The following is a 60,948-nucleotide window of genomic DNA, read 5'->3' on the forward strand; positions in this document are numbered from 1 at the left end:
CCAATGCATATTTATATCAATAATGAGATGTAAAAGTACAATAAAAAAGAAGTAAATTTGCATTCAAGTGGACTTTTGATAAAAAAAAAAGACATATTTTATTGGAATTCATATTTGCATACATTACAGTTAAAAGTCTGTTTGGTAAGAAGATAAATTTGTTAATACAAAACTAACCCAGCTGTACAATTTATATGAACCGTTTTTACACTGTATATATTTACATTCACACTTATTTGCATCGTTTCTAAACAAAGTCTAAAGCTATGTTTGGTTTGAAGGAAAAAGGTAGGGAAAGGAAGGGAAAGACAGGGAAACCAATATAAGATTTGTAAAGGTCTTCCTACCTTTCCTTTCCTTTCCCCTACATTTTTCTTCAAACCAAACATAACCTAAGGAAAATAAGAGAGAAACCCAAAGCCAAAAACACCAACAAATGAAGGGTTATACTCTATCCGGGCGTATGTTAAAAGGCCCACTGAATATTTTATGATAGAAGGCTGGGTGGGCTTGTCTTGCTTTGCAAATGAAACCGTGATTTTGCAACAAATGGAGCTTGGTTATAGTACCTAAAACCCCAAATAGACCTCGCTAAAGAACAAAGAAAACGTTAGCTGGACTGGATATATATTCTATTAAGTTTAGTTCCTTCATGCAGAGACTAATCAGTGACTGATAATGTTGGCAATAGCTAATCATGAAATACAAGGCCTGGTTTACGGAGGAACATTATTGCTTCAATTAATCTCTTTCTGTGAACCCCAAGTTCTAGCTGTTCTTCCTGATTATACATATCCGTTTGTTATGCATGAAGATAATTATTTCTGTTTCTCTCTTAACGTTGACAACGCTGTTTTTTTTTTTTTTTTCAAATGGGCGATACTGCATTATTTTGAATTCTGTTCATTCTAGGGGTGTAAGTAAGTCAAACTATTTGTGTGTTATTCAACCTTGGCTCGCTAGGGCTGCATTTGGCACAAGGACTTACCTTCTTTTTATAGTTAAAATGCTTTTATAAACACTGAGTTTTTAATTGTCAAAAAAGAGATAAATCCTTAAAATAAAGAATATCAAATGCAACCTAAATACTTGAAGGTCATCAAGTACAAGTAAAATAATTAGTTGAATCGAATTCAAGCTTCGCAATATCCAGTTCAAGCTGCTCGTAATCCTAATTGAAACTTATAATAATATATTATTTTTTAATATATTTTTATTTATAATATAACTTATTTATTTCAGCTTAATTACACCATATAATTACATATAATATGATAATGATATATTGTGATATTTTGAACCTTGCTCTAAAGAAGGTGTCGACATAACTAACCTGCTGGTCTCGGGTTAAGGGATCTAGGGTTTAGGGGAGGGATACCCCTCTTGTATAAACCGACCTCTGATTCAACAGAGAGGTCGGTCTATATCCAGAATGGGGCCGAGAATGATTTATAGCCGTGGATTAATGGGCTTGAAGAACCTGACTTAGCATTTTTATTTTTGGGCATAGCCGTTAGGCTCAATTCGTTCAACCAAAATAAACAGAGGATTAGAAGTTCATTCATATATTATATGATGAGAGAGATAAGCGGTAATAAAGTCAGGATGGGGAGTCAGAGATTAGATGGAGAGAATATTTCGCAAGGGTATGTATGAGCCACCCTAGCTATTACATACATTCTCTGCTGATGTGAGCAACTGAGAAGGGCCTGCACTCAGCAACAATCGGATCAACGCGACAAATGCCAATATGAGGAGAACATCAAATATCAATGAAAGGATGTCTGTTACTGACTTACTGTTAGTGGGACTAGCTGCTGGAGAATTCAGCCACCACCACAAAGTTCCACAACCACTCATTTAAATAAGTAATCTCTTCTGATTTCATGGTCATGCAATAACCAAACCTTAAATATGCCTAAGGAAAACATATTCGGAAGTTTCTTCCAAAGTGCCACAATATGGGTATGAAGAATCAATATGAGAAATTGTGTTAGCATGAGAAGCCCATGCAACATCTTGGCCCATAAAGCATCAGAGACCGTGAGATAGCAGATTGGATATCTGATCCATTAATTTATTCTTACCTTTTCGATGATGAAAATGGTATTTCTCGTTCTTCCCTCGTCCAATGAAGCGGGGGAGCTAAGTATTTGTCATTAGATTGTATAAGGTTTTCAAAACCGGATCGGACCTGATGGTTGGGCCGGAAAAATTGGGAACCGTTTTCCCTAAAAACTGGTTCTGTTTTTGTCAGGTGACTGGTTCCGTTTTCCCCAAAAATTGAATTTCCCCTCAAAATCGTTGATTTTGGTCAATGAACCGCTGAATCGGGTGGTTAACCGTTTTGACTGTTTTTAATTTTTTTATTTTCTTCTCAAAACGGGCCGAGCATTCAGTTTGAATGATCGGACCATTCGATCCGGTAACCGGACCCCTAACCGGTTCGTCATCGGGTCGGTTTTAAAAACCTTGGAAAGAATATAAATACAAATATGTATATAATATAAATGTATACTAAATAATACAAAATACAAGGTTAAGATTTTACGCTCTGCATATTTGTATTTGTATTCCTTCCAAACTGAACCTTAAGAATTTTGGCATGACAAAAATTAAGAAGATCATCTGCAAATATAAGATGCGATACTGTTGGTGCTTTTTAATAGTTCAGCACTCAACTTTTGGATGAGGCCAAATGGCAAAAACTGTGCACAACCTGACTATCTGAAAGTAAAACTCAAGATTGCCGTATTGTCCACCAAGGAAATATGAGATTATATTAATGGATGGTTTAGTTAATGCTATTCTTATCCCTACCCTTACCGTTAGCATTCGTACACAACCTATAATTTTTTCTTAAACCCAATTGTACCCTTCATCCCTATCCCTCTCCTCCTTCTTCTCTTTCATCCTCTTCTTCAAGAATAGATCCTGATTCAATTGTGCCTAAAGTGTTCGTGAGTTTGTATACGTTTCCAGGTTTTCTCCTTCGTTTTCTGTCTTGTGTTTGCCTCCAAACCACAATGCTACTACTACCGTAGTCTCTTTAAGTGAAAACTCGCTCGATCACTCGGCTGACCGTTGGTTTATCGTAGCCACAGTGCAGGATGTCCTCTTGGGAAGGAGCTGCATCATCGGTATCAGAGGAAAATTCGAGAAATGGAGATGATGTCCACATCTCTTGCATCTCAACAATCCGCTATCTCTTCCTGCCCACAATTCTGTGGATTGCGTCGTTCTGACTTGAGCTTCAAGTTGGATCAGTGGCAAACACTCTCAACCACCCAATTCTTTTTTCAGCAAGTTGATTCTCACTTGCATCTCTCTGTTCCCCTCCCTTAACACCTAACTCTTTCTGTTCTGGTTTCATTTTCCTTTCATTTAGATTGCTATTGAAATTTGTTTTCGAGAGGCATGAATGACTGTATGTATCTCTATGTGTTTATGTTTTCTGTAATTTGGTGGCTTTCTTTTTCTTTAGTTTTACTTACACTATGAATGCAATTGCGTTAAGCGAGTATTTCTTTTTCTTTTTCTCGTTAAGTGGATGAATTATTGGGCTTTCATTTTTCATTTTTATTCTCTTTTTTAGTTCTTTGTTCAAATGCATATTTGCATTTTTCTCTTTTTCGCTTACTTTTAGATTTTCAGTGCGGTTGTTGTCGTTTTTTGGGAATGTGGAAGCAATCTGGTTCCAAGCTTCTCTTCTTTCATTTAATCTTTGTCTGGTGCTAGATTGTATACAGGGAAGGTGGAGAGGGAGAACGAAGAGGGGAAGGGGGTGGAGGAAGAAGATCACCACTGCTGCTGGAAGTTGCAGCGACGGTGATGATTTTGGTTGATGAAGAAGAACTGGACGCGACTCCAGGGTTCACCGGGGGTAGAGATAACGAAGGGGAAGAAGAGAGAGAGAGAGAGAAGGTGATAAAATATGGGAAAGAGGGAGAGAGATGGAAGGGAAAGGAGAGGGAGAGAGGGCAAGAGACTGAGGAACCCAGATTTGCACCTGGGTGGCGAAGATAGACTGAGGAACCCAAATCTGGACCTGGGTGGTGAAGACAGAGTGAGGAAGATGAAGAAGTGGAGGAGCTTTCAATTTGACCTATGGGCAAAATTGACATTTTAGCCCTTCCGTCAATATTTTAACAGTAATGGTAATTTTCCGAAATAGTAGTGGTAGCATTAGACAATAGATAAGTATTAGGAGTATACTTAGTCAATTAACTAAACCATAAGGATAGTTTAAGAAATTTACCCTATTATTTATTAGGCTTGTGGGCCCAAATTCAAATCTACTATCCACAAGACACTACAGCTGATATAAATGACACAACAGTACTTGAGTAGTGTAGTAGATCTGAACCTCTTGGGACACTAATACTCAATTTTAGAGTTCAAATCTGCACCCCACGGGCTTCCACCCCACAAACAGGAATACGCCATTTGTCCAACTACATTATTGAGTTCTTACCGTGTACAGGGTGAGGAAGATGAAGAAGTGGAGGAGCTTTCAATTTGACCTATGGGCAAAATTGACATTTTAGCCCTTCCGTCAATATTTTAACGATAATGGTAATTTTCCGAAATAGTAGGAGTAGCCTTAGACAATAGATAAATACTAGAGGTATACATAGTCAATTAGCTAAACCACAAGGATAGTTTAAGAAATTTACCCTATTATTTATTAGGCTTGTGAGCCCAAATTCAAATCTACTATCCACAAGACACTATAGCTGCACATCAGGAACATCTGGTATAAATGACACAACAATACTTGAGTAGTGTTTTGTGTGTAGTAGATCCGAACCTCTTGGGACAGTAATACTCAATTTTAGAGTTCAAATCTGCACCCCACGGGCTTCTGCCCCACAAACAGGATTACGCCATTTGTCCAACTACATTATTGAGTTCTTACCGCATGGACGGCCGTTAGTCCCAAAATGAGCCCAAACCCATTTTGTGTATTTCCGCTCCTAAGTCCCGCCTTCGACCTAATGTGTTTGAGAACCCTTTGACCCTCATCATGTTCTACTCCCTTCATTCAAGTACAGATCCAACGTCTTCTCCGGCATTGGCGATCGCTCCCGCCATCTCACCATCGCGAGGTGCTACTTCAACTCTCTCATATCTTTCATGCTTGTTTTTGTTTAGGGTTTCATTTTATCTACTATTTTCTTTTTTTCATTGCAAGACAGAGGAAGGGAGTTTATTCATCCACCACCGCCCATCTCTGGCGACCAAGGGCAACAGTAATATCTCCGACGACCAAGGAAAATAGTTGGTCACATGTGTATAAACTTATGTGTATGGGCCATCCCATAATTCCTTTGAAACTTATGTGTATACTCATGGGGAATAGATGGTTGCAGAAAGCTATTGGGATTCAGCCATTGTTTCCATGTAAATGAACATTCAGATTGTTTCCCGTAGTCACCGGAGATATTACTGTTGAAATGCAGCTCACTCATACATGTGTGGAATCCGGTGGTCACCAAAGATATTACTGTTGCCCTTGGTCGCCAGAGATGGGCGGTGGTGGATGAATAAGGCCATGTTTGGTTTAATTCTCATTCTTTCTCATTCTTACTCAAGATGAAATACTAAATTGGAAAAAAATGGGTAAAATAGGCAGAATGAGAAAATATTAATTTGAACCAAGCACTTTTTTCTTAAAAATAAATTCTTTTCAAACTGACAAGTGTCCTATGTTGCACATTTTCATTCTTCAAAAAAATTTGTGTCGGTATTCACAAACCGCCAACCTAGGTCTCCAATAGTCAATGTTTACCGATTGGCATAGATGTCTTGTGAAAGTACTTTTGTAAAGTGCTTTTATAAAAGTACTTTCGTAAAAATGCTTTTATAAGAATATTTTCCTAAAAGTGCTTTTGTACTTTCACAAAAGTACTTTCATAAAAGTGCTTTAGTAATGTATTTTTATAAAAGTGCTTTCGTAAAGTACTTCCATAAAAGTGCTTTCATAAAATAACTTTCGTAAAAGTGCTTTTACAAAAGTACTTCCATAAGAGTGCTTTCATGTAAAAAAAGTGTTTTCGTAGAAGTAAACATCTATGACAACAGTTATATAGGTAGAGTTTCTTCAAAGAATAAAATGAGCAAGATGGGACATGATTATTTTTCATGCTGCAGATTAGTCAATTTTTGTGTTATGAGGCCGATTTTTCATTTTAAAAAGAATGTGGCCCTGGGCAAGAATTTGATAACCAAACACTCTAATGTTATTCATTTTTGCCCATTCTTACTTAAAATGAGCAAGAATTAAGAGAATGAGGCGTAGAGCAGTAACCAAACATGGCCTAAACTCCCCTCTTCTGTCTTGCAATGAAAAAAAAAAAAAGAGAAAATATTAGATAAAATGAAACCCTAAACAAAAACAAGCATGAAAGATATGAGAGAATTGGAGGAGTAATACCTCACGATGATGAGATGGCTGGAGCGATCGCCGGTGCCAGAGAAGACGTTAGATCCATACTCGAATGGAGGGAGTAGAACGAGACAAGAGTCAGAGGATTCTCAGACACATCAGGTCAAAGGCGAGACTCGGAAGCGGGAATACACAAAATGGGTTTGGGCTCATTTTGGGACTAACGGGACGAGCTAACGACTGTCCCATTAGCCCTGCATGCGAGAAGAACTCAACCATGCGGCTGGACAAATGGTGCACTCCCATGTGTGTGGGACGTTTGTGTGGCGGAAGCCCGTTCGGCGCAAAATTGAACTCCAACTTTAACTTGCAGCCTAAAAGCCTCAAAATTTAAGTGATGGTTGGTATTATGGCTGTTTCTATTTAAAATGCTGCCACATCAGAACACCTAGGTGTTTGGAGTTCAGATGCCAATTTTCTGCTTGGTTGACACTATTTTGAGTTAAAACAGTTATAAATCATTTTTAATACCGACGGAGTCTTGTGCTTGTGCGAAAGAAACAGTATAAAAATATATTATTTTAGAAAAAATTCTCAATTCGTACCTTATATTTTGGGCCTAATGTCATTTTAGTTTTCAAACCTTTAAAACATGTCAATCTAGTACTTATTAAATAATATGTGAAAAAACACAAATGGCCGGACCCAGCCTCTTTAGTAATTCTAGACCAAGTGGGTAATTATAACCGTGGCATAGCAACATTTGGTAAATGGTTGGGACAGGACTAGTACCACTTCTCCGTTGGATAGTTGAACGCATCCAACATAGGAAGTAGTCTTTTATCTCCTCTGTTGGAATTTGGAAGCACATGGTGTCGGCCGTCTTGAGTATTGACATTGTTAATCAACAGTGCCAAAAGAAGTTATACATTTGGATGTTTGTTACATATCCACCAAGAATTCTGTGAAAAGGACAAACCAAACTAGTCGGGTACTGAATTTTGAATCTTTCCAACAATAGCCTCTCTTCTCCTATTCCCGTCCAGCTCGGCGACCTTTCTCAACTGGTTGATCTTGATCTCAGCTCGAATTCAGAATTCTCTGTTTGGGTCGTTTCCATCGGATTTCAAAGGACTGAAGAGGTTGCAAAAAATGGTGGTTGGGAATAATTTTTTAGTAGGTACGTCGCCGGGAAATTTATTCTCCAATCTAATTCAGCTGCAATATTTAGCCCTTAATGGCAACAATTTCTCTGCAATGTTTAGTCTAACTCAGTTTTATTGGTTTGTCCTCTAATTATTTCCAAGGCCAAGTTCCAGCTACTCCGAGTAATGTTTCTTTTTGACAATTGCCTTCAAAATGTAGAGAAGCAGAGGGGTTTGGAGTATTGTCAATCATTCTATGGAAGAAGGGGCTTGAGCTTTTCCTAGGCAGGTTTTGGCGTTTTTAAGAAAGCTTGAGCTCTGTTTTTTTTGAGGAAGAAGATGATGAGTGTTTTATTTCTAAAGATAATTTTGACAATTTCAAAAATATTAAATTTGAGTAAAATTGTCACATTTTAAAATTGGGAGACTAAAGTGACACTAGAACCAAAAAGTACTAATTGAAAATTTTTCCTCATGGCAAATTAGAAGTGATGGATATACACTATGGAATATCATAGATTTTCAAACAAATTCACTGCCAATCATTATCTTAAGAGAGATGACAAAAAAAATATGGTATTCATCATGCCATATTTTGATTGGTCAAAGCATTTCAGGTATCACATCATTTCAATATGATAGATTTTTTCTAATTTTAAAATTCAACTAATATGCATTTACTAATATTGGATCCACATCAAATCCACCACTTTAAAGTCTATTTACTTTTAATTGGTTTAATTTTCACATAGTATACCTTCATGTTTAATAATATATATATATATATATATATATATATATATATATATATATATCATCAATTTCAACCAATCGCACAAATGCACCATAAATTTTGCAGTGAAGTCATAACATTGTATATTTCCCAGGTTGGTAGGGTAGCCCTTTCATGTCAATGGAGTTCAATGTGGCTTCATGTCCAATACCTATATACATACAATTGCAGTGAAGTCTGAATTACAAATTGGGATAAAGAAATAAAAAAGATAAAATTCAATAAAAAATAGAAACAAAAATGTATATATAAAAGGTTGTACGTACATTTATCAAATGAAATCTTTTTTATATAACCTAAATAAAATCTTATAATCTTTTCCTTTTGATGCTTTTAATCATTATCATTACAAATTTAATTAATTACAATGATTTCATTGAATAAAACAATCATAATTTTCCTCTTTCTTAATTGACATTAAATATGTAATTATTTACAATAATGTCATTGTTAATTGTTTATGATGATGCCACTAAACTTCTACCTTTTTCATATTTGTTAAAAACTATCTTTATCTCTCATTTTATTTACATCCGCGTCGTGCTTCCCTCCCCTAGGATACTTTAGCGTCTATTTGGCATCGATGCCTTTGCTCTAGAAAATGGTGACACATCAGTGCCACGTCGAAAAAATGGTGCTCCAAGAAACCCCTGTTTGTTTGGAATCATTTTCCATAAAAAACGGTACTCTAAGTCATGTCTTGGAAATCGAGAAGGCGTGGTTTGGAGCAACGCCAAATTTGGCATTTTCTCATATTACAGCTCGTTGTTACCAATGAAGACGTGATGTGGCAGTGATGTGGACTTCCTATAATGGGTACCAATGCTAAAAACAAACATGGAGCACTGGTACCAAACAGAAAGTGTTGTTGTTGCTCTAGGAAACGTCCTACCTAGCAACAACATTTTCAAACAGAAAAAAAGACATCGTTTTCTCAAAAAACTGAGCTTCCAACCCACATATCAGTAGCACCGTTTTCCCATATCTACAGCATCGATGCCTAACATATACTTAGGGGTTAGCCCAGCACAGCCCTCAGCCTGAGCTCATGCAGGCCTGTGTCGTGCCGCAAGTTGGGTTGGTCCGCAGGTCATAGGCCAAGCTAGGCCACGAATCGGGTTAAGCCATATTTTTTAATTTTTTTGAAAAAAAAAATGAAAATTTTAACATAAATTAAAAAAATAGACAAAAAAATTAAAGATCTTAAAATTTTATTTTAGCCTGAATCCATACAGGCCTGTACCTAGGGGTGGATTCGAGCCAAGTCAAGCCGAATACTTGGCTATTCGAGCTGAGCTCGCAAAAACAGTGGTAGGCTCGAGCTCGATTCGAGCTAGAGACTTGAGCTTGAGCTTGGCTCGATTCAAAGCTCGCAAGTTTGAGCTCGACTATAAACTAAGTTTTTTTTCTAAAAACTAAAAATTATACATATAATTTTTTTATTTTACATACAAAAAATTAAGAATTATTATACATAAAAAATAAAATTATTATATTTAAAAATATTCTTATATATAATAAAAATTATTATATATATGTATATGTATATGTACATGTACATGTACATGTATATGTATATGCATGTGTATGTATGTATGTATGTATGTATGTATGCAATAAAAATTATTTATTTATTATACTAGGCTCAATTAGACTCGTGAGTCTCATGAGTCGATTAGCAAACGAGTCGAGCTTGAATAGCTCATGAGAAGCTCAGCTCGTGGCCACCCCTATCCGTATTGTAGCATGGGCTGGCTGGTCTGTGGGCCAAGTCTTAGGCCAGGCCGGGCCAAGAACCAGACTAAACCTGTTCATGGGCTCGATAGCCCAGTAGTTCAGCCCAACCCATTAATAATGCTAAATTAATTAATTAATTAAATAATTTAAGATAGTCTTTACCAATCTTGTATTGATAATACATAAAGTTTTATTTATTTATTTACTTATTTTACTAATTATTTAATTAGTTAATAATTTAAAAATCTAACACATTATTATTGCTAGCAAAGTAAGATAGAGAATCGTGTATATATTTATATATATTTACTCTCTCACTTGATTGTATATTTATCTCATTTATTTTATAAATTTATTTATTTATTAAATTAAATTAATTATTATTTAACTATTTACAATTATTCCACTATATAAAACAAAAATACAATAACAAAAGTCATCTCTCCCTCTTTTACTCTTTTGCTTGATGGCCGTGATTATTTATTTATTGTTTTATTTTATTAGTTAAATATATTTTATTCATAATTTTTTATTTATTTTAAATAGATTTTTTCCAATAAACTTTTAATTATAAAATTACCTTTTACAATTTTTTTCTATATAATAATTTAGGGAAAATTCCCGATAGGTACCCTATACTTTGGGCCGAGTGCCAATTTAGTACCCGAACTTTCAAAATGTGACAATTTAATACCTACCTTTAACCAATGTCATACGAAAAGACATAGATACTCTTCAGGTATTATCAAATTTTCTTTATTAACCATCAGCAACAACTGTGGTTTTCACATAAAGACCATCAAATTTTCTTTAACTCGCTACGCCAGAAGACAATCTCTTAGGTTTTGAAGAACGTCTGGCTGTGTCGTACGCTGTCTCGCGCGCTGCGCCAAACGGAGGAATGAACGAGTCTGGGGAGAAAACTGGGATCTTATCAGATTATGAAGAATCATTAGACTGACATTTTGAAGTGGCTTGAGTGATTTTGCCTATATAAAGCAATCCAAAAGTGTTAGCATCCCATCTCGAGTTGCAGCCAAACCTCCGCAAGGGTAAACTGAAGGATCTTGGAAGTCATCATGGCAGCTCAAAGGCGAAATATTCAATCCACCATCATTCTGAAATTTCAAAGTTCCTGCTCTGCTGCTGGGAGGATAGGAAGGAGCACCGAGGTTTATTTAAATATTAACTTTTTAAAGGAAGGAGAGGAAGGAGCACCGAGGTTTGATAAACAAGCCCGACGAGCTCCTGCCTCTGAGTTCCTACTCTGCTCCTGAGGAGTTCCTCAGGCGAACAGTGACAACACTGTTCACATCAGGAGTTCCTCAAGCTACACTGCTTATCAATCCCGGCACTGTTTATCAATCCCAACACTGTTTAAATAAAAAACAGTGACGACACTGTTTATCAATCCTCAGGAGCACCGCCGGGCTTTAATATTTAAAGGAAGGAGAGGAAGGAGCACCGAGGTTCAAAGAGTGTCTGCTTATCAATCCTTAGGAGTTCCTGCCTCGCGTGAGGGGGCAGCTCACTCCAGAACTACACCACAAGCAGAAGAGAGCTCTTACTGTTCATTGCCAATTTGCCAGTTTCGCCCAGGCCATCGGAGGAGGCGGCGAGTTCACTCTCCTCTGCATCAGGTTTTGCTAGTTTTCTTCGTCATCTTTCCCGGTATTTCTTTCCCCATTTCCCATCTTCACCTTCCTCTCCTTCCTCTAGTCTGAACCTCGCCATTCATTCGTCATACTCGCCTCTCTCTCAATAATCCCTCTCCTCCTGCGAAATCCTGAGAGATCTTCATCACCTTCAACACCGTCATTTCTCTCTCATATGTTCTCTGGACGGATATCACACATTCGACGTTCTGCAATGTTAAAGTCTAAACAAACAGCTGTCAAGTAGTTAACAATTGTTAAATCAGTTTGTTCCGTTTGACTTCGTTAAAGTCAAGTTGTTAGATCAGTTAAATAGTTAAAACTGTTTAACAGCTGCTTTGTAAAACCTCATCTGCGATGAGGGACGTCTCCTCATCGCAACCTGTCTCTTGTCTTTATATATCCTTTTGTCTTAAATCAATAAAAGTATGCATATTTCCTTTTTGAAACTCCTTTTTCACATGGTATCAGAGCGCCAGGCACTGGTTTCCCATTTCTTAATCATCAATCTTCTTTATGTCTTGTTTGTAGTTAACCTACGATCTTCTCTATCTTCGTTGTCTTTCTTGGTTTTTTGATTTATAGCCAAAATGACCACAGAATTGAGTAATGGCGATTAAGGGTGGCAAAGTGCCGAGCTTTTCACTAGTTGTTAGAGCTCAGCTCATGAAAAGTCGAGTTCGGTTCGGTTTCAGCCAAGCTTGAATCCAATTCAGTGGTTCGATTATTAAACGAGCCGAGCTCGAGCCTATTAGAGCTCGAGCCTATTAGAGCTCGGTTTGTGAGGCTCGTGAGCCGGCTCGAATATATATATATATATAATAAAAATATTATAATTATTAATTATTATAATTCTTAATTTTTTAAATATAAAATAAAAAACTTATATATAATTTTATTTTTATAAATACTTTTATAATAAAATATTTTTATGAAATATAAAACGAGCCGAGCTCGAGCTTATGAACTCTTGACTCGAGCCGAGCTCGAGCTCAAGGTTCTAGCTCGAATCGAGTTCGAGCCTTATAGAATAGTCTCGAGTCGAGCTCGAGCCTGGTACTATTCAGCTCGGCTCGGCTCGAATCCACCCTTAATGGCGGCGACATTAGTTCTTTCACAGATCCGTCATCACCGTATTTCCTTCATTCATCGAATAATCCAGGTGCAGTACTGGTATCGTTCTTGCTAAATGGAGAAAATTATCCGACCTGGAGACGTGCAATGATCAATGCTCTCAGTGCCAAAAACAAGATCAAATTCGTGGACGGAACAATAGGTAGGTCGGACCTCACTAGTTCGACGGAATTGAGAGCATGGTCGAAATGCAACTGCATGGTGGTTTCGTAGTTGTTTAATGCCCTAGCACAAGAGCTACACCAAAGTGTTGCCTACATTGAAACCGCACATGAAATCTGGCTAGACCTAGAGCAGAGATTCTTTCAAGGAAATGCTCCAAGGATTTTTCATTTGAAGCGTGAGTTGGCCGTTCTGCGCCAAGAAAACCTCTCAGTCGCGTCATACTACACCAAGATGAAAAGGATTTGGGATGAACTCTCTGTCTATACCCCAGTCTCAGTTTGCGCCAACTGTGGGGCAAAGGATCTCATTGTAGAAAAAGAAAAAGAGAAGGTTTATCAGTTCTTGATGGGCTTCGGAGATCATTTTAATATTATATGATCAAATATTCTGAGCATGGAACCATTACCACCAAGCACTAAGGTCTATGCATTGATCGCTCAAGAAGAGAACCATCAGTTGTTCTTTGCTTCTTGCCCTCCAACCTCCGAAGCTACTGCTCTTTTTTCTTTTGGTTCAAAGAATTCATCCACAAGGTAGAAAGAAAGGTCCAAGATTCACTATGACCATTGTAAGAAACAGGGTCACAGCAAGGATCAGTGTTATGAACTGGTCAGGTACCCTCCAGGATGGAAAAAGGGAAAATCATAGACAAATAGAGCCAACAACAACTAGAACATCAAACACTCTGCGAATCAGGCATCCTCTATCTCCACTAGTAATGGCGCTTCCCCTGTTCCTGGACTGTCACTTGAACAATACCACCAGCTCATCACCTTCCTAGGTGTGAGTAAGCAGGCAACCTATGCCTCCAATTTTGCTGGTAAGTCTTTGGATCCCTGCTCAATCTTGAATGTCGAATACTGGCTACTAGACAGTGGTGCCTCAGATCACATGGCTCCAGCTACAAACATTTTTTATCAGAACCAATCTAGAATGATTGGAAGGGCAATTCACCTACCTAATGACACAAAATTAATAACTGAGTCTCATGGCTCTGTGAACATAACACCTGAGATCCAGTTGAAAGATGTTTTGTTCATTCCTGGCTTCAAGTGCAACTTACTGTCAATCAGCAAGATTACTTCACAACTGAACTGTGTGGCAATATTTTTTCAACCTTCTATGTATTACAAGACCTGAACTCCAAGAGAGTGATTGGAATCGGCAAGATGTGTGACGGTCTCTATCATTTTGTACCAGTCACGCGATCAGCAGCTTTACACTCCTTAGGATCAAATTCTGATGCCTCTTCCAGCCTTTGGCACTCAAGATTGGGACATGCATCTTATGAACGATTGGCCTTGATTCTTGCAAAACAATTGTCGGCACATATGGATGAACAGTGTTGTGACACTTGCTTAAAGGCTAAACAACCTCGTTTACAATTTCCTATTAGCACTACCAAGTCAAACAATTGTTTTGAGATAATACATGTAGACATCTGGGGTGGTTATCGAACTCCTTCATTATCAGGTGCTAGATACTTTCTCACAATTGTAGATGATCATTCTCGTGCTACTTGGATTTTTGATGAATTGCAAATCTGATGCATACATGTATTTAACCATGTTTTGTAATCTTGTTAGAATACAATTCCAATCCCAGGTGAAGTGTATACGGTGGACAATGGACAAGAATTCCGTTCATGACCTATGCAATATTTTTTTAATGAACATGGCATTCTCCATCAATATTCATGCATAGACACTCCCTAATAGAATGGAGTGGCAGAACGAAAGCATTGTCACCTTCTAGAAGTTGCTCGAGCACTAAGATTTCAAGCCAACCTCCCTATATGATTCTGGGGAGAATGCATTCTCACTGTCACCTACATCATCAACTACCTCCCTAGTCTAGTCTTGAAGGGTAAGACACCATATGAATTATTGTATCACCGGGCACCCACCTATGATCACTTCAGAACATTTGGCTGCCTCTGTTATACCAGCACACTACAACAGGGTAGAGACAAATTTGCTCTACGTGCTAAAAAATGTGTGTTCCTTGGTTACCCTCATGGACAAAAGGGATATCATGTATATAGTTTGGAAGAAAATAGATTGTTTGTCTCACGAGACATTCGCTTCTTTGAAGATCAGTTTCCATATCAGAATTCTCTCATTGATGACACACAAAGCCCGGTCATACCATTACTAGCCATGGTTTTTAAAACCGAACCGGTGACCGAACTGGTTAGGGCTCCGGTTACCAGTTCGAACGGTTAACTGGCCGGTTCAGTAGTTTGCTGACCAAAATCAATGATTTTGGGGGAAAAAGTGGGTTTGGGGGAAAACGGAACCGGTCAGGTGACCGGTTCCCGGTTTTTCCGGTCCGACCGTCCAATCCGGTCCGGTTTTGAAAACCATGTTACCAGCATCTAATGATGTTACACCAGAACTGCTACAGTCCAATGATCATCCACCTGCAAACAATCACGATACAACTCAGTCTACCATTGATCATCTATCTGAAATGCCAATTGGTGACAACATTTCTATTGATCATCCAACAATTCATGCTTCGAGCGTTCATTTAGTCACTCTTGACCCACCTAGGGTCACCAATAGCATTCCCAACCTAGAACCCACCACATACCAACAAGTATGTAAATCTGATCACTGGAGAACAACAATGGCAGCTGAGTTAGCAACTCTTGAAGCCACTCAAACCTGGACACTGACTAACTTACCCAACAACAAATCAATTGTGGGTTATAGATGGGTCTTCAAAGTAAAGACAAATCCTGACGGCAGCGTCGAACGCTACAAGGCGCGTCTAGTTGCAAAGGGATACACTCAAATTGAAGGTATAGACTACACCGAAACATTTGCGCCGGTAGCAAAGTTGGTGATTGTGAGATGCTTATTGGCCCTTGTTGCGGCCCACCATTGGCATCTACATCAAATGGATGTAAATAATGCCTTTTTGCATGGATACTTACATGAAGAAGTGTACGTGGACCCACCACCCGGACTACTCCCACCTGGAGATAACTGGGTCTACAAACTCAACAAGTCCATCTATGGACTTAAGTAGGCCTGTCGCAACTGGATCGAGACATTAGCCAATGCCTTGAAGAAACGAGGATTCAATCAATCTAAGGCTGACAACACTCTGTTCACGCTTCATAAATCCGGTCATTCTCTCATAGTGTTAGCCTATGTCGATGACCTCGTGCTAGCCGGTGATGATCCCAATGACATTGAGAGTCTCAAGAAGTACCTTGGCAATTGTTTTCCTATTAAGGATCTTGGAGCCCTCCATTACTTTCTTGGAAATGAGGTCATCAGGACACTTGAAGGTATTTTTCTCAACCAACGAAAATATCTCAGAGGAATCCTTAAAGACACGGGCATGACGGATTGTCGACTTATCTCATTCCCTATGGAACAACATCATCATTTGCAGCCTAATACTGGCCCTCCCATTAAAGATCCAACACAATATCGATGCCTTGTGAGCAGATTGTTGTATCTAACCATCACAAGACCTGAAATCAGCTATTTAGTCAATAGTCTCAGCCAGTTCATGTCTGATCCTCGACAACCACATCTTGATGCGGGAATGCACGTCTTGCGGTATCTCCAATCCTCTCCAGACCATGGGATATTCTTGTCATCTTCTAGTGATTTCACAATTAGAGCTTATTGTGATTTGGATTGGGCAGGGTGCCCTACCTCAAGGCGCTCGACCACAGGCTACTTCACCACCTTGGGCTCTTCTCCTCTATCGTGGAAGTCCAAACGATAACCCATTGTCTCTCGGTCCTCGGTGAAAGCTGAATATCGATCCATGGCGACCACAACAAGTGAGTTGGTTTGGCTCAAACAGTTGTTCTTAGATCTTGGACTTGATCATTCACAACCCATGCAACTTTTTTGTGATAACAAGGCGACGCTACACATTGCAACAAATCCAGTTTTTCATGAATGGATCAAGCATATCGAAATAGATTGCCACTTCATAAAGGAACTCATTCAATCACAGTCCATTACCACGACTCACATTTCTTCCAAGGGACAACCTACGGACATATTCACCAAAGCTCTTGATTGCGATCTATTTCACTCCTGCTTACCCAAATTGGGCATCTGTCCACCTCCTGCTCCAACTTGAGGGAGGCGTGTTAAAGTCTAAACAAATAGACAGCTGTAGTTTGTTTAGATAGCTGTCAAGTTGTTAACAGTTGTTTAATCAGTTTGTTCAGTTAAAGTCAAGTTGTTAGATCAATTAAATAGTTAAAACTGCTTAACTGCTTTGTAAAACCTTATCAGATGGAGGGATGCCACCTCATCGCAACCTGTATCTTGTCTTTATATATCCTTTTGTCTCAAATCAATAAATGTATGCATATTTCCTTTTTGAAACTCCTTTTTCACATGCAACGAACCACAGCTTCCCCTGTTTCACAGACTTCCTCAGGAGGCCGGAGAATCTCATAAATTGGCAGGATTTGTTCAACCGCCGTAGTCTTTGATTATCCTTCGCAGAACACGCCAAATTCATCCAGACTCTTCCGTTCGCAGCATCGAACTTTTGGTCAAGACATCCTTCAGGTAATCAACACCGAGCTTTGTCTCGGTTCATTTTGACAGTGAAGGTTAAGGCTAGAGATCAGATCGATAAAATAAATTCCACGAGACTCGTTACCCTAGATCTGTCTAGAGATAATTTTAACATTTTTAAAAGTCTTAAATCGCATATGAGGTCAAGTGATATAAATAACTAACGGTAAACGGTTAGTAATAGATTATCGTATTTCGAAAATTCGAGTACTAAACTGGCACCCGAAATAAAGTACAGTATCTATTGTGAATTTTCCCAATAATTTATTTTTCACAAGCCATTTACCATCATGTTTTGCCCTGTTGCACGGCCCCTCCGATACCACATAGTACATATAGAACAGGCGAGAAGGAAAAAACAATAGAAAAAGTAAGAGCAAGAAAAGGAACAAGTAAATATGAAATACCTCGCGAGAGAAGTATGAGAAAGGTTGCACATTTTGAAGAGTCCGCTCTGATCTGCCAGAATAAGGCGGAATACCTGAATCGTCAATTGGCAGGAACGAGCTTAGTTTATCGTAGTCAATGAGCTTCGGCTGCTGCTGCTGTTGAATATAGTGACTCGCGCACTGTTCTGATTCCCCTTCAAAAGTAAAAGAACCAGGATACGTGAATAAGGAGAAACCCGAGGGAGGGAAGGCGAATCCTCCTCCGTTCATGTTGCTTTGGATGATATCGCTGTTCTGAATATTGTTGTCGTTATTGTTCATGGCTAGACCAGAGAAGTTCTGGGAGAGGAACTGAGGTGGCTTGCTTGATACTGATTTGGTTTTATGATTAAGTAGTAAAGTTTAATTTGTAATCTGTAATTGGAAAGTAGGTTCCTGATTTCTATTGCGAATCGAATTTAACTAAAAGTAGTAACAATTAAACTTTAGGAAGTAGAGTTATATTAGGAAATTGCACAGAAGTTTAGGAAAATAAACTTTCCTCTTTTTTTTTTTTTTTCTTTGAATACACTAGGAAATTGCTACGAAAAGTTTAGGAAATCGGCGAAGCGAGGGGGAAAAAAGGGTTTTCCAGCGACAATGGCATCTGCGTCCAAGAAGAGAAGGATCGATCAGGTACCGCCAAGAACAAAAGAGTCTGCTCAGTCTCGCGGGTAATCTTTCATGGCTATCTCACCTAGTTTCCTTTTATGTTTTTATCAAAATAAGAAGTAGCAATCTTTTTTTACCTGATTCCGTTTTTGTGGTTTTTTATTGAATTATTTCGCAATACTTTTCTTATTGTTGTTTAATTGTTCTCTTCCATCTTTTTATTAATAAAAGTGGTTATGGTTTATTGAACTGAAAAGGATAATATCAAACTTGCTCTGTCTTCATGATATACATTGCAAAAGCGTTGTTTGTATAGCTGTCTGTCTGCTTGTTTTTCTGAATATCATAGGATTTAAGAAATTCCAGTGCACATATGGCACATGTTGTTAGGACAAAGATAGTTGTGAGAAAATTTCTTGAAATCTTGAAATGAATCTGTTCTGATATCTTACAACCGGGTATTGATCCATTTTAGGTGAAATTGTTTTTAAAATGTTAAGGATGATATTTCATGTGGCATCCAAAAGAGGCCATTTATCTTGTCTCTGTCAAGAATGAGTTCCCAAAGATTGCTGGGTTTTTAGAATGTGAGAGATTTATGCAATGGAAGCAACAAACACAAAACACTTATGCAGAAAACCTCAGGAAGAATGAATAGAAGTTGGAACCTTTCATTTTATCTACATATCAAGATTACAATGATGAGATTTCAATCAGTCAAAGGCTCTAAGCTGATTGAAAGATCATAATGGCATGTCATGAATGAGAGGTTGGAAAGCTGAGAAGTTTTGGAGCACTTCCTTCTGTGTCTTGTGAAATCCAAGCTTGGTCACATAATTTGTTAATAAGGTAAAGTGGCAAGCGGAGGCTGCATATTCTAAATTATAGACTACAGAAATGAATCTTTTCCTCATAATTCAGAATAAGAGAATGGTCAAATAGCATCCTTCTATAGCTTGCAATTCTTATATGTTCAGTGTTTTGAGGGGTAACAATGCAAGTTGGTCTTGCAGTGGCAGTGGAGACATGAAAAGGTGCAAAATAGATAATGGTAGAAGTGAAAATAGAACAAGGGGACAAATTATTAATTCCGTGGAGACTTCAGTAGAATTGCAGAGGTTATGATGAGGATTAAACTTGTAAGACACATATAGAAGCAGTGAAGTAAAGTTTAGGCCATACATTGAATCTATAGTTGGTCTGGACCTGCCTTTGTTTATTCTATTTGAACAAAGGAAGGATACACAGAATCAATATTTCTTTGTAGTTCTTGAGCCTCTATTTGTTTGATTGATGTGATGCATGTAATTAGATTTGGCCTCTATCACATTTTCATGATCCCAAGTAGCCCAAGTAGATACTTAGTAAAAACTGGAAATTGATTACTCCTAAGATGGCATAGACAACAAAAAGAAACATAATTTGATGGTATGGAGGATAACATTTTCATGTAAGAATTTAAGGGATCCTTGATTCTGAAACCCTTGAAGATAATATGAACTTTGTTGCGGAAAAGAGCAACTGAAAGCAAATATTGAGTTAGAAACTTTGGTTGGAGATTTTACATTTTGGTTAGTAGCCAAAGTCTATTAAGAGAGGGATAACTACAGTTGTCAAAGTTTCAACAGTGCCATAACATAAGTGCTTCTTGGTTGATATTTATTCTTGGGGGAATACATCGGGGTGGGCTTTGATGGTAGTGTCACGAAGACGAAGTGCTGGTGGAGCAGGTTGATTGTACTCTAAATTTAGCAGTTTGAACAATTAGAAGGTTAATTGGTAAACTGGTATTTTGGCATGTGTTAGGAGCAGATCATTTCTCTATTTGATGAATTTCATGTCATGGCCAAACAGAGATTTTCCATTAGTTTTTCTCAGTATATCTGTAAGCCCTTTTTATTCTAAATGGCTGATTAAGACAGCTGTTGGTGATCATCTGACTTCTTCAGCAAAGTTTCTTATCATAACGTGGTTCATGTCTTTATTAGTAACTGAAGGGACCTATTAACTGGTCATTTTTTATTCATTTCGTTATTTACAATCCTAATAGTTTAGAATTAATCAAAGAGTAAGGCATTGACTATTAAAAATTGGGGTTCAATGGAGATGTTTGAGAGAAATTAATGTGAGATATTTAGCAATTTATTTGCATCTGGTCTCAGTGTTCTAAAAGGCATGCCTAGGCTCAGAGGCAGGGTTCATTTTGTGTAGGGGTGTCAATGGACCGGTTTTGGGTTGGACTCCGTCCAAATCAAAATCCGTTTGGACGGATTGGATGGACCAATAAGACATATTGAATTTGGACAGACTGGACGGACCAATATGAAATATTGGATTGGACCTGGTCCATCCATAATGAATTTATATTGGATTGAGCCAATATCTGGTCCATTGATAGAAGATAAGAACATAGGTGTCAATGGACCAGGTTTGAGTTGAAACCAATCTAAATTAACAGGAATTTGTCCAGATTGGACAGTCTCTGGACCGGTCTAAAATGGTCCAAAATATTCACTGGACTGGATTGGACCAGGTCCATTTGTAATGGACTCACATTGGACTGGACCGGATTGGACCAAATCTAGTCCAATTGACACCCCTAATTTTGTGGATGTGTTCACTTGAACCTAGCTGTGCTTCACCTGGCTTGCTGCTATGTTTTGATGAATCAACCTTGAATTTGATGTTTGAATAAGTAACATACTATGTGGTAGGTTGTAGGTATGATTTTTAGAGTTTAAACAATTTAGCCTATGGATTTGAACCTAAAAGGCTACAAGTTCCACGTTAATAAAACATTGCTCTAACTATTCTGGGCTAAATTGTAACTTGTAAGGTTGGGTTTGGGGGTGCAGTTCTAGTTGTATTTGATTATTCTATGGTTGAGGGTAACTTACCCACAGATTTGTAACCCCAAGTTTGATTAAATGCTCAATAAAATTTACCTTTACTGATAAAAAAATTGTTCTAACCAATTGAGCTGCCATGATTTTATTCCTTCATAATTTAGATTTGCCTAATTTTATATATTAAAATTTTCATAAGTTTGCACCTTGCTTCGTTCTGGGCCTCACCTTGTGCCTCATACCTCAGGCTCTAGAACTCCTTGCATTTTAGTTGTACTTCTTGCTTTTAAACACAAGGGCTCAACTCAGGTGAAAAGGTCAGCTCTACTGTAGTCTCTCTCCAGTAGCTACAACATGAATGATTTTGCATAAGATAATTGCACCAAGAACTGAGTTAGTTCCTGTTTTGGTGGATTTGTTCAATCCAATAATATAATAATGAGACACAAGTAATGAGCTTTAAAGAAATGAGAAAACTATACAGATATCATATCCATTAAGTTGAGTTCTGTAGAGGACATTATCCAAGCAGGGGGATTTCTTTCTACTAAAAATACACTTCTCAATAATCAAGGACATATTTATAGGTTCAAGAAGACAAAATCGCAATCTTAAAACTATGCTCTACTTGCAAGCAACACATTAAAGATGTGTAATTGAATTATAACTCCTTGATACTTAACCTAAAACAAGTTATAAATGGTGAATTAAAACTATAACCACAACTTACAGAAAATAATAAATGTCTTGAAAATATTTTGTAATTAATTTGCATCTGGGTCCATGGGATCTCATGAGTATGGGAAGTTGACAAAATATTAGTCAACATTTGGCTCTTATGTGGACTCTATTGATGGCTAGATGGGCTTTAAAACCCAAAACCATATTAATTGGTTGGGCTGACAGCATATGAGACTCTAGTAGCTCACCATTTTGATCAACTTCAGGTGCATTTAGCCCCATATATTTTCCCATTCAGAGGCCTTTCATTACAAATTACGTGCAATGTTTAGGCTTTTTCTTCTCTCCTAATATATATAATCAACATTTAGGTAAGGGCCATTACCTAATGTTGATCCTGACTATGTTGGAATCTTGGGAAGGGATGGACTGCCTACAGACCTAAAATTTCACTTTCCTTTTGGCCCAAAGTGACCACTCTCAGACAAAAAAAAAACTTTTTGCCATGCTTGTTAATGTCAGGCTGAGATTTTATCACTGCACAAATTAGTAGCCCTTATAGATTACACCATGTGATGGAACTAGATCAAAGAAAAAGCAAAGAGGACAAATGTTGTGGGATTGAGGAGATTTGGTAGCAGTACGATTAAGCTTTATGGATTGAGGTGTCTTTTACATGAGTTTTCTTGTGTATTTAAGGCCTAAACCACAAGGTGGGATATAGTTGTAATGCTCTCAGGTGCAACTATGACAATTGAAGGCAAGACACACATCTTTTGTGCCTCATATTTGGAACATGTCAAATGACTAATAAAGTGTGAAGATTAAGTTCAATTTTGTATATCACTCTATTCCAACTACAATTTATGCAAGTCAATGTTACCTGGTCAATAAAACAAAAAAAGGCAATAACAATTTTGTTTTATCTGATTCATTTTTATTAGAAAAAGGCATGCTTGTAAAGCTTATGTCTTCATTTTAGGAGCCTGAAACACTTTGTTTCATGCATTGGTATTTTTTTTTTATGTATTGGTTATACTTGCCTACAGGGCATCTACCAATGGTGTCAACTGAAACCGTAACCTGCTATGCTCAAAAAGAAGGTTGTCACCTCGACAAACCTGTTATACCGTTCGACATGTGTGTGTTGTAAGATAAAATTTAAGTAGCATCATATCTGTAGTCTGTACTTCTAATCTGTTATAAATTTGAGTTTATCATTTACCTGTCTGTTGGTTCCTTTTTATATATTTCTATATTTTACGTGCAGCATTTTAATTCTTGATTTAATTATATAGAACTTCTAAAGAGATCAATATGGATTGATCTTTTTATTTTTTTTTTGTTGTGCAGATTCCTATGTGAAGATTATGGTTCCAAAGAAAGATTTAGTTTCCTTTTCACTTGTTGATATATTAACTCTTTCTATTACCCTAAAGATGAAGTGAAATGCTCATTTTCCTTGGATTTAGATAACTGACATAGTTCTTTTTGTGTCCCAATGCAAGGCTTTAACTTCAGATGTCTTGGACATTCTAACTACTAGATTCAAAGGGTTAAAACAATGACAACAAAAAAAAACATGCATTTATGTCTTTTTTCTTTCTTGTCTCTGTGTGTGCATGCACATGTGCGCCACATGAAAAAGAAGAAGGCATTAATGCACCCTTTGAGCAGAAATTGCTACTTGAGTTGTTGGTTTTTTTTTTTCTTTTTTTATGATTAATTTTTCAATCTTAAGCAGGGATGCCAGTTCACCAACTGTAAAGACTGATAATGTCCCTCTACACAACTTAGCAGTAGGTCTTTTCTATCTTCAGGTTTTCTTGCAGTGTTTGCAAATTCTTAGACCATATCTTAACATTAGACATTCTTATGCAGCCACCCAGTATCCCCACTTCTGGGAACTATCTCAAAGTTCAGCAGGCAAAGAAAAATGCAGTAGCACAAGCACAACAAGAGGGATGCATTGGGAACTTTAAGAGCTTTGATTCTCTGTTTGGAAACTTCCTTCTGCCTACCATTCCAACTTGTGCAGAGCTGACAAGATAGTTTGACTTTTTAATGCTGATAAAGGATTTTTCTGTTTGATTTGGGTTGTAAGAATGTATGAAATTGGAATTCAGGCGAGTAGCCAAAGTGGGTAAATAACAATTATTAACATGGTTCGCTGTTGTATTTTAGTACGTTTTACAATTCTAATATTATTTCTGCAGCTAATGTTTGACTATAATTGGGATATCCTGATAAAGCATGATTTTCTTCTGCATTACTAAGCTTGGCTCCTTTGGGGAAATAATAGGCTTGGCCTTTGAGTGAATGCGTCTTGAAGATCTTTGAAATAATGGCCTAGAAGCTGTGATTCTTCATTCTCCAGTAATTTGTGGTAAGAAAGGGTCAACTTCAACTTTGATTTATAATATGGTAAATACTTTTCGCCCAGTTGGATTGTACTTTTTATCGACAAGCATACATTGGATCGTACTTCGGGTATGGGCAATGCAGGTTTGGGGGGTTGGATGCATATTTCCCGTATGCTTACAATGGTAAAAGTGGAAATATGAAAATGAATTTACACTTTTACAGCCTTCTTTGATATGATCAGTCAGCCAAAGATGAAGGATCCTTGTGAGAACCCTTAAGATGGAGCCTTTTGATAGGGATCTTAAGCTTTGTTGCTTTGTCCAGACTCCAGGCTCATCCGCTGAACGGGTTCAGAGTTCAAAAGTTCATGTTATCTGAAATAAGGGAAGGTCCAATTGGGATTAGGGAAGAAACCACAGACTCATCCGCTGCACCATAGTAGGACTTTTACATTGATCATTATTGGATTTGAATCCTAAACGGGGCCTGAATTTTAAACATGCCTTGAAGAGGCCAGCTCAAATCAAGAATAGGCAAAAAAATGGTGAATTAGGTGGGTCTGGTCTAGGCTAAGGCTACTGCCTAGGGATTGTCAATTTGCAGACTCAGGCTGGGCTCAGGGAAATCGGATTTGCTTCTCACAATAGAGCGGGTCTTACACTCACTCATGGTACATCGCGGCTGTACATTGGAAACATTTTCCATAAATGATAAAATCAAATATGGGAGATGTTCTCAATTCACGACTGAATGCACTGAGATTGGTGTGAGGAGAAAATCCGGATTTGGGAGAGCTTTTCTATTGATTGCGCTGCATTGACTGAAAGAAAGAAAAAGAAGCTAACAAAATTAGTTTCACCAGAAAATGGTTTCTTACATTTTTGGCTTTCCAGGTTTTTAACTAAACATGGCTTTCCATTAGGGGTGTCCACGGTTTGGTTAACCGAACCATGGCCCTTTTTTGTAAACTGAACCGGTGGTATCAGTTTTTTCGTTTTGTCAAATCGAAACCGAACTGGTACCATCGGTTAACCGGTCCACCAGTTTTGGTTTTTGACCGGTTCGGTTTTTATATTTATAATATATATTATATAAATGTATGTATAATATTATATTATAAATATTTTAAAAATATATAATATATTTATAAATAGATCATTATAAATATAATATAAATATATATTTATATATAATGAATATATATTTATATAAAATACATAAAAAATATGTGACATATTAAAAATATATATAAAATATATATATAAATATATATAACTGCATTTTGCGATTTGGTTTTCTTGATTCGGTTTGTTTTTTTGGTTTTTCATATACACCCCTACTTTCCATGTGGAGGCTACCCTACAAACCTAAAAGCCACTTACTACTGTCTAAGATGAATGTATATTTATATAGAATTGTACAATTTCTTGTAAAAATTTACGTTTTTGCACAATTTGTTAGATTACATAAATTGTATATAAATATTCATATTTACATCAAAGTTTTACATGAGCAACAGTACGATTGGTATGAGTATGAAGTTTTTTTTTTGGAAATATTCCCTTAACAGTCACACAGCACCCCACAGCACATCCCAACAAATCTCTCTGTGACAGTACGAAAGATGTTCGCAATGCATGTGGTGAGATGTGGATATGGGATGTCAATCCGAATACATCTTATACCACACCGAGAAGTGCAACTGGGCCAGGAATGTCTGGAGATGACATTAGTGCCCTACACTACATCCAAACCGTGCATTAGAAATATCTCCTAAGATGTGCATGTGGTGCGCAGATGTGAATTGAGATGTTTGAGACCTCTGACATGTCCCATGCAATGTTGTTGTAATTTTACTAAGCATCCAACAACACTCCAATCCTAATCCAGAGGCCATCCCCAATTTTACTAAGCACTCAATTTCACCCATTCACAATCTGTTCAAACCCAGTTCATTTACAACAAATTGGAAACGAGATTAAATAAGAAATTTGGCCAAAATAATATTAGGGTCAACTTGACACGTCTGCCCTTGTGCTCAAAATCTGCGGATTCTTGATTTGATTTTCCGCACCCCGATTCAGAAACACGGCCTTCCTCTCCTCTCGTTTCCTGTACAACAAAACAATTGGCGACGCCAACTGTAACGGGTCAAAGTTTTCCATTTATCTTGAATCAAATAACAAATAACCGCTTCTTCTTTTCAAGGGGATGATTTTGATGAAGAAAAGCAAACATTCTTATTGTAGAGTAGTGATTCGTCTCAGAAAGTCCGCCGCGGCGAGCTGGCGACGGCGATGGTTCGTTGAAGTTTGAACTGAAGGGTCAAAGTCAATAATTAAATTGGTCATTGGTGCATGGGATGGATCATGGATGCTCTCTCAACTCTCATCCTCATTCCTAAATCCTAAACATTGCACGGGTTGCTTACGTTACTTCTTACGCCATCTTCCCAAGTTTTTTCTCACTCATCAAGCACGGAAACACCTCAGGCTCAGAGGTTCACCTCTCCAAATAAATAGCGCCGCTGCACTCTCCCTCCTCGATCTGCACGTGAATTCTAATGCCAATTCTGGAAACACAATAAACATATATTTTGATTATTTTCTTTTTATAGGTTCAGGTTTAAGAATTATATATAACAGTGTGCGTATAATACCTATATTTAATTATATAGGGTTGTGTTGTGCTTTTTATAGGTTCATGTTTGCATATTATTTTACCTCACTTACTTGACGCACCTATATATATATATATATATATCTTATCATATATAGTAATAGATAACCAAAGAAATGAACATAACAGGGAACTCCTTATATTTTATATTAATGCACATTCCTTCCCAAAAATTACTTAATCCAAATGAAGTGGACTTAATTTATAAGAGTTGTTTTGAGAGTAGGGGTGCACCTTGGTCCTTGGGGTGGGTTAGCCTAAATTTAGTTTTGTTGATGCTCACATTAGAGTTGAGGGTGAAAAATATGAACAGGGTTGGGTTTGAGTTGAGTAGTTGAGGCTTTGGGCAAGCCAACTCTAATGTTGGATATGTATGTATGTGTATGTACTAGGTTTGTTAGACATGCTTACACAACTATGCATCAATAAATTTGGTAATGCTAAAATCAATTAGGACTCATTTGGTTCATGGGAATAGGGATCTGGAATCAGATTCAGATTCAGAATGGATCATTCTAATTTCAACTGTTTGGTTGCACAGAATTGGAATCCTATTCTTATTCTTAATGAAATGACATTCTCCCATTTGAGGGAATGATTATTCCTTCATTTTTCATTGGGAATGAGATCGGTAATTTCAATTCTCACTCCAATTCTTATCTGAACTAAATAAATTATAGGAATACATCATTCTGACTCCAATTTCAACTATAAATCAAATGGATTCTTAATCTTAATTTACCGTTCTCAATTACCCCAAAAGTTATGTTCCATTGGATTGGAGTTGAGGTAGGGGGCTCAACTACTCCGCTCGACTTGCAAGCTTCCACGTTAAATAATCAATGTGGTAATTTACTAATTAAAAGAGTCAGCCATTAATTCCGACTTAAAATCGCTATACAGACTGATCGTTTGGTATAACCAAGTGTAGAAAAGAAAGGTGTAGCGAATCCCAACTCTCTCTCACAAGGGAAACCTTTATAGAATTAAACCATATTTGTATCCTCTCATTGCACACTAACTGCATCCTTTTCATCTCATTCTCATTCATTTGCTTCTTATGCGTGTGTAGGTCTAAACTACTTACCATGTTCTCCATTTCACTCACACTGTAATTGGCATGTTGTGTCCATATAGAGAAGAAAAGCTCAGCTGTCTCTCTCATCGATATCGAATCCAAAAGTCCAAACTCACTCAATTTCTATGAAACCGTGCCAGAAAATTAGGTTGAAGCTGGGCTGCGGTTTTCAATGTAGTGGATATGTATGATGATGATTCTGTTATGTCTCCACATGGGATAGGTCCCACCTTAATTTTATTTATTTACCAAAATCCAAGACACGACAAATGTGTCCTCTTCCTTTGCCCATGTTTACGAAAAGAAAGAAAAAATTTACTCATGCATGCATATTGAATAATGGAATTATTGATATCGTTTTCCCTTTCCCTCCTCTAAACTCTCGGGGAATCCATGGGTTGCCACGTGGTAACCTGGGAATCTCATGACCCACGTGTTTTTGGAAGAATATACGCGCTGATATCCACGTATCAAGTGAGGTCCACATCTTCCATTCATATCAACGCCTTTGGACAGCCTTCCGCACCCAGGTTTTCGTCACCTGAACGTGACTCCACCTCCCCTTGTGTCACTGCTCACTGCCTTGTTAGTTACCATCTACGTCATACATTTTCCCCGAAATGCCCTCTCCCCTCGGCCTTAATTGCCTTATGTGCCGTGCCCTTCAGTCTTCACACCACCAATCCAAACTACCCGGTTTGGAATACCAAAAAAAATAAAAATAAAAGGGAAACTACCCGGTCCGAATCACCTTTCTATTATTATAAGAGCTTTAATTTGATTTTTGTATACACAACACACCATTTGGGCCAGTTTTGTTGGAAATTTGTTAAAATGGATTTTTAGAGTCTGTTTGGAGGGCTTTTAATCGAGAGCTGCATTGAGTGAGAGCGACTTGGGACAAACCATCAAAACTAGTTTCACCGGAAGTCAATTAATCAGCTCAAGGACAGCATTTTTCGGCTTTTCAGGGTAGTTTTTACCAAACGCTACATTCCCAAACGGGCACTTAATTGAGAATCCTTGTTCAACGGGTTCGAATCGGACATCTTATTTGACATTTTGAAAAGCAACGGCTCATGCATGAATGTAGTAGAATCAATGTATAGGGCTATATATAGATTAGGGCAGCAGCTCGTAGTCGTTCATAGAGGATATTGTCGTAAATCTACGCAATATCATGAGCATTTAGTCAACTCTTTTTCACTTTTAAAAAACCCATTCAAGAGACGAATGTCGACGTATAGAAGAAGGAAAAATAACAGAAAAAGAAGGAAATAAAATCGGAAATAGATAATTGAAATTCTAAATCCCAATCCGTCCGCTCTCGTTTCCTTCATTTCTTGCCGTTTACAGAAATCAACCGAATTCGCCGAACCAACCAACCCCCATTTTTAAAAGTCTATCATTGGATCTAGGCCGGGATTCTTTTCCTTCTTCCTGCATCCTTAGTTGCATCTCTAGTCCCTGGAGCTGCACAACACATTTACTTAATAACATAGAAAACAAAAATCAGTCGAAGAAGTTTTGATCCATTCTATGGTTCTTTATCCCTCACAATTACCGAGGATTTCTCATTTATCTGTTTTCTTTTGTCTTTGTTTCGATTGCCAAGAGTTCGTGCATATTTGAATTTTTATTCCGAAGCTCTGTCCGAAACCTCCAATCAAGATATTCTTCGAGGAAGCAGTTCAATTTAGGGTTTCATATCTCTCTCCAGTGAGAGATCTGTAGTAGTTGTTCTTACTTGAATTTCTTTATATCTAATGGGGAAGGTGGTTGTTGGAGCTGCGGTGATATGTGCTGCTACTGTTTGCGCGGCGGCAGCTCTTATCGTTCGCCATCGGATGCGATGCTCAGGCCGTTGGGCTCGGGCGATGGCTATCCTTAGGGAATTTGAAGAGAAGTGTGCGACACCGATTGGGAAGCTCAGACAAGTGGCTGACGCCATGACAGTCGAGATGCATGCTGGTCTTGCGTCAGAGGGAGGGAGTAAGCTCAAGATGCTTATCAGCTATGTTGACAACCTCCCTACAGGGTACTAGAGTCCTTTTTTCGTTTCTTATTATTAATTTTATTTCCTTGCGTTTTTCCTTCATGGGCTTATTAGTTTCTTCTTTCGTGGTTTTATGTTACTAAGTTCTTCTTGTTCGACCTTTTCTCGTTCTTTTACTTCTATCATTTTTTTTTTTTAAGTTTTCGGGAGATTTCGATTAAAATCGTGCAGTACTTATGAAAAAAAAAAATTATCTTTTCTATTATACTTTCGTTATTTTGGTATAACTTTGAAAAAGTTATTGACGATTTCTTTGCTACATGAAACTAAAAAAATTGATCTTCTTTCTTTTTTCTTTTTCTTTGCTAATACATCGTTAGCATTTTATATTTTGTACTGTACATGCGCTCTGTAATATGGTTTTTCTTTCCAAATTATCAGAGCTTTTCTTTTCTCTACTTTGTTCAACTTTATTCATAGTTGGGATGTTGTATGGACAAATTGAAAATTACGTTATCCTTATTTTCTCTCATTTTTATTGGGCTCTTCTCTTTATCCATGTTTAGTATTGTAGAGCAAATAATTTTTTTGATAGTTCTTTTTGCATTTGATATAATTTCATTGGATTACGAGTTTTACCTTTTTGAGGTTCTTCGATAGAGTCTGGGAAAGATGGTTCCCTTGGATGATTAGTATGAATCTTGATGGTATATAATCTTACATGCAAATCACTTCCTTTGCTGGTTTATAGTTTTTCTTTTGCTTCGATAACTTATTTGGCTGCAATTTCCTTATCCCCTATACAGAATTTTCTTTTTTTTTTTTGTTGATGAATCCCCTATACAGAATTTTATTATTATTATTATTATTTTTGATGAATCCCATATACATAATTTTTTTTGCTTCTTGTAATTTCCTTCTCTTGTGTCTCTTTTCTCCTTTATCACCTTTTATATTTGTTTGATTCCCCATGATATTTTTGCTGTTCATATCCATTTTGGGATAACTTCTTTCATTTTCCCTCGTTTTTCTAACCCTTGTCTTTTTTTTTTTTTTCGTTATATTCCATCCCCTCTTTTTCCCCCATTCTAATGCTGATTGGGTCTGTTTGTTGATCTAGATTTGGCACTCTTCTACTGTTCTATTGTTGGATTATTCCTTTTAGTAATTCATGTTCTTTTTGAAGTGCTATATTGTTGTGGTGATCTGATTGTCAAGGTTGAGTGTTATTAGATGTTGCATGGATAAGGAATAGAATGCCTCCTTGGTTGCCCAACTGGGCTACCTTTTGCTTTTGAATGAATGATGTTTCTAATGTATTAATTTTTTTCCAGTTTCCTTGTTTCATTTTCTCTCTTCTATAGCAATATGATGGCCAAGATCAGCGTGATGTAATTTTGTTTGGAACAATGGCACTTTCTGAAAGTGGCTCCCCTCTGTCTTCTAATAGTACCACTCTCTATCAATTAAAAACTTCAAAAAATGTTGAATTTTATTAGCAGTGATTGATATATGTAAATGCTTGTACTGCAGTTGCGAATATACTGTAGAACTGGAATTCATTCATCAGATTTAATTAAAAATTTTAAAATTTAAGAAATAGGAAAAAGTACCGGCTCTTGATAACTGCTGCTATATTGACAACAGCCAAAATTCAGCACCATTGCTATTTGTTTCTTATTTATAACGTTGAGTTGGAAGGAAATTTATTTGATTCTGGAATCATTCCATATTTATGTATTCTGGTAAGAAACATTTGTTATCATTTTCTTGTGAATCAATTATTCTGATAAAATGACTCATCCAAAACTGTAAATAAGATCACTCATGAATGTATCCTTTGGTCATCCTTCTTCATTTAGGAATGAGAGAGGATTATTTTATGCATTGGACCTTGGTGGAACAAACTTCCGTGTATTGCGTGTACAGTTGGGTGGGAAGGATGGACGTGTTGTCAATCAAGAATTTGCTGAGGTGTCAATTCCTCCACATTTGATGACTGGGGGTTCAGAAGTAAGTAACTTCCAATCTAAGTTGCCACTTATGTAGATTTAGTTGTATTATATAACATTCCCTAATCCCTACCATTTATTGTAATTTCAGGAGCTGTTCGATTACATTGCTGCAGAGCTTGCAAAGTTTGTTAAAACTGAAGGTGAAGATTTTCATCTTTCTCCTGGCAGGCAGAGGGAACTGGGTTTTACCTTCTCATTTCCAGTGAGGCAATTATCAATCACATCAGGGACCCTTATTAAGTGGACAAAAGGCTTCAGTATTGAGGATGTGGTTAGTCCTATTACCTGGGCTCCTCTTTACATGCTTAATATTGATCAGTGCCTTGATTATGAATTAGGTGGACAGATAAGTTGGTGATTATAATGTAGTGTCATTTGGAAATCTACACAAAAGGCGATATGAAGTGGATATAGACAATTTAAGTTATGCATTTTTATGTGTACCATAAAAGGCCATCATAGTTTTCAAGGCGCCAAGGCGAGGCGAGGCGACAAGGGGGCGCCTAGACGTCACCTAGGCGATAGATTTTTTTTATGTAGAAAACATAGATCCTAAGTAGTTCCCTAGGTACCATAACCATATTTCCTTGATAATTATTCATAATTTTCATAAGAAAAGTATAAAGTTCAAGTTAAAGTATAGAAAATCAACATATTAATGAGAAGAAGGAAAAGAACATTCAAAAAATATAAGGGATGAACCCTTATTTTTGTTATAGGAAAAGAAGAAAAGAAGTAGTAGTAGAAAATGTGTTGATTAGACAAAATTTTAAGTTCTTCTTTACTTATTGGTTCAGGTTTTAATGTCTTTGAGGGTCCAATACAGCATTTAGCAATGCTTGTATTGATTAAACCCTAACAAATAAGAAAATAATAAAAAGAAATTAGTATAAAAACACACAAAATGAATATTTTAGTTTAATAGTGCCTATTTTATAATTATAATATCAAAAAATAAAGAATAAAAAAGTATTTTATAATACATAGTACAAAACTGCTTCGCGGTTAGGCGAAGCGAGCCTCAAAGGGTGCCTTGTCGCCTAGGCGTCGCCTTGACAACTATGAAGGCCATATTTATGTGTGAAAGTTGTTGAACTTCCAATGACTTTATTATCTGATCTTGCCCTTCTAAATTATGCTGTCACCTCAGGTAGTTTCTTCTTGACACATATGTGTATGTATACCTTATTTCAATTGCCCAGCTGCAGTTCTGTAGATAACATCATCAAATATCTCTGTTCATTTGAATAACCATATGGAGAAACAAAAATGCCCATTTTGCAGTATCTCCTTGGCATAGGCATTGGTTTGTCACTTTGCTGAAGTTGCAACAATAAACTTTATATTGATCTAAATTCTTTTACATAGCTTTCAATTTTAAAGAATGTTTAGAAGTTCCAGCTATGGATTTGATCTATCCCTAGTCAACTAGCAAAACATCACTAGAAAACAATGTGTTCCTGACTAAAATATTTGTTAGTTCATCCGTGAATAAAAAGAATGATCAGAAACCCATTTCAAAATATACAATCAAAAGTCTATTGTGGCAAAGATGCATTGGGATATCCCTGATCTGTCATTTTGTATAACTTTATGCTGTCCTTTGCTCCTTGACCATTTCAAAATTCTGATTCGCCTTTTTTTTCCTCATTGCCTGATTAGGTTGGCCAAGACGTGGTTCTAGAGCTGACTAAGGCCTTGGAAAAACAAGGTCTTGATATGCGTGTCGCAGCTCTGGTAAGTTCAAGTGGATGTCTTCCTGGATCGTACCCTATTGTTGACTTATTTAAGATGATGACCTATAGTTCTTGACCAGTAGCCAGTGTGGGAGCTTTGCTGCTTCTGGTTGATGGCTATAAATTTATGAGTATTAAAACAGTGGACTTTATGCAGGTCAATGACACAATTGGAACACTAGCAGGAGGTAGGTACTTGAACAATGATGTTATTGCTGCTGTAATATTGGGTACCGGTACCAATGCAGCATATGTAGAATGTGCAAATGCAATTCCCAAGTGGCATGGACTTCTACCTAAGTCGGGGGAGATGGTTGGTGTTCTTTTCCAGTTATGCTTTCATTTACATATTCACTCTTATCAGAATATGCTGTTTTCCTCCTGTCTTGGGCATATTACAAGTCAATTACAGTCAATTTGCTCATGAACATAGAAGGAAATCATAATTAGAAAATGCAAATATGATAAATGCAGATAAATATTCCAATAAAAAAATGCAGATAAATATTGATCTGTCTCTACCTTAATAATATAGGTTATTAACATGGAGTGGGGTAATTTCCGATCTTCACATCTTCCTATAACAGAGTATGATCATGCATTGGATGTAGAGAGTTTAAACCCCGGTGAACAGGTAATTATATCCTTACCATCATTATGATGGAATGATCCCCAAGTTGCATATCTACTAATATGTTCTATGATTAAATGTAGATATTTGAGAAGATAATCTCTGGAATGTACTTGGGAGATATTGTACGTAGAGTCTTATTGAGTATGGCTGAGGAGGCTGCCTTTTTTGGTGACACTGTTCCACCACAGCTTAAAGTTCCATTTATATTGAGGTACATTATCATTCTGTTGGCTACATATGTAAACCTTTTCATTTTTTATGTCTTTTTTTCTATATTTCTGTCTTGCTCTATACAACTTCCTAAAGTTAAGTGCATTGTTGAAGTTCAACAGTTATTGCAATAAAAGTCAAACTAGGGTTATATGCTAGCTACTTTGCTCATAGATTAAACAGAGAAACATGGGTTAGAGTTTTAAGAAAATTAACTTCTGTGGGTTTTTAGGAAAATAAAGAGTTATTGCATGGAAAGGAAGGAGATTTAGGGCTAGTTCTACAGTATTGGTGTGGTTTTAAAGGACTATTAAAATGAAGGGTTTATTTATGATGGAGAAAAGGAGTGCTTGTCTAGACTCTGTAACACGCAGGTTCAAGGGTGGTTTACCTTGGTTTTCAAGAATCTTGAGTGCAAATGATAGAGATTTCTGGATCTGTTTTAGTCCATTGGGCATGATAAGAATGGTAAAAATGGGGGACTACTTTTGGACTTGAAAAATACTTTCATGGCATGGGTAATTTGGTTATGAAAGAAAAAGCACAAGAATTTCTGTCCCACAAGAATTTCTAGTTTAGAGCATAATATGGATGGTGCATAGGCGACTGAGTATCATGGTCTAAAGATTTTTGTGCCGTTGCCAATGATATCTAAACCCATTTATCTATATCTAACCAACCAAGAAATACTGATGTCTCACCATTTTAATGAGACATCTCACTATAGCAACACAATCAAGAGTAAAACATTCTAATATCATTTAAGTTTATAAAATGTAGAGGATTGTGATTATGAGTGGGCATAAAACATAAACTTTACATTTTCTATCCTAATGGAATTTAAAATGATTGATAAATCAAGAACTTAATTTCTAAGGGCAAAAAATTAAATTTACCTAGAGAGAAATAAATCTCTACAACAGGTTTCTGACTTTAACCCATATGTTGCATATCAGAATGTATTATTAAAAAAGGCATGTCACAATTATACAATGAGAATGGTTTGCAATTTCAATATTGATGGACGTTTTGCCATATGCAAAGATGAGAAAATTTTGGATATATTTTTGTAATTTCTCTAGATACGGAAAATCTAAATAAATAAAGGAAATTTAATAAAACATCTTTGTTAATGCAGCTTTATGGATTGTTAGAAGTACAATTGCACATTTAAGACTTGAAAACTATAGCAACAACAGTGTATATGGAATAAGAAGATTAAGAGACTTGAATAGGAATCTACCTCTCCCTTTTAGCCTTTTAGCCATATATAGGTGATAAAATGAGAGAAATTAGAAGATGGTTTGGTCACATGCATTGAAGACCATTGACAGAACCTGTAAGAAGAACTGATCTATTGCAAGTTCAAGGGGCTAGAAGGGAGATGTAAACCAGTCCTCAAAAATAGGTGTAAACTTGAAAAATTAGAGAGAAAAAGGAGGAAGAAAAGTAAGAGTAGCAGTACAAGAGAAGAAGATGGAGAAAAGAGGAGAAAGAAGAAGAAAGGTTCGAATAATCCTTCCCTTTCTTCTCTAATCCTTTTTACTAAAAATTAATGTTAAAATAATTACAAGTATGCCCTTAAGTGGGTGGCCGGCTAGGCAGTAACATAAAGAGATCAAACAAAAAGAAATAACAGGCCCATTAGCTAGCAGGAAAATAGAAAAAAATATTACAAGGGAAGATACTAGGACCCATTCGGCCCAGTCTCTTTACACTCCCCCTCAAGCTGAGCATAGATGTCAATCATGCCCAACTTGCTTATATAGTGTGTCATTTTCCCTCTCGGAACTCCCTTGGTCAAGATATCAACCAATTGTTCGTCTGATGTGATGAATGGCAAATAAACTTCTCCTGAGGAAACTCTTTCCCTTATAAAATGTCTATCAACCTCAATGTGCTTAGTTCTGTCATGTTGAACAGGATTATGTGCAATATTGATAGCTGCTTGGTTGCCACAGTAGAGCATCATTGGCTTCTCATAGTCAACCTCCAATTCTTCTAAAAGGGATCGTAACCACAGTAATTCTGACACACCATGTGCCATTGCCCTGCATTCTGCTTCAGTTGAGGATCTAGCAACTACAGACTGTTTCTTACTCCTCCATGACACAATGTTCCCAGCGACCAGAGCACAATAACCTGAGGTGGATCTCCTATCATCAATACATCCTGCCCAATCAGCATCAGTGAAAGCTTCCAGCTTCATGTGTCCATGTTTGGCAAATAGAATACCTTTCCCTGGAGTACCTTTCAAGTAACACAGAACCCTTTCTGCAGCAGCTAAATGAGTATCCCTGGGAGAATGCATAAATTGACTAATAACATTTACTGCATAGGAAATGTCTAACCGATTCATGCAAAGATATAACAACTTCCCAAGTAGTATCTGAAACACCCCCTTATCAGATAAAAGGTCACCATCTGTCGCAGAAAGCTTATGATTGGGATCAATAGGAGTGGAGATTGGTTTAGCTCCAAGTTTACCAGTCTCAACAAGGAGGTAAAAGACATATTTACGCTGAGAAATGAAGATACCATCCTGAGATCTAGCAACTTCAATGCCCAAAAAATACCGAAGATCTCCCAAATCCTTGATCTCAGATTTAGAGTTAAGAAATCTTGAGTTTACTGACCTCTTGAGTGTCATTACTCGTGACCACAATATCATCAACATAAGCTATCAAAAAGGTCACCAGAGAGCCATTTCTCTTCAAGAACAGGGTATGATTAGATTGAGTTTGTGTGTAACCAAAGGAGACAAGAGCAGCCCTGAACCTCTCAAACCAAGCCCGAGGAGACTGTTTGAGACCATAGATAGATTTCTACAGTTTACACACCTTGCCTTGCATTTCCTTCCCATACACCCCTGGAGGCAAAGACATATAGACCTCTTCATGTAGATCTCCATTCAAGAAGGCATTTTTAACATCAAACTGGTGTAGGGGCCAATCAAAAGTAGCGGCTAGAGATAACAAAACCCAGACTGAGGTCATCTTAGCTATAGGAGCAAATGTCTCAAGATAGTCAATACCATACATTTGAGTGTAGCCTTTAGCAACCAGCCTAGCCTTAAACCTCTCAATAGATCCATCAGAGTGATATTTACTGGTAAACACCCATTTACAACCCATTGGTTCCTTCCCTTCAGGCAAGTCAACAATATCCCAGGTATGGTTCTTATGCAAAGCATCCAGTTCAGTCATCATAGCATCCCTCCATTCAGATTTAGATAAGGCTTCCGGAACGGATTTGGGTATCACATAGGAAGAAACAGAAGCAAGAAAAGAGTAGTAGGAAGGAGAGAGAAGGTTGTAAGACAGGTGTTTGGAGATACAATGGGCTACACTTCCGTTTGCCCTTGCGGAGAGCAATAGGAAGGTCAAGGTTTGGGAAAGATGTAGATGGGTCAGAGGAAGGCTGACCTGTTACCTCAGTAATGATGGGAGGAGCAAGAGGCTCTTCTGTAGGAGTGGAAACAACTTGCCCATGTCTGAATCTGTGCCTTTGGTACCACCTTTGGAGAACAGGATGAGGGGGAATTATAGGAGAATGAGGTGGAGGAGGAGGAGGAACAAGAATGTTGGAGGTAGGTCCAGTGGGAGAAGTGGATACCTCATGAGAGGACTCAAGAGGAATGGGAAGAGGAACAACTGGAGACATAGCAAAGGGTTTTTCAGATTTCTCCCCCTCGGAAGAAATACTAAAGAAATGAGTCAACTCAGCGAATGTGACATCCTGAGATACAAAGCGGGTGCCACTAACTGGATCAAAATAGCAATATCCCTTCTGTGTGGAGGCATATCCCAGAAAAACACATTTACGAGCCTTAGGTTCAAATTTGTGCCTTTGATGGATGTGAACATGCACATAGCAAGTGCACCCAAAAACACGGAGAGGAAGAGAAAAAAGATCATCATCCTAGAAGAGAAGGCTAAAGGGGGTTTTGAAGTTAAGAACCCGGGAGGGCATACGGTTGATAAAAAAGGTAGCAGTAAGAATAGCATCTCCCAAAAATTTTATAGGAACATGGGATGCAAACAGGAGGGATCTGGCAACTTCAACCACATGTCGGTTCTTCCTTTCTGCCACTCCGTTCTGTTGTGGAGTGTAGGAACAAGAAATTTGATGAATAACCCCAAAAGTTTTAAGATAGGCGGAGAGGGTTTTCTCAAAATACTCCTTAGCATTATTAGAACGAAATATTTTGATCCGAGTGTTAAATTGGGTGAGGATGAGTTCATGAAATTTTTGCACAATAGCTGGTACTTCATCCCTGGATTTCATGAGATAAATCCAAGTGTAACGAGAGTAGTCATCAATAAAAAGGATAAAGTACCTATAACCCCCCATAGTTGGCAAATGATATGGCCCCCACACATCAGAGTGAACAATATGAAAAAGAGAGAAATCTTTTATTACTTACTGAATAAGAATGTCTACGATGCTTTGCCAGTTCACACGACTCACAATGAAGACTCGATAAGGACACTCCCTTAAACATATTTGGAAACAAATGACTCAATGCAAAAAAAGACAAATGACCAAACCGAAAGTGACATAACAAGACTTTGTCAATAGACTCTGACAAGACTGACTCTAAGGCAACTCCATGAGGTGGTCCAAAAGCTCTATCCGGTGTGTCCAGCAAGTATATTCCGTTCGCCTCATGGCCACTCCCAATCATCCTCTGAGATTGCAGGTCCTGAAAAACACAATGAGTGGGAAAAAAGGTTATGCTACAATTCATGGATTTAGTTAAGCTGTTAACAGATAAAAAGTTTGTATTAAGTTTAGGGACATGAAGGACAGAGGATAAATAAAGGGCGTCAGAGGTCTTTATATCCCATTTACTAGAAATGGGAGCAAGAGACCCATCAGCAAGGGATATTTTCTCTTTACCAGAGAGAAGGTGGTATGAGCGAAAGAGAGTAGACAGGCTGGTCATATGGTCTGATGCACCGGAATCAATAATCCAAGGGATTTTATGATGACCTGAAACTGAAGCATGATTTGCAGAAGCACAAATACCTAAGTGAGCAAATGCAGATGATAATGATGTGTTGCTGGAAGAGTAAGATGAAGAAATAGTAGTTTCCAAGTGATTTAGCAGCCTCCCATACTTTTCAAAATCCGCCTTCATTGCTGCCAACTACTCAATGGTTGATTTTTCTTCACTCTCCTTATTTCCTCCTTCAGGTACTGTAGCAACATTAGCTGTCTTAGGCTTTCCTACCTGATTGCCCTTCTTAGAATTGTTGTTATTCTTAAACCTATCAGGAAGAAGCTCAGGATGAAGCTTCCAGCAAGTGTCCTTTGTATGCCTCGGTTTCTTGCAATAATCACATATCTGCTCCTTTTTCTCAGTAGGACCCTTTGGCTTTATTCCAGCATGTGCAAAGTATTCTGTATGTGGACTCTGTAACTGAACCTGTCACCTACTCTCCTCACTGCTTATCATAGCATAAGTCTGGGAAAGATTAACCTCATCTTTGGCCAGGATATTTTGCCTAATGATGTCAAACTCAGGGTTGAGTGTAGTAAGAAATTCAAACACCCTATTTCTCTCCACCAACTTCCTATACATTTCAACATCATTCTTACTCTCCCATACAATTGTCTCCATAACATCAATTTCTTGCCGTAGGGATTTCAGTATAGAATAGTAGATTGCTACACTCTTCTCCCCCTGTCTTAGGTTCTTCACGTCAATTTTCAACTTGTAGACTCTGGCTACATTCAACTTCTGTGAATAGGTCTCAGTAACACTGTCCCATATCACCTTAGCCGAAGACATCTAGAGATAATGCTGACTTATATGAGGTTGCATAGAGTTGACCAACCATCCAATGACTGTATAGTTCTCCTGCATCCATTTCTCAAATCCAGGGTCTGTCTCTTCGGGTTTCACTTTACTACCTGTGAGATACCCGAGTTTTCCTCTACTACAGACATAAATTCTTATAAACTTACTTGAAGTCAAACCAGAAACCAGATGCTTGAAAACTAGGGTTTTACTCCGTTCAACTGTTGGGGAGGAAGAGAGAAGATGCAGCTGTTCCTATTAGAGCTTCCCAATCTCTTCCAAACCTGAACCGCCCTCCTTTAGGAGTCAAAAGACACCTCCCAAGCACAGAGTGCCACACCCAAAGCTTCACCTTTACCTGTACCTTCGAAAATCTCTAGTCGGCTAGGGTTTTGGGCAGCAACAGAGTAGCACCACTTCTTGGCAATATCCAGCCAGATTTAAACTCTCCAAACCCTCTACCAACTAGGCCAAAGATCCTCTAAGCTATAGATAACCTATCTCTCCATACACTCTTAATCTAAGGGTGTATGGGAAAAGAGGAAGAAGAAAAGAAGGAAAAAAGAAACCTGCTCTGATACCAAGATGCAAACCAGTCCTCAAAAATAGGTGTAAACTTGAAAAATTAGAGAGAAAAAGGAGGAAGAAAAGTAAGAGCAGCAGTACAAAAGAAGAAGATGGAGAAAAGAGGAGAAAGAAGAAGAAAGGTTTGAATAATCCTTCCCTTTCTTCTCTAATCCTTTTTACTAAAAATTAATGTTAAAATAATTACAAATATGCCCTTAAGTGGGTGGCCAGCTAGGCAGTAACATAAAGAGATCAAACAAAAAGAAATAACAGGCCCATTAGCTAACAGGAAAATAGAAAAAATATTACAAGAGAAGATACTAGGACCCATTCGGCCCAATCTCTTTACAAAGGGCTAGGGATAGACCAAAAAGGACATGGGTCATCAAAAAGCTCTCATAATTTAACAATGGATATGGCTTTAAAGAGAATGGAATGTTGAAATAGGATTCTTGTTGCCAATCCCACGTAGTTGGGTTAAGTCTTGGATGATGATGATAATGATTCACTTGCCATTTTGACTTGTGTATTTATTGCTACTACATATTTTGTTTAGATTGGGAATCCTCTTCTTTAGTTGTGTGCCTTTTTTCCTGCTTTCTTTCTTAGTAAATGCATGGTGTCCGTGTATTGGTCATCCTGGCTCTTAACTCAGTGAAGGTTGGATGCATTAAAACCAACTTCCACTGGGTTCTATTGGCTACAATCTCAGTTTCTCTCGAGTCTGAAGTCTGCATAAATAATTGGTTATTCTCGGGGGTATTTGGTTTCATGGTTCATTAATGTAAGCATGGCATGGCAGTTTCTGACTGTATGATCAAAACTAAATAGTGAAAGTGCATGTACACATGAATCACACAAACACAGTCAAGGCTCACATATCATGGTTCAAAAAATGAACCACCAACAGAACAGCCTCTTTTGCATTGTGTGGTTCAGAACAATGCATTGCTATTTTCAGAAAAAAAAAATGGTATGTTTCTGGAACCATACCACCCTTTTTCAGAACCATGAACCAACACCACCTTAATCAGTCATGTTGCAATTCATAAATCTAGCATGGTTTAAATTGTTCTATTCCTAAGTCAGTCTTTTTGCAGTCTGTGAACTTCAAATGATTTTACTTCTATTCCTAAATCAATTTTGTTGCAACCTGTGAACTTTACATGGTTTTACTTGTTCTATTCCCTATTTTAAATTCTTATGCCTTCTGAAAGCTTACTTATTTTTGTCTCATTATCCTTGCAAAATCTTCAGTTTCCTTCGGAGTTCATTATCTTTGCACTAGATGCTAAATCTATGGTTTTATGCAAAAGAGCCTGCAACACATTTAAATTCCAAGTTGTGTAATTTGCAGGACACCTGACATGTCTGCCATGCATCATGACACGTCTCCAGATCTCAAGGTGGTGGGGAACAAATTGAAGGATATCCTAGGGGTATGCTTTTTTTTCTTTCCTCGAAACTTTGTTAGGCACTACAATATCAACAATGCTCCCTTTTGTTATGAAAATAAATAAATAAATAAAAAGCATTACCCTCTTCCTCCAGGGAAAAAAGAAGGAAGAAAATGGAAAGGGAAAAGAAAAATGGAAGACTTGGGGTGGGGGGCTGGAAGTATCTCATTTGCACAAAGATACTTGTGACAGATGCATCAAATTGCAGCTTTCAGTTGTCAGGACAAACGTCCTGATCTTTTTCTCACATTTACTGTGGATAAATTTGAAAAATACGAGTTATGCATTTGTGGGATGTGGTTGAGTATGCCATTACTGAAGCAATCATTAAATTACTGTACAGGTTTCCTTATTTATTTTGTGTTTTTTTCTTCGCTCTTATTTCAGATACCTAATACTTCCTTGAAAACAAGAAAGGCCGTTGTTGAGCTCTGTAACATTGTTGCCACTCGTGGAGCCCGTCTTTCTGCAGCAGGGATCTTGGGCATTCTAAAGAAATTGGGAAGAGATGTTGTAAAGGAGGGGGAGAAGCAGAGGACAGTGCTAGCCATGGATGGTGGGTTGTATGAGCATTACACAGAGTTCAGAGTGTGCCTAGAAAGCACTCTCAAGGAGTTGCTGGGAGAGGAAGTTTCGGCTAATGTTTCTGTTGAACATTCCAATGATGGCTCCGGTATTGGAGCTGCACTTCTTGCAGCCTCTCACTCCCAGTATTTGGAGGTTGAGGATTCCTGAGAATGGTCTTCAAGGAGAGAGTAGCAAATTGTAGATCGCATTTTCCCATTTCACGTGATCCATTTCTTGATGATCATATTTTCCCTTTGATTTTTTTGTTCGCATCCTCAGATCACTTGAGGCATTTTCTCTTTCCCCTCTATTTTAGATATTGTTACAGCAAGTCCATTATTTATGGCTTTGCAGGATATGGTAAAGAGGTAGGGTGGATGTCTAAATTGCAGGACATGGAAGTGGTGTGGTCATTGCTTTCCCACTTCAGCCTGCGAGTTTGTTCCTAGATGCCATTTTAAGTTTGGGGTTGCCTTGGGGGCAATAGTTGAATATAGTGTAACTAAAGTTTCTCCAGATTTGGAGAATAAATGGGGAAAGAAAATCTTGAGTTGTTAGTAGTAGTTTTCTCTGATACAATAAAATAAAGCAGGACTTGTATTATACAACATTCTGAATTTCTGATGCGTTATGTAACCTGCTGTTGTGGTTTCCTACCTCAGATTTGCATCAATCATCTCTCAAGGTTAAACTATATATTACGGTCGGAAATAAAGCTTTCTCCATTGACACAGCTAGCTAGAGTTCACATCTCCGCCCCACAACGTCCCACAGCCTTCAGTTGGTGTTCCATACTTCCATTCGCCCTCACCCTCACTTGTATGAGCAATATACAAGCATGCTTGTTAAACACGCCATAAGTAGTGTGAGCTTGTAAGGAGTAAATGACAATGCATAACAAGCCATGAAAATCAAGACCAGTAGAGCAAAATACTAAACAGGTGTTTTGCTATGAGATCGGCTTCCATCAGGGCAAACCTGTGCCCACACAGGTTAGACTTGGAAGTTTTTATCTGTAATTTAAAGCTAGTTTCCGCAGGCCACCATCTCCTTTGTTTTATTCTAGTTTCATGACTTTAACAAGGTAGATTCGAACAGGCTCGGTTTTAACAAGAAGGTAGTTTCCGTAGGCCACAAGCTCAGTGACCGAACCTGTTATACCCCTACTCGCTTCAACCTAGCATAATAGCGTGGAGCCGTGGACCCAATCAACTTTGGTAGTTTTAGCCGAATAGTTCGAATTCAGACAAACAAGGAAAATTTCGAAGATCAAGACCAACTTGGCTGGTAGATGGTTGTTATTATTATTCTAGTTGCTACTTGCTAGTACACATACTAGTTAGTAGTTAACATTTGGTGATGATATTTATGTAAAAGCAAGTGAGAGTCCATATGCACCTCTGCGAATGTATTTACATCCAAAATGTAAGCAACCCAGTAATAAATTCATGGACCCTACCATAAAGATGCCGCCCCATATATTATGTAGAACCATATTATTGATTCCACAGCCTGTTGAAAAGCTAGTGGAGCCAAATTGGCCGTCGATCAAACACTTGAAGGGTGTCGGCCTCATCCTCTTTTTAATGAGTAGCTACTTGAGGTTTAACTGATCTCTGACTTGTTAGGCAGCTAAGCCAGTTATAAACAAACATGGCTTACGATACTTGTGCAGCTGAACACCAACCCTTAGGTTCCCTTGCCTTCAGCTCAGTCCTCTCGACACACTAGTGAATGGATTTGCGCAGCATATACGAGGAAGTTCAGTGAATGGATTCCACAACCACAAAAAACATGTCGATTGTCATTCATGGGGTTATGTTTCCGGCACTAGAGTCTTGTGGGTACACCGTACACGTACGGGTGGCATCTTTCTGGGCAGCAGATCTGAGCACAGTGCAGAGCAAGTTACAGCATTAGACAAAACAACTCTCACAGTGGCCTTATTGGATGATGATCAAGCGTCATATGAATATGATAAGGTATCATCATCGGCATCTGTTGATGTTCTCTTACTCCTCCGGCTCCGGTTGCTGGAAAGGTATGTAGGAGCAGTGAGCAGGGGAGCTATATCAAAGTCGCCCTTCCCCACCTTCTCCCCGTGGCCTTGGTGCAGGGGGTCATATCGAGTTAGAACTTGAGACACCTGTTTCATGGAAGGCCTGGTGGAGGGCAAGGTGCTGGTACAATGGATACCCAGCTGGAAGACAACCCTCATCTCAGCCAAGTAACAAGGTTCCCTGATTTGCTCGTCCAGAGCATCTTGAATGGGTTTTCCATCTTGCAAGTGTTGCCACGCCCACTCTGCCAGGCTTGAATTCTCACCTCCATCGTTGGCTTCCCTTCCGGTTACCAGCTCCAGGAGCACTACCCCAAAGCTGTAGACGTCAACCTTCTCATTCACTTTGGTCGTGTAGGCGTACTCTGTGGAACCCAGAAAACCAAATATAATTTAGACTTAGAAGCAAGCAAGCAAAAGTAAATCACTTTTTTGAGTTAGAAGTACTGTTTCAAAATATATACAAGTGCAAATTATAATTATTTAAGGCGTTAAAATTGGCCATGGAGCACTTGTGTAATAATATTATAATAGCACTTGCCTGGAGCAAAGTAGCCATATGAGCCCGCCACGGCTGACATGCTTTCGGGATCCCCTCGCTTGATCAACATCTTGGCCAGCCCAAAATCTGCAATCTTCGCACTGAAGTCTGAATCCAAGAGGATGTTACTAGACTTCACGTCGCGATGAATGATGGGGGAACGGCAATCGTGGTGCATGTAGGAGAGCCCATTGGCTGCTCCAATTGCAATTTGCAGCCTTCTGGGCCAATCCAATATGGCATCATGGATCGAACCACCAGACGGTAGCAATCCCCTCTTCTTCCCGTGAAGCCAACGATCCAAGCTTCCGTTCTCCATGAACTCATAAACCAAGAGCCTTGATTTCTCACTGCAAATACAGCACATTAACTTCACAATGTTGGAGTGCCGGATTATCCCCAATATCTTAACCTCTGCCTCGAATTCCTTCTCCAACTTCTCCTCCAATTTTCCGTTATTCCAAATCCTTTTGACGGCAACAACCTCGCCGCCGGACTGCCCGAAGGGGACTCGATAAACTTTGCCCGACCCACCACCCCCGATCAGGTTTCTATCGGTCAAATTGGACACAATGATTGACTCTGTGAAAGCCAACCTCTGGAAAGAGGTAAGCTTCCATTTTGCAAGATCTCGTCCATGCTTTCTTCTTCGGCAGTCTCTGACCAATAACAATGCAGATAACAAGGCAACCAGAAACACAAGCCCGGAAAAAGTTATGATTATAGCCAGAAGCCGGGGGGATAACTTCTGCGATTCTTGGGGTTGAGAAGTGCAGACACGTAGGTTTAGGAAAACATTAGCTGCACACAGGCCTGAGTTATTCAAGAAGCTGTTTTCATAGGCCATATTTTCAAATTCATCCGGGATCATCCCCGTTAATTGGTTTGAAGATAGGTTTAAAAAGGTTAGTCTAAGACTGCCGATTTCAGATGGAATATCGCCTGAAAGCTGGTTTTCCGACAGGTCCAGGTCAATTAGGTTTGGAAGTAATCCAATGGCACGGGGAATGTCACCAGACAGTTGATTTCTACTGAGGTTCAGAGAGGTCAATGACTTCCACGAAACTATATCTGACGGGAGCTCACCCGAAAGACGATTTCCGTCCAGCTTTAGAATTGTAAGATGGGAGAGGGCCGTTAAGTTGGTAGGAATTTTTCCGGAGAACTGGTTGTTGCTTGCCAAGAAGACTACCAGATTAGTTGAAAATGCGATATATGAAGGAATCTCACCTGAAAACCTATTGTAACTGATCTCCAATCGTGTTAAATTCCAGGCCAGTTTGCTTGGAAGCTTGCCGGAAAATGAGTTGTTGCTTATCATCAAAGTTGTTAGATTGATCGATGACCAAAGATTGGCAGGAAACTCGCCGGAAAATCCATTATTGTAAAGCTGAATATCGGTCAGACTATTGCAATTTCCAAGGGACGCCGACACTTCTCCGCTGAGGTGGTTCGAGAAGAGCGACACTCCTGTCAACACACCACCGGCGCATAAATGATCCGGCAACTTGCCTGTTAGCCGATTATTCGATACTTCGAGACTTATAAGCTTCGAATAGAGGCCTAAATCGGGGGGCAGGACGCCAGTGAAGTTGTTGTTGAATAGCCGAATATCTTTGAGCGCTGGAAGCCGACCGATACTTGCCGGTATCTCGCCCGATAATCGGTTATAATACATAAATAAATACTGCAACTTATTCAACTTTCCAAAATCTTCAGGTATCGGACCAGTCAACTTGTTGATCGAAATATCTAGATTGTTCAAACTCAAACACTCAATCCTTCTAGGAATCTCACCGGAAAATTTGTTGTTGTAAAGATACAGATTTTTTAGCTTATTCAAAAGAAAAACACTGCCAGGAATCGATCCGTTCATATTGTTCACTGAGAGATCCAAGTGTTGAAGCTCCGTGATATTGCCAATTGATTCTGGAATTTCTCCAATCAAATTTGTGCTCGCCATCCACAAAAGTGTCAGTTTCTTCAACCGACCGAATTGAACCGGCAACCTCGAAGGCAAGAAACCATTATAAGCCATTTGCAAAAATTCAAGGTTCGACAAATCACCGATTTCAGGAGGGAAGGTCCCATTAAACAAATTCTGAACAAGAGAGAGCGTCTTCAACTCCGACAAACGTCCGATTGCTGCCGGGATGTCGCCGGTGAAGTTGTTTGCTTCGAGATTTAGGTAGGTGAGGCGAGAAAGCCGGTGGATATCATCGGGAATGCGGCCAACGAAGTAATTCTGAGAAAGGTCAAGATACACGAGTTTCGAACAGTTGTAGAGAAAGGTGGGAAATTCTCCAGTAATATAGTTGAGAGTGAGGTCGAGGTGGTTGAGGTTGCTGAGATTGCAGATGATGGGAGGGATTGGTCCATTTATGTTCCAGTTGCCAAATGAAATGCCGGTGACGGAACCATTGTCGCAGGTGATTCCCGTCCAATTGCAGAAAGGAAGCGACGATTTCCAAGAGTCCATAGGAGGTTGATTTTTCCAATCTTGCTTTAGTTTGAGTAGGATGGACTGTTCGTCATATGTGGTCTGGGAGATGGCCTGCAAGGGTAAGAAGAAGAGGAGGAGGAGGGAGGCAAAGAGAGGGCGTGAAATTCCAAGAGAGGTTGAGGGTATTGTAGACATTATTGTGATTGAGGATTGAAAAATGAAGAAGGAATGGGAATGATGAGTGATGAACGATGATGATGAAGCTGAGAGAAGTTAGTTATGGGTTTGCCGGGAAAGGACATTACCGGTATGAACACGAGTGAAGAAGCAGGTGGCGCTTGGATTGGCCGATCTTGAAATTTCAGAAGACTGGAAATCGAAGTCGAGTTGTTTACTAACCTTAGGATACATGTAGCTTCTTCTGCCACTCAACTGAAGCTGCTGATGATGATGGACAGTCATCGTACAGAGCTGATTGGCGATCAGCACTTAGCAGGGGAGTCACCGGAGAGGATAAGACGGAGTGGCCGAGATTGAAGCTTCCTCGTTCCCACTTCCCATTTTATATTCTCTTCAAGGTGGACCAGGCAAAGTCCCCAAATCAACAACCCAACTTTGTGATTGGACGCCATCGAAAGACGCCAATGTTGACTAGGTCAATTTAGGGAGTTTTAGATTTTCAAATTAGCAACCCTAAGAGAAATTACTTTAGTTTATTAGAGGCAAAAGAAAGTCTTTACTAGATGACAAATAGTCAACGTGAGGAAAAAACAACACTATTATTCGATGCTGCTGACGTGTTTACTTATGATTGGTGGGTTTGTAGCCCGTTTTACACGCCTATGGTTTCTTTTCTTTGTAGAAGAAGCAGATCCGCAGTGCCCGGAGATGTCATCGGCACGACGGCACTTCTGCAATAAATACAAAATCTTGACTGTTGATTGGCAGTGGTAGCACCCTATACCCGAGGCCCAGAAAAGCTTGACTGTTGACTGGCAGTGGTAGCACCCCCCACCCCCCATTTTGCTCTTCATTTGTGGGGGGTTCTTGGAATTTTCAAAGTAGCCAAAAATTCTCCTCCGCTGGAGGTTTTGAGCTGCCAAGTGCCAATTTCGCTTTAGAAAGGGTAAAATACAAAATCCCACAATCATAAAAACCTCTCTTATGGTTTCATTTTAGAAAATTCCCCGCTATTTTTAAAATATTTGACAAAAACCTCCCTTCCGTTAATAATCATGACAGAAAACGTGCATAATTATGAAATTACCCCTAAACATCATCTAATCACTTTGTAAAGTACCATATTTGCCCTCAATAACCTCTCCGCTCTTCTCTTCTGTCTCCCCACTGCCCTTACACAATACCGAACCGCCCCCACATAGCCGGAACCTACACTAATCGGACCATATCAATAACTGTCCTTTGCAGTTCTTTGAGATAAGTGGGATAAACTAAAAAAAAACAAGGGAAAAGAAGCAAAAAACCCATTACTCTGGGACAATCAATAATCAAGAGCCATGTTGATTATTCAATTGTCATAATAACACAGTGGTAAAGAAACAAGTTTAGATTTCGATAAAAGTTGGCTATTTGGTCATAGAAACAGAGGACCACTTTAGCTTTCATAAACCGAGTGAAAGGGAGAAGGGCATGTAAGCACTGGAACTCCAATAACTCCTAGCATCTGCGTGACCTTCCTCATCATCAGCCTTACTGATGGCTCTTCTTGAATGCACCAAAATGCAACCCTTAGGAATCTCTCCAGTAGATATCTAACCTACTTTGATAGCAGTAGTTGTAAGCCAAATCTGTAAGAATTTCTCCGTTGTCATTTTCGTCAGTTTCTGTTGGAATGTTCTTCCTACAATAGATGGATGATCTCTAGCAACAAGACCTCAAAGCTATATATATCAACCATCGTAGTGATTGCCATACTCCTTTATTTATGAGAGAAAGGTAACTGAATTCATTAAGAAAAGAGAAGGGTACATAAGAAGGTGTACACATATAAAGAAAAGAAAAACAAAAACAGGAAACTTCAGGGTATAAATCTTCTAACAGAGCACCTAATTTTTCTAGTCCATCTACAAGAGCATTAAATTCCCTTGGAATTCAAATCAGGTTTGCATTAGAAGCAGTCAGTAAATCCCTTGACTTCGTTAGAAAGTGTCCAAGTCTCCACAGTCTGGTCTCTTGTTTTCCTAACAATTTTATAGTGTTTGCTGAATCGCCTTCAATGGAGAGGTTCTGAATACCTAATCTGTTAACTATTTTGATCCCTGTAAGTACAGCCAACACTTCTACCTAATCTGTTAGTCTCCTGAACCACTTGGGTGCAACATACCTTTTGGTTTTCCTAATAACTGTATGAGTTCGACTCTAGTTATTCACCAGAAGCTTTGCCAATCCAAAGTCAAAAACCTTGGTTTAAAACAATCATCAAGAAGCATATTTTCACAATAGATGATTTGGGTTCTACACTCTTCATGCAAATATAGGAGCCCTCTTGCAGCTCCAAACACAATATGGGTGCGTTGGTTCCAATTGGGCTTTGCAGTTCTGAAAAGGAAGCCATTGCTCATGAACTCATACACAAGAAGTCGATGTTTGTCCTCATTGCAATACCCAATCAATCATACTAGATTCTTGTGGTGGGTCTGTCCAATAACACCTACTTCTGTTCTGAACTCTCTCTCGCGCTCTTGAATTACTCTAACTTCTTTACTGCAACATTGACCCCTTTATAAACAGTTCCAAAAGAATCCCTTTCCAGCTCTTCGCTGAAATCACTTATAGCTTCTTGGAGGTCTTGCTAAGTAAAAGAGGATGGAACTTCTACAATATTTCTTTTTGGTTAAATCGATTTTGGTTTGTTGCAGTAAGCTAAGAAAACAAACAGGGTAGTTACAACTATCAATACCAAGTTAACAAAGATAGATCAAACTACCTGAAAACAGCGAGATGATGATGATCATTATCATTCTCTTATCTTTCTTTACATGGAGATTGTCTACTCGTTCTTTGAGGAGAGCCTTTCCATTAATGTTTCTATTTATCCTTCCATTTGAAAGTGGTAGAATCTTCTTCCAACAGGTCTAACCTGTGAGAACTACAACACAACAGTGAGTGTGATTGCCAACGAGAAAAACGGAGGAGTGGCAAATACAGTAATGAGAGTGAGACTGAGGGAGAGAGAGAGAGTGAGGGGGCGGGTTGGGCAGCGATCCCAACGTCTTAGTTGCTTCTCTGTCTCCGATGACAGTATAGTGGGATGATGTTGGTGAGGGTGAAGGAGTGTAAAATAGGTATTTGGAAAGATTTAATCATTTATTTAATTGACGGAAGGAAGGTTTTTGTCAAATTTTTTAAAAATAACAAAAAGGTTTTTGGTAAAATAAAATCATAAGGAGGGTTTTTATGATTATCAGAAAATTCAGGGGAGGTTTTTGTATTTTACCCCTTTTGGAAATTGCAATTAATTACGTGTTTCAATATATAACGGCTAACGCAATGCCTTCAGAATTCAGATTTAAGAGTCATCAAGTGAAGATACTGAAGTCGATGGATCATCCGATGATGATGGATGCCTCCCGACTTCCCCAAATTAAAACTTTTTTTTTATTTCTCCCATGCACACGGTTACATCATTAACCAATATTCTATACGCTCATGAGTCATGAGTCATGGCACGACTAAACTATTCTTTAATGAGAATTTTTTTTTGTTACCACTTACCAGATCTCAAATTAATTGATCCCTAAAATAAAAACACAAAAACATGGTTCTTATTGCAATTGTATATGTGTCTTCTTTCTTTCTAAAACTTGAATTAAAAACATGTAATTTAGTTTCGGATTTAAATAATAGATGAGATTTCATATTAGAAAAGATTATTCTTTTTATATTTTTTGCTGATGTGGCAATTAAAAATCAGTGAAAACAAAATTATAAGGCCCCCATGATTCACATTCCCGTTTGGTGCGGTTTTTTGTGCGGGTTATTGGCTTTTTAAAAGTCTAACAACCCGCATTTTCATCTTTTCCCTTATTATGGTTGAGAAAAGATTTAACTACAAAAAAAATGTACAACTACTTTTTGAAAAGCTCTAAACGCAACTTTTCAAAATTTTCCTATATTCTCCGGTTCAAGTTTGAATATGCTGATTTGTTCAAAGTAACTAGAAGGGCAGATAAATCAAATCAAATCAAAATTTGTGTGCGTCAAAAGTCATGAATCATACTTTTTCTTTTCTTATAATTAAAAAAGAACTTAGCAAACTTCTCATGTATAAACGCATACATTTCTTTATGAAATTTCAAATTTTAAAACAGCGAAAGAGACACGGTCATTCGTCATCATTTATGTTCATAAAACTGACGTCATCATCATCCTTTATTTGCCGGATACATTTATCCAAGATGAGGGGCATCTGGTTTTCTGTATAATGACGTCATCATCCTTTCCAAGGCATAACGACCGGAGAAAAGAAATTGCTTAGTTCAACTCTATTATTCATGGTTTTCTGTATATTAAAACCTTATTAACATATCGTTGATATTGACAATTAATTTAGTTATTTATTTATTTTCAACCCTTCAAAATTTCTGATGATGCGCAATCCGGCCGGTCCTTGCTGTCAATGACCTTGCCTTTGAACTGAGTAGCGGGGAACCTGAAACGGAGAAGATGAGGAAGTTCCGGGAAGAACCCGGTGTAAAGGCTCCGAAGCTTAAGTTAGAATTCTTCAAAGGCAAGATAAACCAAATAGCGCAAAGTTTTGCATACCTCCTCTTTGGGGGTGGAGAGCCTTTTACAACCACCTCGCGCACTCACTCCTAGACTCCTGTCTGGTCGGGAATGAGTATTTCCGTGCTTCTGCTAGTTCGGGCGTCATCGCCTCTGCTGGGGCAGAACCGTCACTGCTCCTTTTGTCGGAGCCGTCTCTGTAACTGGAGGTAGCGGTGACAGGTGACGGTGGCAGGTGGCCGTTTGAAATGCGGCCGTCAAGCGTCAGATCCCAAGTCAGTCGGGTGTGCCGCCCTGGATACGGACTCCTTCGGTGTCAGGTACGGCGCGGTTCGTCCAGTTCAATGCTCCGGAAGCGAAGTACCTGGAGCGGCGCGTGAGGCGAAGTCTTGAGTTCGGATAAGGGGGGCCCCGAACTGTCATAAGACGGGCCAGTTCGGGTCTCTGCTTTGTGTGACTCGGGGCCAAAGGGAGAGTTCGGGCTCCTCGTAAGGAGTTCGAGCACTAAGTAGGGAGTTCGGGCACCTTGCAGGGAGTTCGGGCACCTTGCTAGGGAGTTCGGACCGCTGGTCTCTTCCCTTTGGCGTTTGTACCCTCGGTACGCTGTTTTAAGTGCCGAGCTACTTGCTTTTTTGCCACGTGCCGTGATTTGCGAGGTCGGGCCAAATCTTCCTTCATCAATTGCCCCCCACTCCTCGTGCTAAGGGTCTTGCCCTGGCGCGGGGAGTTTGCAAGGTGTCAGGTAGATTTGTCCTGCACTTTGAATCTTAGTTCTGCTGGCGCGAGGTGCGTTGTCAGGGTTTCTTGGGCTTCTTCGAGCGTCCATTTATGCGGGAAGCGCGTCGGTCTGTCAAAAAAAGCGCGCCACTTGGGGGCGCGATAGCGAGCGTTTTTTCAAATTTGAAAAAGACGTGCCGCTGCCGTTTTTTCTGAGGAGACGTGTGCTGTCGTTCCGTCAGTTTCGAAAAGATGTACGCCGGCGTTGTCAGTATCAGAAAGACGTGCGCCAATCACGTCTCGGTCTCGGGGGACGTGCGGTCAGTGCAGCCGTAGGCCGTCGGATTGGCTTTGATCTAAGTCGTTGCCTTTTGGTCACTGTGAGCATAAATAGCGGAGGGGGACCCCAGTTGTTGTCACTTTTGTATTTCTCTCGAGCTCGCATCTGAGTTTCAGCTCGCATCCAGGTTTTTTCAGTTCGCGCTCAAGGTCTTCCGTTCGTCCGAGCTCCTATGTTCTACAGCTTTTGTCTGGGTGAGTACTTTCCTGGATCTCATCACTCCCAATGTCTAGCTCGGATGGCTCAGATAGTCCTTTCAGCGGGTCTGATGCAGGTTCTACGAACCAAGTTGCATCCCCCGATAGCCCTAGCGAGCCAGAGGTAGAGCTCGAGGAAGAGTTCGAGCCCGTAGGCCGCGGCGCTTCGGGTAGTTTGGCGTCCACCTCTCACCGGGGTTGGATGTTAGACAAGTTCGGCCCTTCGACCATGACGCCCGAGGGGCTCCAATCCCTTATTACTTACTATAACTTACCCGGGGAGTATGCTTATTTCATACCTTCGGGTGGCTTTCCTTGGGAACACGGTCCTGATGAGATCGTGATATTCTGGGAGCAGCTCGCCGTGGGGCTGCGATTGCCTTTCCACCCCCTCTTTGTCGAAGTCTTGAACCACTTCGGCGTGACAGTCGGCCAGTTTCACCCGAATTCCATTCGAAACTTGGTGGGGACAATCTCCTTTTTCTGCGATGAGAACTTTCCGTTGGACTTGGAGATTTTTTCTTCAATCTTGATGCTTAAGAAGCAAGCGGGTCCTCTCCCCGGGCGCAGGCGGGCTTACTACCAGTCTCCTCACCCGGGCTTTAAGCTTTTACACGAGCTCCCTAACAAGGTCCCAGCATGGAAGCAGGACTATTTCGGGGTGCGATGTGTGCTGGGGTGGCCTTTTCAGACCGGGTGGGGGATGGCCGCTCCTGACTCTAGGGTTACGCTTGACAAGGAGATGGCGAAGGGCCTCCGGCAATTGGCACGGCTTGGGCTGAAGTGTTAACAGTATCTGATGGAGGCCAAGCTCATTGCGGCCGGTCTGAGCTCGGGCAGGTTCTTCACTTAGAGACTCTTATCTTGCTGTCTTTCATGCTTTTTACTGATGGCGAACTTCTTTTCGCAGGTGTGATGGATTCGCGAGGGACCCGGGGTGGGCACTTGTTTCAAGGTATGAAGAGGAGAAAGCGGGTTGCCAAGCGAACTCGCGCCGAGATGCCTCAGGATGCGGAGCCTGAGGTGTCGGGCTACCAGCCAGAAGATCCGCCCAGGGAGCCCAAGATGGTCCCTCCAATGCAGGAGCCGACAGGGGGCCCTTATGCTGAGACTACATACACAGGGGCTCCTACAAACTCTGGTGCTCCTGCTTACTCTGGGTCTGCTCATATGCGAGCTGGGCCCTCGGGCTCGGGGGCCCCGGGGGATTTCAGGAGTGTGTTGACGCCGACCCATACTCTTCAAAAGAGTAAGGAGGCTATCTTCCCCGAGGAGGTCGCGGCGTGGACTGATCTTCCTCTGCATCAAGTGGCCTGACGTGCCGTTACCCATGCCATGGTGGTAAGTGTTCTCCTTTTTTAGAGCTCTTTGGCTTTTGTTTCGTTGGTTCTTTTGATCATTCGGTCTCTTTTGGTAAGTGAATTCTTCTATTCACGCCTTGGCGGCTCAGGTGGAGAGGAGCTCGAGGCAGGCACGAGCTGCCAAAGAGGCTCATCGTGCTGCCGAGGAGGCTGCTCGTGCCGCTGAAGAGACTGCTCGTTTTTCTCGGATCAGGCAAGCGAGGTCTCAGAGAGATGTCGAGGCCATGGGAGTGGTGGTGAAGCACATGGCGGACTTGAGGCTAGATCTGCAGCATCAGGTCGAGTATCTTCAAGAGGACATCAGGGAGAGGACGCAGATCTTTTCTCAAGGTATCGAAGATGCCAAGAAGAAGGCCGTCGATGAGTACATCGCTTCGTCGGGTTTTGATGATCTGATGGTGGATTCATATAGGAGGGGTTTTAAACTAAGCCGGTGGATGATCCGGAATACGTACCCCGAGCTCAATGTTAGTGCCATATCCACTTCGCGCATAACTTAGGAGATGGCTAATGCTGCTGACGCCGAGCCAGACTCCGAGGGCGAGGCGGGGCCTTCGGGTTTTGTCGAAGTGCCTTCTGATGATGAGGAAATAGCTCCTGGCTTGTAAAATTTTTTTTTTGTACTACCCTACTTTTGGAATGGAATCACTTGTTTAAGTGCTGGTTATTCTTTCTCCTGAACTGAGCATATTTGCCGAACTAAACGTATTTGCTGAACTGACTGTACGTCCGATTTGTTTTCTGCCCGGGTTACCGCACTCGCACGGCCTGTTTTCTTTGCTTGCTTGTGCCGAGATTCCTTTGTTTGCTCGGCATCCTAGCCCGTAGGCTTTGGTGGTGATTTTATACACTTTTCTTGGCGGTCTATAGGTAGTATCGCCTTAGGTTGACAATGTTCCATGCTCGGGGTACATGTTTTCCCTCTAGGGTTTCGAGCTCGTATGCCCCCCCGAGTGCTTTCTTTACTCGGTAGGGTCCTTCCCAATTTGGTCCAAGTTTTCCTACGCCGGGTTTGGGTACCATGACCTTACGGAGAACCAGGTCATCGACGCGGAAGTTCCTGTTCTTTACTCGCGCGTTATAGTACCGAGCTACCTTTTGCTGGTAGGCCGCAGTTCGGATGTGCGCGAGGTCTCTCACCTCATCCAGTAGGTCGAGGTTGGTGCATAACTCATCTTCGTTTGTCTGCTCGTCGTATGCTTCTAGTCGTAGCGTAGGTACTTTGATTTCCGCCGGGATTACCGCCTCGGTGCCGTAGGTGAGGTTAAAGGGGGTCTCTCTTGTGGCGGTTTTTTCCGTGGTTCGGTGAGCCCGTAGAACACTTGGTAGCTCATCCGCCCACAACCCTTTAGCTCGGTCTAGTTGTGATTTCAATCCGTGGAGGATGGCTCTGTTCATTACTTCTGTTTGGCCATTTGCTTGCGGGTGTGCGACCGACGTGAAGTTCTGACTAATTCCCATACTTTGGCACCATTCTTGGAACTTGATATCCTCGAACTGTTTGCCGTTGTCAGAGATCAGTACCCGAGGTAGCCCGAAGCGACATACTATGTTCTTCCAAAAGAAGTTCTGTATGTTTCGGGCTGTAACTGTTGCCAGAGGTTCAACTTCTATCCACTTTGTGAAGTAATCTACTGCCACCACTAGGAATTTTCTCCCGCCTGTCGCTGGTGGGAATGGCCCCAGGAGGTCAATGCCCCATTGGGCGAAGGGCCATGGACTGGTGAGGCACTTGAGGTCGGCAGTAGGCTGATGGTGGATATTGGCATGCTTCTGACACTTGTCGAATTTTTTGTCAAGCTCGACGGCCTCTGTCTTCATCATTGGCCAGTAGTATCCTTGTCGAAGTGCTTTTTGAGCGAGTTCTCTACCCCCCAGGTGTCTGCCGCACAAGCCTTTATGAGTGTCGCAGAGTACGAGCTCGGCTTCAGCCAGTCGCAAGTATCGCAGGTAGGGGAGCGTGTAGGATCGTCGGTACAACCGTTCGTCTATTATGACGTATTTGGCTGCCTGGCGCTGCACCCTCTTGGCTGCATTGCGGTCCGCAGGGAGGGTTCCGTCTAGCAGGAAGCTCGCGAGTGGGTCAATCCATCTCGGCTCTGCTTCAGAGACGGGAGCGACCTCTTCTGCCCCACTGAGAATACTGGGCCGAGGTAAGTCCTCTATGTAGACGGTTCTCATGGCGTTGTGACTCGTGCTGGCTAGTCAGGACAGGGCGTCGGCCTCAGTGTTCTCTGACCTCGGGATTTTCTTGATGAAGTGTGACTGGAAGTTGAGCAGAGATTCCTTTACTTTTGCCAAGTATGCAATCATAGTGAGCTCGCGTGCTTCGTATTCACCTGTAACTTGGTTTACCACGAGCTGGGAATCACTGCAGATAACTACGTGCTTTGCTCTGACCTTGTGCACTAGGTTCAGCCCGGCTATCAGTGCCTCGTACTCCGCCTCATTGTTGGATGCCGCGAACTCAAAGTGTAGTGCATATTCCAACTTTGTTCCGCTCGGGCCGCGTAGCACTATTCCAGCCCCGCTGCCCTGCTGGTTCGAGGAGCCATCTACGTGAAGGATCCAGGGCTCCTCATCCCAGTTCGCACTTGGTCTAACCAGGAGAGATGCTATACTGGCTGCTACTTCACGGGGTTCAGACTCGATTGGCTTGGGAGCTCCGAGCTCGCCCGAACTAGGGATCTCGGGCTCGACCGACTCAGGGGCTTCGAGGCTAAACGTGCATTCGGCGATGAAATCTGCCAAGGCTTGGGCCTTAATAGCAGTTCTTGGCTTGTACTGGAGGTCATACTCGCTGAGTTCGATGGCCCATTTCGTTAGTCGACCGGAAACCTCGGGTTTGAGTAAAACTTGTCTCAGAGGTTTGTCGGTCAGGGCGATGACGGTGTGAGCCTGGAAGTACGGGCGGAGTTTCCGAGTTGCTATCACCAGTGCGTATGCTAGCTTTTCTATCTGCGGGTACCTTGTCTCTGCTCCCTGCAAAATTTTACTAACATAATATATGGGTCGTTGGACTCGGTCTGTTTCTTTTATTAGTACCGAACTGACCACCTCGTCGCTTGTCGAGAGGTATAGTTCTAAGACCTCGCCCTCCTCGGGCCGGGCTAAGGTTGGCACACTGGCGAGGTAACCTTTTAGCTCGTCAAACGTGAGCTGGCAGTCTTGGGTCCACTCGAACCCTTTGCCTTTGATTGCTTTGAAGAAAGGTAGGCAGTGGTCTGCTGATTTGGACATGAAGTGGCTCAGAGCGGCTATGCGGCCGTTTAGCCTTTGAACTTCTTTTACTTTCCAAGGTGGTCTCATATCTAGGATGGCTTTTATCTTGTCCGGGTTGGCCTCAATACCGCGCCGATTGACAATGTAACCTAGGAATTTGCTTGAGGTGACGCCAAAGACACATTTGTTGGGGTTCAATTTCATGCTAAACTGACGTAGGATTTGGAAGACCGAATCTAAGTCTTGTATTAATTCTTGTGAAAACTGTGTCTTGACGACCATGTCGTCTACATAACACTCTATCTTCGTGCCAATCAGGGGCCGAAACAGCCTATTTACAAGTCTTTGGAAGGTCGCCCCGGCATTTTTTAATCCAAAGGGCATGACCTTGTAACAGTACAGGCCGAACTCGGTTATGAAGCTGGTTTTTTCCTCATCGGACTGGTCCATCCGGATTTGGTTGTAGCCTGAGTAGGCGTCCAGGAAGCTTAGCAACTCATGTCCCGAGGTCACGTCCACTAGGCGGTCAATTCTGGGGAGGGGGAAGCAATCTTTCGGGCAAGCTCGGTTCAGGTCGGTGTAGTCGACACACATGCGCCACTTGCCGTTCGCCTTTTTTACCAGCACAAGGTTGGCCACCCAGCTCGGGTAATGGACTTCCCTTATGAAGTCTGTTGCGATGAGCTTCTCGACCTCCTCGTCGATCGCCCTCCAGCGTTCTGGGGCTAAGTTGCGTTTCTTCTGTCTAACGGGTCTGACTACAGGGTCAGTGTTAAGTTTGTGAGTTATAAGGCCAGGGTTAATACTGGGCATATCGGCCGCGGACCATGCAAAAATATCTAAATTTTGAAGTAAAAAACTCACTAGTTCGGTTCGTAGGGGCTCCCCGACGGAAGCACCGATCTGGAGTGTGCGAGCTGGGTCCGTAACCGAATTTGGGATTGCGACTGTTTCCTCTGTGGGCAAAGCTCGTTCCTCGCCTTGCTCCGCAGGCCGCTCTAGTTCGAGGTCGTCGGCTGCCTTGGTTTTTCCCTTCAGGGCGGCAACATAACACTTGCGGGAATCAAGCTGGTCGCCCTGCACTACCCCCACACCGAAGTCCGTAGGGAACTTCATGGCCGAATAGTAGGTGGAGACCACCGCCCGTAGGATATGCGTGATCGGCCGCCCTATTATGGCATTGTATGGGGAGGGGGTCGCGACCACTAGGAAATCATGGTTGAGTCTGACCGCACAAGGCCATGTGCCGACTTCCACAGGTACTATTATTTTTCCAAGGGGCCTGACTTCCTCTCCGCTGAAACCCACCAGGGGAGTGTTTGCGGGCTTCAGTTCGCTCCTCTGTAACTGTAGCTGGTCAAATGCTGATTTAAAGAGGATATCCGCCGAGCTGCCCGAATCTACGAGTATGCGTCTGACCTCGAAGTCGCTGATCCTTAGTTTAATGACAAGCGCGTCATCGTGGGGGTAGTGGACCCCTCGCGCGTCATCCTCCGTGAAGAAGATTGGTTCTTCGGTCTTTGGTCTCTTTGGGGGGTTCCCTTCCTCGAGGGCCGCTTCGCGAACTGAAGTCCAGGCTGCTGCCGAGGTACATCCTGCTACCACCGAACCTCCCACAATTACATGGATGGTTCCCCGAACTGGTCTCTCTTCTGGAGGCTGTCGCTGCAACGGTTCGGCAGGTCTACTGCTAGATTCGGGGGCATCCTTTTCGTGTTCCCCTGGCTGACCTGCCTTATTGTTATTATTGTTGTGCTGTACAAAGTTTCTCAAGTATCCGCGACGGATGAGCCCCTCTATCTCGTCCCGGAGATTATTACACTTCTCGGTGCTATGACCATGGTCTCTATGGAAACTACAATACAAATTCTTATTTCTTTCGTTCGGATTTCCCTTTAGGCGAGGTGGCCACTTCACGTATGGGGCGTCCTTGATCGTCATTAAGATCTCGGTCCGCCTCGCGTTCAGTGACGTGTAATCCGTCCGAACTGCTAGGGGAGCTTGGAACGACTGGTTCGGCTTCGGCTCTCGGGCCGGGTTTTTCCGGTCGACTGGGTTAGAGGG

At 40.2% G+C, this 60,948-nt stretch overlaps 2 protein-coding genes and 1 long non-coding RNA gene across 5 annotated transcripts; 2 read left to right on the forward strand and 1 right to left on the reverse strand.

Moving 5' to 3' along the window:
* The first annotated feature begins 17,881 nt into the window (after positions 1 to 17,881).
* Positions 17,882 to 24,379, forward strand: LOC148789596 (uncharacterized). 3 transcript variants are annotated; one of them, XR_016079865.1, is made up of 6 exons: positions 17,882 to 18,327; positions 18,546 to 18,684; positions 23,199 to 23,252; positions 23,503 to 23,530; positions 23,894 to 23,948; positions 24,031 to 24,379. It is a non-coding gene; the product is annotated as an uncharacterized LOC148789596 (long non-coding RNA). The 3 variants fall into 3 exon arrangements; XR_016079866.1 differs by lacking the exon at positions 23,199 to 23,252 and having other exon boundaries at positions 23,503 to 23,948; XR_016079864.1 differs by lacking the exons at positions 23,199 to 23,252; positions 23,503 to 23,530.
* A 5,132-nt stretch (positions 24,380 to 29,511) lies between these two features.
* HXK2 (hexokinase 2) lies at positions 29,512 to 43,919 on the forward strand. Its single transcript, XM_010251182.3, has 9 exons — positions 29,512 to 30,308; positions 32,129 to 32,279; positions 32,370 to 32,552; positions 33,944 to 34,018; positions 34,175 to 34,330; positions 34,553 to 34,651; positions 34,732 to 34,862; positions 42,592 to 42,673; positions 43,079 to 43,919. Exons 1-9 carry the CDS (start codon positions 30,037 to 30,039, stop codon positions 43,424 to 43,426), a joined length of 1,497 nt encoding a protein of 498 aa, XP_010249484.1. The 5' UTR covers positions 29,512 to 30,036; the 3' UTR covers positions 43,427 to 43,919.
* A 678-nt stretch (positions 43,920 to 44,597) lies between these two features.
* On the reverse strand, positions 44,598 to 48,836 carry LOC104592044 (uncharacterized). Its single transcript, XM_010251184.3, has 2 exons — positions 45,859 to 48,836; positions 44,598 to 45,682 (listed from the first exon to the last, which is right to left on the reverse strand). Exons 1-2 carry the CDS (start codon positions 48,494 to 48,496, stop codon positions 45,216 to 45,218), a joined length of 3,105 nt encoding a protein of 1,034 aa, XP_010249486.1. The 5' UTR covers positions 48,497 to 48,836; the 3' UTR covers positions 44,598 to 45,215.
* Positions 48,837 to 60,948: the final 12,112 nt, after the last annotated feature.

This window comes from Nelumbo nucifera, chromosome 8 (assembly GCF_055504915.1).
Source record: "Nelumbo nucifera cultivar China Antique chromosome 8, China Antique-T2T, whole genome shotgun sequence".
Classification (NCBI taxonomy): domain Eukaryota; kingdom Viridiplantae; phylum Streptophyta; class Magnoliopsida; order Proteales; family Nelumbonaceae; genus Nelumbo; species Nelumbo nucifera.

What these genes read in the sequence shown, in the direction of transcription:
- HXK2 (XM_010251182.3), top strand. Translation starts at nt 30,037, where the DNA reads ATGGGGAAGGTGGTTGTTGGAGCTGCGGTGATATGTGCTGCTACTGTT. An exon ending in TACCTAAGTCGGGGGAGATG is followed by an intron (nt 34,331 to 34,552) that starts GTTGGTGTTCTT and finishes TTAATAATATAG; the next exon opens with GTTATTAACATGGAGTGGGG. An exon ending in GTTTAAACCCCGGTGAACAG is followed by an intron (nt 34,652 to 34,731) that starts GTAATTATATCC and finishes GATTAAATGTAG; the next exon opens with ATATTTGAGAAGATAATCTC.
- LOC104592044 (XM_010251184.3), bottom strand. Translation starts at nt 48,496, where the DNA reads ATGTCTACAATACCCTCAACCTCTCTTGGAATTTCACGCCCTCTCTTT. An exon ending in ATATGGCTACTTTGCTCCAG is followed by an intron (nt 45,683 to 45,858) that starts GCAAGTGCTATT and finishes TGGGTTCCACAG; the next exon opens with AGTACGCCTACACGACCAAA.